This window comes from Rattus rattus, chromosome 14, assembly GCF_011064425.1.
Source record: "Rattus rattus isolate New Zealand chromosome 14, Rrattus_CSIRO_v1, whole genome shotgun sequence".
NCBI lineage: Eukaryota > Metazoa > Chordata > Mammalia > Rodentia > Muridae > Rattus > Rattus rattus.
In genome coordinates, this window is record NC_046167.1 from 68,879,004 (window position 1) to 68,951,092 (window position 72,089).

General features: G+C 44.1%; 1 pseudogene; it reads right to left on the minus strand.

The window, feature by feature from the left end:
- Positions 1 to 24,667: 24,667 nt before the first annotated feature.
- LOC116883250 lies at positions 24,668 to 53,193 on the minus strand (annotated as a pseudogene).
- Between the last annotated feature and the right edge of the window lie 18,896 nt (positions 53,194 to 72,089).

Genomic DNA, 72,089 nt, shown 5'->3' on the forward strand with positions numbered 1-72,089 from the left:
ATGGGGGCCAGGTAGTGAAATGTGATGGTTTGTGTATGCTCAGCCCTGGGAGTGGCCTTGTTAGAGTGGGTGTGGGCTTTAAGACCCAAACCCTAGCTGCCTGGAAGCCAGTATTCTGCTAGCAGTTTCAGATAGATGTAGAGCTCTTAGTTCTGCCTACCTGGATCCTGCCATGCTCCTGTAAGCCAGCCCCAGTGAAATGTTGTCCATATACAAGTTGCTTTGGTCATGGTGTCTGTTCACAGCAGTAAAACCCTGCCTAAAAACTTAAACCTTAGATTTGGTTTGAGAAAATGATGTTGAAAGGGTGGCAGCAGTTTGAAAGCAGAAGCAGGAGGATCAGGGGGTCAAGGTCAGCCTGGTCTACACCACACCAAGTATCAAAGTCTAGAAGGAATAAGATGAAACTGATCCTTACTGATGTTCCCCAGTAGGGACAGAGTGGACAGCTGCACACTAAAGAGTCTGAAGATCTCCATTCACTTGGAGTTTATAGACTGATTTCTGCATACAGCTACTGGTCAAAATATTTCAGGTGTAACCTGGCCCCATGCGTGTCTCACCTGTCGGCCCCACTCTTTACCACAGCCGCCATCGAACACCAGCCACCAAGGCACAGAGAACTGTGACTACCTAACTGCTGTCCAGGCAACCAACACCACAGGACTCAACTGTCCAGGTGCAAGTGGGAGGCGGGGCCTTGTGGCAAGGGCAGAGCCTGGCCCTACTCACCTAGGGGATGGGGCGCCCACCAATAGCTGCCAGGTACTTGTGTACCACCCTCTGTCTCTGTGTGTGCTTTTCTGTGTCCGTGTGTCTGTGTGTGTGTCTGTCTGTCTGTCTCTCTCTCTCTGTGTGTGTGTGTGTGTGTGTGTGTGTGTGTGTGTGTGTCCAAGCCTCAGTGCCCATGTGTTCAAGGCTATTCCCCACTTTTTCTTCTATTAGTTTGAGAGTATCTGGTTTGATGTGGAGGTCCTTGATCCACTTGGACTTAAGCTTTGTACAAGGAGATAAGCATGGATCAATCTGCATTCTTCTACATGCTGACCTCTAGTTGAACCAGCACCATTTGTTGAAAATGCTATCTTTTTACCACTGGATGGTTTTAACTCCTTTGCCAATGATCAAATGATCATCTGTGTGTGGGTTCATTTCTGGGTCTTCAATTCTATTCCATCAATCTATCTGCCTGTTTCTGTACCAATACCATACAGTTTTTTTTCCACTATTGTTCTGTAATACAGCTTAAGGTCAGTGATGGTGATTTCTCCCATGAGTTCTTTTATTGCTATCCTGGGTTTTTTGTTATTCCAAATGAATTTGCAAATTGCTCTTTCTAACTCTATGAAAAATTGAGTTGGGATTTTGATTGAGATTGCATTGAATCTGTAGATTGCTTTCAGAAAGATGGCCATTTTTACTATATTAATCCTGCCAATCTATGCACATGAGAGATCTTTCCATCTTCTGAGATCTTCAGTTTCTTTCTTCAGAGACTTGATGTTCTTGTCATCAGACCTTTCACTTGCTTGATTAGAGTCACACCAAAGTATTTTATATTGTTTGTGACTCTTGTGAAGGGTGTGATTTCCCTAATCTCGTTCTCAATCTGATTATCCTTTGAGTAGAGGAACACTACTGATTTGTTTGAGTTAATTTTATACCCAGCCACTTTGCTGAAGTTGTTTTTCAACTGTAGAAGTTCTCTGGTGGAATTTTGGGGTCACTTAAGTATACTATCTTATCATCTGCAAATAGTGATATTTTGACTTCTTCCTGTCCAATTTGTATCCCTTTGACCTCCTTTTGTTGTCTGATTGCTCTGGCTAGGACTTCAAGTGCTATATTGAATAAGTAGGGAGAGAGTGGGCAGCCTTGTCTAGTCCCTGATTTTAGTGGGATTGCTTCAAGTTTCTCTCCATTTAGTTTGATGTTGGCTATTGGTTTGCTGTATATTGTTTTTACTATGTTTAGGTATGGGTCTTAAATTCCTGATCTTTCAAGACTTTTTAACATGAAGGGGTGTTGAATTTTGTCAAATGCTTTCTCAGCATCTAATGAGATGATCATGTGTTTTTTCTTTGAGTTTGATTATATAGTGGATTATGTTGATGGATTTCTATATATTGAACCATCCCCGCATCCCTGTGGTGAAGACTACTTGATCATTATGGATAATCATTTTGATGTGTTCTTGGATTCAGTTTGCAAGAATTTTATTGAGTATTTTTGCATTGATATTCAGAAGGGAAATTGGTGTGAAGTTCTCATTCTTTGTTGGGTCTTTGTGTGGTTTTGGTATAAGCATGCTTGTGGCTTCATAGAAGGAATATGGTAGTATTCCTTCTGTTTCTATTTTGTGGAATAGTTTGGACAGTATTGGTTTGAGGTCTTCTATGAAGGTCTGATAGAATTCTGCACTAACCCATCTGGCCCTGGGCTTTTTTTTTGGTTGGGAGATTTTTAATGACTGCTTCTATTTCTTTAGGAGTTATGGGACTGTTTAGATGGTTTATCTGATCCTGATTTAACTTTGGTACCTGGTGTCTGTCTAGAAAAATTTCCATTTCATCCAGATTTTCCAGTTTTGTTGAATATAGGCTTTTGTAATAGGATATGATGACTTTTTGAATTTCCCCAGTTTCTGTTGATATATCTCCCTTTCCATTCCTGATTTTGTTAATTTGGATAGTCCCTCTATGCCCTCTGGTTAGTCTAAGTGTTTACCTATCTGGTTGATTTTTTTTCTAAGAACCATCTCCTGGTTCTGTTGATTGTTTGTATACTTCTTTTTGTTTCTACTTGGTTGATTTCAGCACTGAGTTTGATTATTTCCTAACTTCTACTCCTCTTGGGTGAATTTGATTCATTTTGTTCTAGAGCTTTCGGGTGTGCTGTCAAGCTGCTGATGTATGCTCTGACCAGTGACTTTTTGGAGGCACTCAGAGCTGAGTTTTCATTTTAGCATTGCTTTCATTGTGTGCCATAAGTTTTGGTATGTTGTGCCTTCATTTTCATTAAATTCTAAAAGGCCTTTAATTTTTTCTTTGTTTCTTCCTTGACCAAGTAATCATTGAGTTGAGCAGTATTCAACTTCATGTGTATGTGGCCTTCTGTTGTGTTGTTATTGAAGAGCAGCCATAGTCCGGGATATGATCTGATAGGATGCATGGGATTATTCCAATCTTCTTGTATCTATTGAGGCCTGTTTGGTGACCAATTATGCCGCACCCAACCTCGACCAGCAAGGAAGACACGACCACAGGAGATCTTCTTCAAGCAGTTTTACTCAGGAACCTTGATACGATCTTTTAACCTCTATCTCTTCTGACTCTCTCTCCTTCTGACTCTCTCTCTCTCTTCTGACTCTCTCTCTTCTGACTCTCTCTCTTCTGACCTCTATCTCCTCTGACTCTCTCTCTTCTGACTCTCTCTCCTCTGACTCTCTCTCTTCTGACTCTCTCTCTTCTGACCTCTATCTCTTCTGACTCTCTCTCTTCTGACTCTCTCTCTTCTGACTCTCTCTCCTCTGACTCTCTCTCTTCTGACTCTCTCCCTTTCTCTCTTCTGACTCTCTCTCTTCTGATTCTCTCTCTCTCTGACTCTCTCTCCTCTGACTGACACTCTCTCTCTCTCTCTCTCTCTCTCTCTCTCTCTCTCTCTCTCTTTCTCTTTTTTTTTCCGGGGAACGCCCTGCCCCACACTTAAATAGCTAGCACTGGCCAGTCCTAGCAAGCCACGTGGGCCATGTAGATAGGCTGTCACTATGCGGCAGCTATCGGGCCAGGCAGACATAGCCAAATAAGGACTTGTTTACTGCAAGGAGCGCCACCATTGGGAGGGTGGAAGGCGGAAACCAGCGCCATCTTTGAGGCGCAGCACGCCGCAGCTCTCACAGTTCCCCCTTTTTGTTTAATTAATCACAGGCAAAGGCACACACTGAGCGTGGTGACCCCCTGTCTTAGGATCATCCTTCATTAAACCCATCGAGGACACCGTCCCACAATGTTCCATGCCTTAGGTAGAAGGGAAGTTGCCCGTCGCTGGGCAAGGTCACTCACATATACTCAGGGGCGAGGTGCAACTAGGTCTTCTGAATGACCGTAAGCCAGGCTTGAGGGGACTGTCCTCCTTCTATGGCTATAAATGTCTGTACCATCAAAGCCTCGTGCCGCCTCTGAACAAACCTCATTCTTTTTTTTTTTTTTTTTATTTTATTTTTTTTATTATTAACTTGAGTATTTCTTATATACATTTCGAATGTTATTCCCTTTCCCGGTTTAGGGGCAAACATCCCCCCCCCCCCCCTTCCTTATGGGTGTTCCTCCCACCCTCCCCCATTGCTGCCCCTCTCCCCAACAGTCTAGTTCACTAGGTTCAGTCTTAGCCCAGGGCTTCCTTCCACTGGTGCTCTTACTAGGATATTCATTGCAACCTACGAGGTCAGAGTCCAGGGTCAGTCCATGTATAGTCTTTGGGTAGTGGCTTAGTCCCTGGAAACTCTGGTTGGTTGGCATTGCTGTACATATGGGGTCTCGAGCTCCTTCAAGCTCTTCCAGTTCTTTCTCTGATTGTTCAACAGGGGTCCTGTTCTCAGTTCAGTGGTTTCCTGCTGGCATACGCCTCTGTATTTGCTGTATTCTGGCTGTGTCTCTCATGAGCGATCTGCATTCACATTTTGATCATCCGCCTTGAGTTTCATTTGTTCTAGGCATCTAGGTAATCAAGCATTTGGGCTAATAGCCACTTATCAATGAGTACATACCATGTATGTCTTTCTGTGATTGGGTTAGCTCACCCAGGATGATAGTTTCCAGTTCCAACCATTTGCCTACGAATTTCCAAAGTCATTGTTTTTGATAGCTGAGTAATATTCCATTGTGTAGATGTACCACATTTTCTGTATCCATTCCTCTGTTGAAGGGCATCTGGGTTCTTTCCAGCTTCTGGCTATTATAAATAAGGCTATGATGAACATAGTGGAGCACGTGTCTTTTTTATATGTTGGGGCATCTTTTGGGTATATGCCCAGGAGAGGTATAGCTGGATCCTCAGGCAGTTCAATGTCCAATTTTCTGAGGAACCTCCAGACTGATTTCCAGAATGGTTGCAGCAGTCTGCAACCCCACCAACAATGGAGGAGTAACAAACCTCATTCTACAGAGACACCACAGGCTCACTAGGGAGACCAGCAGCAAGAATTCAGCTAGGGCTCCCATACCCACCCACTCTCTAAGATGATTCATAACAGCAGCAATCCAAGATGACAATCCTGTAGCCAGTCTAGCATCTGCACATGTGGAGTTCACGGTCACGATGGCTACATGTAGCTGATCCATTAAGAAATCGAATTCTCCAGTTCAATTACCTAAAAAATAACTTGACAACTGTTTAGACAAATTAGAGGAGTGGGCTTAAAGGTCATGACGTATCGGCATGGGTCTTGGGAACACTGAAAATTGGCAGCAGCCTGTTCATTGGCATATTCAATTAGAAAAGCTCTCCAATGTAGATACTGCCCTGGTCTGAGGCACGCTCACACCAGGGTGGTCCAATCACTAGAAGTCATGCAAAATCTGTGCAGAGCTTCTACTGAGCAATAGTAAGGGAGGCAGTGATACCATATGTCCTGACTGATTCCGCCAGGGACTTGATCACCTTAAAGTCTAAAGGCTCATGATACCTTTGTTGATTAGCATCCACATAACAGGATAGGCCAGATGTAGTTCTGTGCAGACTGCCTTCCACACTTCTGGGCAGAATGTACTACCTGAAACTCTACTTCCTTCCTCTACAACATTGCAGGGAGGAGGAGCGAGGGGAACTGCCCAGGAGGTTCCTCCACCATTTTAGGCTTCTTCCTATTCTTCTTCTGTCTATTCCTTAGAGACTGTTTCCGCATTTGATCTATCAACTCTTGTAACTCTTCTTCTGAATCTGTTTCGTCTGTTTCCTCCTCTGTATCTGTCTTTTCTGAGTCTGTCTCCTTTGCGCTTCCCTGCTTTTCTGACCTCTCCTCTTGAAGCTTTCTAGGGCAGCTTGCCCCTTCTCCCTATTCTTTTTTTTTTCTCCAGAGCTGGGGACCGAACCCAGGGCCTTGCGCTTTCGAGGCAAGCGCTCTACCGCTGAGCTAATTCCCCAACCCCAGCTTGCCCCTTCTTTATAGCTGCCTGACAACATTTCTGATCCTCAAGGCAGCTACGCACTAAGCACCATACTGGACGGACCCCAGGTCTTAGAGTTCCCTGTTCCCGGGCAAAATCAAGGTCTTTCCCTAACTTGTCCCAGCTCGCCACCGTGAGATTACCAGAGGCTGCGAACCAGGGTGCAATGGCATCGCATTCACTCAAAAATCTCTCTATGATGCTTCTTTTTATTTTTAGTTTCTTTCGCTCAAACAGCTCTTGAAGAGCCAGAAAAATTGGACGAGACTGTGAGGTCCCCATGACAAAAACTTTCTATGCTGCTACAGCTAAATTCACTGCGCGTCTTGCTACTTTCCGTTCGCTGCTACCTTGAACTTTACTTTCGGTTCCCTGCTACCGCGAACTTACTTTCGGTTCGCTGCTTCTGAATAAAGTTTTCAGGCAGTCTACCTCTATCAAATCTGATCAGTATGACTCTGTGAGGTTTCCAGAGCCTAATCACACCTTTTAAAAGCACAAAGACAAAATCTTTCTCCCAAAATACTGTGTTCCTTAGTCTGAAACCGGAAAAGCTTGTATCTTGTACTCTCTCCCAGAGTAATAATATAACCATAAAACTCAAAGTCACTCCCATCATAATATCTGCTTGTTCCTGGAGCAAATAAAAAACTCTCCAGATTTCTGGGTGTAAGCTACGTCCCTCTTAACTTGTCCCAAAACCAGGAACCTTATAGTCTCAATCCGAGAGCTTTGCGACTTGTCCCAAAACCGGGAACCTTATTGTCTCAGTCCTGGAACTTAACCCTCGTCCCAAAACCTGGGAACCTTATTGTCTCAATCTGAGAACTTAACCCTCGTCCCAAAACCTGGGAACTTTATTGTCTCCTTTCGGTTCGCTGCTACCGCGAACTTTACTTTCGGTTCGCCATTACCGCGAACTTTACTTGCTCACTACCCTGAGACTTTATACCTGCTTATTTCCTGTGGTCCTTATTGTCCCACCTTATCCTGGGAACTTTCCGGTGCTGCCCTGACTGCAAGAAGTTCTGATCTCGGAGAGAGTTGAGTCCCTTTACGGTGGATTCGAGGATTCTCCGTACGGGCTACCACTTGCCGCGCCCAACCTCGACCAGCAAGGAAGACATGACCACAGGAGATCTTCTTCAAGCAGTTTTACTCAGGAACCTTGATACAATCTTCTAACCTCTATCTCTTCTGACTCTCTCTCCTCTGACTCTCTCTCCTCTGACTCTCTCTCTTCTCTCTCCCTTTCTCTCTTCTGACTCTCTCTCTCTGACTCTCTCTCTTCTGACTCTCTCTCTCTCTCTCTCTCTCTTCGGGGAACACCCTGCACCACACTTAAATAGCTAGCACTGGCCAGTCCTAGCAAGCCATGTGGGTCATGTAGATAGGCTGTCACTATGCAGAAGCTATCGGGCCAGGCAGACATAGCCAAATAAGGATTTGTTTACTGCAAGGAGCGCTCACTGTTGGGTGGGTGGAAGGTGGAAACCAGTGCCATCTTTGAGGCGTGGCACGTCGCAGCTCTCTACACAATTGTATGACCAATTTTGGAGAAGGTACCATGTCATGTAAAGAAGAAGGTGTATTCTTTTGTTTTAGGATGAAATGTTCTATAGATAACTGTTAAATCCATTTGGTTCATAACTTCTGTTAGGTTCTCTGTGTCTCTGTTTAGTTTCTGTTTCCATGATCTGTCCATTGATGAGAGTGGCGTGTTGAAGTCTCCCAGTTTTATTGTGTGTGGTACAATGTATGCTTTGAGCTTTAGTAAATGTTCTTTCATGAATGTGGGTGCCCTTGCTTTTGGAGCATAGATATTCTGAATAGAGAGTTCATCTTGGTGGATTATTATTTTGGTGAATATGAAGTGCCCTTCCTTATTCTTTTTGATAAATTCTGGTTGAAAGTAAAGTTTATTGGATATTAGAATGGCTACCCCAGCTTGTTTCTTGGAACCCTCGTGTGGAAAAATGTTTTCCAGCCTTTTACTCTGAGGTAGTGTCTGTCTTTGTCACTGAGGTGCATTTCCTGTAAGCAACAAAATGCTGGGTCCTGTTTACATATCCCGTCTGTTAGTCTATGTCTTTTTATTAAAGAATTGAGCCCATTGATGTTAAGAGATATTAAGTAATAGTGATTGTTGTTTACTATTAGTTTTGTTGTTAGAGGTGGAATTATGTTTCTATGGCTATCTTCTTTTGGGCTTGTTGCAAGACAATGACTGTCTTGCTTTTCCTAGGGTGTAGTTTCCCTCATTGTGTTGTAATCTTCCATCTATTATCCTTTGTAGGGCTGGATTTGTGGAAAGATATTGCATAAATTTGGTTTTGTCATGGAATATTTTGGTTTAGCCATATATGTTAATTGAGAGTTTTGCTGGATATAGTAGCCTGGGCTGGCATTTGTGTTCTCTTAGGGTCTGAATAATATTTGTCTAGGATCTTCTGGCTTCCATGGTCTCTGATGAAATGTGTGGTGTAATTCTGATAATCTGCCTTTATATGTTACTTGACCTTTTTCCCTTACTGCTTTTAATGTTCTTTTTTTTGTTTTGTGCATTTTGTGTTTTGACTATTATGTGGCGGGAGGAATTTTTGTGGTCTAGTCTATCTGGAGTTCTGTAGGCTTCTTGTATCTTCATGGGCATCTCTTTATTTTCTTAGTTTAAGGAAGTTTCCATCTATAATTAGTTGAAGATATTTAAGTTGGGAATCTTCACTCTCTTCTATACCTATTATCCGTAAGGTTGGTCTTCTCACTGTGTCCCTGATGTCCTGAATGGTTTGGGTTAGGACCTTTTTTCACTTTGCATGTTTTTTGATTGTTGTGTCTATGTTTTCTATGGTATCGTCTGTTCCTGAGACTTTCTTTTCTATCTCTCGTATTCTATTGGTGATGCTTGCATTGTTGATTCTTGATCTCTCCCCTAGGTTTTCTGTCTCCAGGGCTGTGATTTCTTTATTGTTTCTATTTCCATTTTTATATCCTGTTTGTTTTTGTTCAATTCCTTTACCTGTTTGGTTGTGTTCTTTAAGGGAGTTATTCATGTCCTTCTTAAAGTCCTCTATCATCATCGTGAGATATTTTAACTTCAAATCTTGCTTTTCAGATGTGATGGGAGTATTCAGGACTTGCTGTAGTGAGATAACTGGATTCTGATGGTGAGAAGTAGTCTTGGTTTCTGTTGCTTTTGTTTTGTGCTTGCATCTCACTATCTGGTTTTCTCTAGTCCTGCCCTAGGTGTCCCTGACTGGAGCCTGTCCCTACTGTGGTTTTGGTTGTGTCAGAACTCCTCAGAGTTCAGGTGTCTTTCTGATCCTGGGATCCTGGAATCCTGACTGTGTCAGAGATTCTGGGAGTCAAGCTGCCTCTGAAATACTGAAGTCCTCGTGAGACCAAGCTCCTGAGGGTCCTGTTTTGTCCAAGCTTCTGTGAGTCAAGCTTTTTCTGGGTCTTACAGAAGTGGGTGAGTGGAGTCCAGAGCCCTGAGATTGCTGAGAGCACAGATAAAACCTGGGAGGAACCTGTGCCTCTGGGTGGATGAGGTTTGTGTTTCCATGGTTTCTGTGTAGGTCCCAGTTATGCTGGGTGGTGGGGAACAAGTTGTTTCCTCAACTGTGATCTTGACTGTGTCAGAGCTCCAGTGCTCCTGCATGTGTCAACTCTTGGGAGTTGAGCTTCCTCTGTGATCCTGTGTTCCTCTGATCCTGGGTATGTTAGAACACCTGGGTGATGGGATTCCTCTGAGTGTTGTGGGACTGAGTGTGGGACTAGTGCCCAAGGTTTATTCAGGGCACAAGTTCAGACTGGAAGGAACCACTGTGGCTGGCTGGGTAGGGGTTCTTACATCCCTGGATCCCGGGAGACCCAGTCACTCTGGGTGTTGGGACAGATGTTGTGTCCTCCTGATGTGTGATCCTAGGCAAGTTAGCTTCCTCTGGGTGTGGTCTATATCCTTTATTGTATACTAAAAACAAATATATGAAGAAAATGCAAAAGTAGTAGTGTAAATGAGATCTGATGAAGCAGTGGGAGATGAAAAATGGATTGTTTCATTCAGGGCTTGCAGGAGTGATGCAGAATTGAAAGACCATTATGGGAGGAGAGAGGGGAGATTGAACTCTGCTAGAAAATGGATGCAGATAGGACCTTGGGTCTCGACAGATCCAGAAGCACCATAAACTATGAATGTAGGTTTCCAAATTATTCACATAGAATTCTTCTACCAGGAAACAATCTACAACTGACAGACATTGTCTACCCCAGGTTGGCACTGGTGCAGCATCATATGACCTGAATGTCCACATGTCAGCAAGGCGATGGCCTGGGCAGAATGATTCCAGGTCTCCAGAGAGGGCACTGAGGGGACTGACTGGGATGTCTCTGGTTTCTCTGCAGTCTTTCCTGTGTTACTGAGCAGGACTGTGTGACATGGCCTTCAGTAACCACCTATGGTCACAGACTGCATGTTCTATTCTGGCTCTGGCTCTAGTCACAGAAGAAGGCAGTCTATGGACAGTTACTGACCTATTGAACAGGCTGTAATAAGTACTGATATGGGCTCGGCCTACATCAAGGTGAGTAAGGACTCCTGGGATAGGTATTCTCTATGTCTGTCCTGGGAATTCAGGGAGAGCTTTTCCTACCTTTGTAGCAAGGATGAAATGTTTGTGGTTGCTGTCTCTGTACATCCTGTGTACAGTGACACAATCATCAAGGTGGGAAAATGAAGGGAACACATTGGGACCTAGACCTGGGTGGGGTCTTTATGGGGTTGGCTCATCCTGAAACACTGCATAGTGTTTTAGTTAAGGCTAACTGCACACTGATGAGACTGTGTGTAGATGACACCACAAAGTGACCATGCCTTCCCATGTGCCCTGTCTCTCCATAAACTGTACTGAGGCCAAAGCAATGCTGACCTTTCCCTGCTCCATCACTGTAAGAAAGAAACCACTGTGGTGAAAGGCAGGAGTGTTTACCAGAAAGTACCTCCTTTCTGGGAAGGAACCAAGAGCTCCAGAAAGAAACACCTTCCTTTGCAGGGATAAAACCAAGTTTATGACCAGGAGGCATGGGGGATACAATAGCTGGGCAGATGGGACAACATCTAGAAATCCTGCTGTGAAGGCAAGGATGGCCCATGTCACCTGCTCTTTGCCCTGTCTTGGTGAGGTCTACGTGGTGTCAGAGGCTTGCTGGGCAGAAGTCCTTAAGCAGTCATTTGCCCTGTGCTTGACTGGATGGTTCTTCTTGGGACGCAGAAAGCAGTCATGACCGGTTCCTTTCTTTGTACTTTGATGAGGGTCAAAGGCTTTATGGGCAATGCCTGGCAGCTGTTTGCCTCCAATTTCTCTGTGTCCGAAGGAATGGTTGTGCCCCTCGAGGCTGCTATGTGGCCAGCAGCCCATTCCAACATTTGTTGTGATTTTATCTGGGTCATAGTCAGCAAGATCTGACTCCTGCTTGTCTCCAATTCCCCTGTACTCAGAAGGAAGGTCATTCCCCTTGGGCATGGGGAGCTGGTCAAAACCGATCGCTGTCCCTCCTTGGTTCAGATCTTGATCACAGGCTCTCTGGGCATCAATCCCTGACTGTAGTTGGTCTTCAATCCCCATATATGTGAAGGGATAATTATTGACCTCAGGGCTGACATGGCCACAGCTCAGTCTGTTTACTGCTCTGCTGTGGGTTGTATCATGCATACCCACAGGAGTGTGGGATGGGTCATCCAGCTGGGATGTCAGGGATTCCACTTTACACCCTAGTACCTTTGATCGGTACTCTTCAGTGTTTTCTAGGATCTGGGCCAGAGCATTCACAAGTGATTGTATTTGAGTTACTGTATTGTAGAGGACCTTGTTTTTTGTTACAGCCTCCTGTATTTGCTCAGTACCTGATGTTTGGAGAACATTCTCTAAGGAATCCCCTTGCCCTAAGTATTTTTTGCTGACCTTTCCATATTTTGAAGCATTCTTTGTGATTTTATTCCAAGAACTCTTCGAAGTAACCTCCCCTTTCCCTGGTATCCAAGTCTTGGTTGTGTCCTTGATCTGGGTGGAGCTTGGGATGGAAGGACTTACTCTCCCGAGCTTTTCTCCCTGGCTTATGGCTCTAGATCTTATAGTAATCTGCTTCTCTTCATGGGGATGGGACCCCTTGAAATCTTTCACTTCGAGTTTTTCCTCTGGGACACATATCTCTCTAGTTTCTACCCTGTCATGTCTCCTCATGGAAACATCATCTAAACCCAGGGTATTTACGGGGTTTTGGCATGTATTCTGGAGGCTATGCATCCAGTGTTTTGAAGGCAAGCTGACCTTGGCAAGGTGTACTGTACTGGGGACATCTGGATCGTGACTCACAGGCCAGGGCTGTGCCTGGTCCTTTGATTTCAGGTCTATCTTACTGTGTGATTGTGGTTTTTGGACCGAGTCCTCTGAGGGCTGTAGGGTAGGTGTTTGCAGATGACCAGGATGTTTGTTGGGCTGTAAAGACGCAATGTCCCTGGCACTGATACCGATAGCTGGGCCATTGGGACTCTCACTGGATCCCAGACTCACCGTCCATGCAGATGGCTCTTCTTTCACCTCCACTCTGTTGCTTGGTTTGGCTGCTGAGGGTGGGCCGGTTTCATCCTGACCAAGCACTATCACCCGACAGCAGGGTTGAGATGAGTCCACATACTGAAACCCCTTCCATGGTAGATACTTGTCAATTTTTGTGCTTGTATTTTGTTGGAGACTGCCTGTTTCACTTCCTTGGATGGTCCGGTTCTGCTGGGGTTGAGCCTGGAGGCAGAAATCAGGTTGCTGACTACTCAGGTGTCTCTTCAGTGGATCTGGATGAGCTTTTGAGGGCCCATGACTGGCATCAGGTTGAGGGGCTCTTTGGTTCTCCTGCACCTCTGCAGCTGAGTGCATACACAGAGCACTCTCTAGCCTGGCAGCTGACGCACTTTCTACCCTTGTCCCTCCTGGGTCCTGGTGATGCAAATTTTCCAGGATCATGGCAGCCTTGGAGTAGTACTCCTCCTTGGAATCAAAGATGGGGGAGGAGGGAAACACAACCTGGGGAATGTTTGAGGCTAGACTCCCAGGTGGGGTGAGATCCCTTGCCTCAAGGATCTGCAGATATGGTTTCCTTCTACGTTTGACTGGAAGTTCTGTGATATTTAATGCCAGCTTCCTTTCAGTGTTTGAGTCATGCAGAGAATCATCATCAGTAGCGTTCATGTCAGACAGCTCGTCTGACCTTGGTGTGGGAATCCTAGGATTCAGCCCCTTTCTATGGGTGCTGCTTGAAGCGCAAGGCAGATGCTTGCTCCCCAGACCAATGCCCTTCTTGATGGTGGTATGTTTTTCACTCTTTTCTATGATCTCCCTTAAGGGGACCTCCATGGGCTTAGTCCCCGTCATTTTGATCCACGTGTACCTTTTGTGGTCGAGGATGGAGGACTGGACAGATTGGCAGAGTAGAGGCCTGCTCTTGCAATAATAACTGTATGTTGGAAAATGTCCCTGAAGCTGGGCCAGCCTCCAGGATGGGAGGAATGTGATGGGGGTTCCTTGTTCTTGTTCAATATTAGTTTCCTTTTCTTCATTCTGTGGCCCCTCATTCTTGTGGGCCATCTGCCCTTGCTCCCAAGGGATGGAGCCTGACCTGACAGCCTCACTGTGTAGGGTCAAGTTTTGAGTGGGTTTCATCAAGGCTGCCTGATGTTTTTGGATATCATCACCTTCGGTGGGGTTCCAATACTGTCCATGTTGCCAGGCATGGTTTTCTGTTGATAGGGATACCTGTATACCTTTATCACTGGTAGGACGTGCTTTTCCAAAGGCCTGCCTCTTGAAACAAGGAGGTGTTTTGATTGGTGTAGAGCTTGGAAAGATTTGCATTAGTTGGGCCTTTGTCATAGCTAACAAGCTTGGTGTCACAAGTTGTACAGGCAATGGCTGTTCTTGGGAACACTCTGGAGGTCCTTGAGCCTGGGAAGGAGCTTGGCCACTGCGATAGGCATCACGAAACCTCACGGTTTTTTGTTCTGCTAAGGAAGGGCTTCTGACGGCGTGGGCAGTAGCCACGACTGACTCAGAGAACAGAGTGGATATGCCCCAGAAAATGTGACTAAATTCCTTGTGTATAAGATACTCCAAGAACTTGACATAAGACAACACATGAAAGAGAGGAAGATGATCGATTTTCTGAAGAGGGTTCCACCAGGGATGTGGTGTGGAGTCCTGGAGAAGTTGCTCCCTAGAAGTGCAAAAGAAAGGACGCAAAAGCATCAGCCCCCATCAGAAGTACAAGAGGTCCACAACTCTGTATAAATAGGACATCTATAGCCATATAGGGCCTCATCGCCTCCATAAGCCCTGTCTCTTATGTGATATCCAAGAGGACTGTCTTCCCATCCCAACCTGCATTACATCTTCAGTATGAAGATGCCCAAAACTTCCTCCCACATTTTGGCATGAAAAATTCCACAGGACAAATACTTCTTACATGTTCATAGGTTGTGATGGAGTCTTGGTCTCTTCCACATTCTTTCCATCTTCCCTGCAACCTGGAGATGGTCATGTAAAAAATATGAGGAATGAGAACACCCAGGACTGAGGCGTCTCTCATGACTCCCCATGCTAAGAATGGAATGCTCAACTCCCATAGTGCAAGGACAGAACACTGAGAGCACAAGGGGAATGGATGGAGTGTATCTGCCCATTTACAATTTCCTTCCCCCTCCACTCCTGCCATTCCTGTTACAATAAGTTAGGGTCACAGGTTCAGTTATGTGAAAGGGACTTACAGCTCGGAGAACTGAAGCTCCCTGCTGTCATGTGGAAGTGGGATTCCCCCATAAGGGGCACAGAATCACTCCAGTGCCTTGAACAACATTCCCATGTGCAGCACCCATCCCAGGCCAACCACAGCTTCATTCTCTCACAAATCCTGGGTATTTTCTGAATCTATGTTCCTTCCCTGCAGCCACTCTTCCGTGCTGCATATCATGTCTTTGGGAGCATGTCTCTCACCATGACCCTGGTTACTCAGGGGCAGGTAGATTTAATATCTCAACCCTGAGAAACTGTAGCCTACCTTTTAGAGTAGCAGTTTTCTTCCTGGTCTTTCTCTGCCTCCTCTTCACATCCTGCCATTTATAAACCACACAAATTAGCTGGGGTCCCTTTCCTCACTGCCGTTACCAAGCTGCCTTCTCTCTTCAGTCCTTTAGTACATGAAATTTTAATTTCCCAGGGAGATCTCTTTCATCCCTCTTTGCCTCTTCAACACTGTACATAAATCCATCTCCTTATTACCCTGTTGCAAAGGCAGCAAAAGGGGCTTCCTATGCCACAGTTACCAGGGATGTCCTCAGTCAGGGTTCCTCAGACTATGCAGCTGGCTCTGGTCTGATAATCTGCTTCCTCAGAGGAGAGGAGACTCAAGCCCTGATCTGAGGCCTTGGTGTTATCACCTGCTTCACATCAGCTCAACACAATTTAAACCAAGCACCTGAGCAGAGGACAGATTGCCTTGTGCTGAGCTTGTCCTGCATCCTTAGCAACTCAGAAATGCAGTCTGTCCATATAGCCAGAGTCGTACTTAGTGCCTTGTCTGCATCCTCTTACCAATGGTGTGAGAGCTTCAGGCAGACACCTCAGGGCCACACTCTCCTATGCCCTTCCTGCTAACCCATTCAGACTCTTTCTGGAGATTTCCCATTTCCTGTCTGTAGCTAGATTTTAGCTAATTTGTTGGTTCTTCTTTCTTCCATCCTTCTCCACCCTTTTTCTCCCACCCATTCTATCCCCTAAGACCAGATACGGAAGAAGAAGGTAGAGGGTTAAGGGGGAGACTTTATTTTTAGACTGTTTTTGTTGATTACAGGGATGATGTCCTTGGTGAAAGTTTGACCTTTACTGTCAGGATATTCAGGAAAACTTCTTCTTCTTTCTTCTGTTCACACAACTAGTTACCAAACCACAAAAACCAGCATGGAATAGCAACCCCCAACAAACGACAACCCCTATGCCCCTCAATGACTTAGATTTTATATATCCTCTGAAAAATTCCCTAAATTCCAAATTCACAAGAACAGTGAAACTATCTGCTGTTGACAAATTCATGCTCCTCCTTGATCATGTGACAATACAGTTACTGTGGACAATCTGAAGCAGCCCCTTATCACCCACCTGAGTTTAAAAAATAAATTTTCATATTTATGGTTTTTTTAATACCAGAATTGTCACTACACCTGTATCTCTATGAAAAGTTAGATTAGCAGTTTTGAACAACAGACCGCTTCTCTATTCTATGTGAACCAAGGCTTTCCTCACCTCTGTGATGTCCATTTCACTTTCACATGTTGACACAGGGAGGTTCTTCAGGAAGGGGGTCAGTAGGAAATAGAGCCCAGCTCCACACAGTACGGCAATGCTCATGTCCATTGCTAAATCTATGGTGCAGGGGCTCACCCATGAGTAAATAATGCTATTCATCAGGTTGATAAATCTCTCCATCTTCTGAATCTCAGTGCAGCTCACAGGCCACTGACCTGTGCTGTATAGCATGTGACTTTTCAAGGGGGCTCAGGCCACATCACACAGCTGTGGTCTCCTCATCACAAAGGGCTCCTGCCAGGGGAGAGGGTGCCACTGCCCCTTCCCAGCCTCCATGGCAGGGTTACCTGCTGTGTCTTTTCCCTTTCCCTTCTTCCTAATCCTGTTGCTGTATCAGGCACAAATAGACCTCTGTCCATATTTTGTTCCTTCTTTCTGAGCACCAGTATTTCTCGGTGTAGGCATATGTTTTGCTCAACCTACTTTTATAAGATTTCACCCTCCCTTCTCACCCTCTACCTACCAGTGAAAGAGGAATGTTATTAGGATATGGGTGAAAAAATTGAAAAAGAAAAAAAGTTTTGGAGGAAAGTTAGAAAGTGCTTAAGTACTGTGAGGTCTAATTAGGAACTGATTGAGAGTATTTTCCAAAGTACTGGAGAAATCATGAAAAAAAATGGGGAAGTTGCAAATACCGACAAAAATTTGTGGATTGAAATTATCCAACATGGGGGCCCCAATGGAGGAGTAAGAGAAAGGACTGAAGGAGCGGAAGTTCTTTAAAACCCATAGGAAGAACAACAGTAGCAACCAACCGGACACCCCAAAGCTCCCTGGGATTAAACCACCAACCAAAGAGTACACATAGAGGGACCCATGGCTCCTGCCGCATATGTAGCAGAGGATGGTCTTGTTGGACATCAATTGGAGGAGAGGCCTTTGGTCCTGGGAAGGCTCAATGCCTCAGTGTAGGGAAATGCCAGAGTGAGGAGGCAGGAGTGGGGAAGCACCCATATAGAAGCAAGAGCAGGGAGGATGGGATAGGGGGTTTCCTGAAGGTATAACAGGAGTGGGGATAACATTTGAAATGTAAATAAAATATCCAGTTAAAAAATTATCCCTTGGGGATTTAGCTCAGTGGTAGAGCGCTTGCCTAGCAAGCGCAAGGCCCTGGGTTCGGTCCTCAATTCCAAAAAAAAAAAAAAATTATGCATCACAAAGTTATTGCAAGGAAAGTTAAAAAAAAGACAGAGGAAAATGTCATTTAATTTTAAGATATTTTGAGAGGAAAATCAAGTATGAGAAGCCTCGACTATTTTACGATGGAGTTCACTTTGGAGTTCACTAACTAATGGTGTTAGCACGCAGGGAAGCACAGGCATTAAGGAAGAGCCCCTCTCTGAGGTAAAGGCTGTACACACTCCAGACATAGACACTGCTTGAAAGAGACTCACTCATTATTTTAGACCGTGTGCTTCCTGAGGACAGGAATTCCTTCAGTCTTGTTGCCCTCTGAACCCAAAGGTGATCCCTAGTGAAAACTGAACAATCATGGACTGAATACCTAACTGAAGTCCCTTGTACTAGGGAGGACACACAGCTGGGAGCAAACCCAAAATCTGACCTTAGGAAATAAATCAGTATTTCAGGACTTGCAATCCTGACTTGTCCTGCTGAGGTAGGAGGTGGGATTGGGGGAGGTGCACCCTAGCTGTCACATCTCTGGAAAGGAAGCACAGAGCAGGCTAATTACTTTCCTTACCCCTGCTGTAATACTATTGCCCACCCTATGGTCTGAATGTGAGTCTTCTCACTAGAGAGCAGGAGTCACATGATTTCAACATGACCATTCAGGAGAGTCCTGGTTGGCTAGCCAGTCTGACTGGCCAAGTTGTGGACATGTGACCAATTAAGTCATAGATGAGGAGTTACAGTTGGTGCAGGGTGGCTGAGACAGTTGGTAAGTGGCCTGCTATCATTGAGGTTAAGGTTTCACTCTGGGACTCCAGAGGCAGAGACAGTATGCTGAGGCAGTGTGTGACACCATGATTAGAGGAGAGCGGCTCATGTCTACTCCTCAAACACCCAGGTACAGCCTGCTCTTCCTAGTCTTGCTAATGAAGTGGGTCCCTCACCCTGACTTCTCTGCTTGTCAGATCCACTTTGGTTGGGTTGTAGGCACTGACCCTCTCTTCCCACCGCCTGGCTAATGGAGGTGTTTAGTCTGCAGGAGTCTATGACTCTCCTAGGACTCTGTGCAGCCCTCACTGGACAGTCAGTGGTGACTGAGACACCCACGCCCCTGCCCAGGACATGTCCTTTGGGCCACTCCAGGGAAGCAGAGCCCTGCCCTCTTTGACGTCCCCTTTTTATGTCCAGGATCCTGCAAATGTGCACATTCTGCTTAGGGGAGAAAACACCACATTTGTCTTTAGCAACTTCTCTTATCTTGTGTAACATTATCCTTAGTTCCACTTGTTTCTTAAGGCTAGGCGCTTTCTTTGTCTCATATACACTTCACGTGCTTTTATTTGTGGATCTGTGTATTTCAAACTCACCTTATATTCGTGAGTGAACTGATCTTGATCATGAACATGAATTTTTTATTGTCGTTGAAATGGCGTGAAGTATCAAGTACTCTTGTTAAGGTTTGTTACATCTTTTACATGAAAACATTGACGTAGTATCTGGTTTATTGTAGTTTTAATTTTATGAGTGTGTTTGCACACATGTTAAAGTCAGAAGACAAATTGTGGGCCCGGCTCTCTCCTTCCACCATATGGGCTTGAAAAATTAAAACTTGGGTCATCAGGTCTGGTGGTAAACAGCACTGGTTTTGGGTACAGGGTAACATTGGCTTTCTGGAACACATTGGAAAGTGTCCCTTCCCTTTTGTATTATGGAATTATTTTAGGAAATTGGTGTTCTTTAAAAGTCTAGCTGAGTTCATTTATGATTACGTCTGGCTGATTTTTCGTTTGTTCATCTTTTACCTTCATTGCTTGTTTTTGGCCTACTCAAGTATTTTATATGCATTTGGAAAATTTCCCATCTCTCCCTGGAGACTGATTGTCTTTTAGGTTTCCTGTCTCTGTTCCATAGGTTCTTAGGTCTCTTCTAATGGCTGCTCTTTTCTTTTTACATTTGTTTATTTTATGTAAGTTAGTGCACTGTTTCTCTCTTCAGACACACCAGCAGAGGGCATTGGATCCCATCACAGATGGTTGTGAGCCACCATATGATCGCTGGGAATTGAACTCAGGACTTCTGGAAGAGCAGTCAGTGCTCTTAACCGTTGAGCCATCTCTCCAGCCCTGTGCTAACGGTCCTTAGTGCCTTGCTATATCTGCTACTGTATTTCATTCATTCTTTTCCTCTCGTTTTACTCTGTATCTTCTTTCGTTAGATTTGGGAATGCTGCCTCAGTTTCCTCTCTCTTTTCCAAGGACCATGCTTCCATTTTTTCATTGTTCTTTATGGTCTGTTTGGCTAGGTTCAGCTCTCACCTTCAGTGTGTTTTGTCAGCTACTGCTTTGGGGTTTGTTTGTTATTTTTCTGTGACCCTGAAGCACACTGTGGGACCATCTCACCTCTCTCTCACTCTCCTCTGTGGGAACTCCGAGCTGTACAGCTACTTTCCATCCTGTTTCTCTTGTGTGCAATATCATGGATCTCATCTCTCTGTTTTGTCAGCTTGTCTTAGGATGGAAATTGTCAAGCAACGTGCAGGGAATTGAAGAGAGTGGGCAATGATGCAGCTGGACCTGGAGGTCAGACCCTCTGGGTCACCTCAGGACATCTTGGCAAAGGCAGCTCTACATGGCTGTGCCACCTCCACAAAGAGGTGTAGGCTGCAGTCAGGGTCCTGGAAAGGGGTGAGAAAAATCACTCTGACAACAGGACTGAAACTGACATCATTAAGCTTCTGGACCATCCAAACATCATGGAGCTGTTCCACATCAACCTGAAAACACATCTTTGTGGCAGGAATGTGCTGCTGAGGGAGATCTGGTGAGCCACACTGAGAAAGGCGTCTGTCTACAGAAGGGACACACTCATCACATCTTTACCCAGATGATGCGTTCAGCTCGCTAACCCATGAGAACAGAATTGCACACAGATTCATCAAACTGTATGTCTTTGGCCTGGCCATCAAACTCACCACTGGACAGAAGTTCAAGTGTGGTGTGGTACAGTGTGTGTTGTGGTGATGCCAGATTCCCAACACATTATATGTGGAGATAGGGGCTCTCCAGCTGGATCTGATCATAGCATTATATTGTCAGGTAGTGTGGGATGGGGTGAGCAATGGGATTTGATCACCTAGAAACTTACCTATGTGCTGTGCATGCACCCACACCCCATTAACACCTTATTTACATTGTTACTTTGAGGGCATGTAGGACACTCACCTTATAGATTTCTAGATATCACTCCTGGCTAGGCAGCCTATTGTATGCTGCCGCATATGCAATGCCAGGTACCAGACACTCCTAGATATCTCCGACTACATTGCCACTAGAGATACTGGGAAAGGCATCAGGTCTGCTGGACATTCCACCTCCTGTCATTGACCCTCGTGTCCTGCTACATTCAGATCAGGCTGGACACCTCTGGCCTGGCATATACCTCAGGGGTATTGCACTGTGAGACAGCACTTGTGCAGCGAGTTTGTAGGCATTGCTGTACCACAGCCCCGTGCCTCAAATGCACTCCTAAGTATTGGGCAATGCATGGCTTCCCAGCAAACACCACATTGACTGGTAGGTATTGGGCCATGCTGAACAGACCCCCAACATCTACATCACATTAGTTCTGGATATCGGGTCCTAAATGATCCCTGAGAAACCTCACAATAACTGACAGTCATCAGGCCATGCTGGATCCTCCCCTCCCCTGTATGCACAGCACACTGCTGTGTGCAGGACTTGCTTGTCGGCCACACACTAATGATGCCCACGTGTACTGCTGGGTGTCAGGACTCTGTTAGACATGAGCCTCATCAGCACCTACTACATCATAAATTATCAGGCATCCAGCATGGCGTGATAAAAGCAGTGTATTTAAGGCTGTGGGAATGAGGGAAGTCAAGTGCAGAATGACCTAGTGCCTAGCAGTTGTCTGTGGTAGTGGAGGTGACGTCCTAGAGGGCTTCAAACCTCAGTGAATGTGGTGTGGGTGGTGGAGAATGTCTAGAAGGTTCTGAAAATGGCAGTGTATGGGAGTCTTTGTCAGGGGACAAGGTGTGGAGTCTGATAACTTGGTTGTGCTTTTCAGATAGCAGCAAGGAAGTATTCACATGGTCTCATAATGTCTATTACCCAGTATCGTAAGTGGTGTAACCCCTCGGATGTATTTTTCAGTGCCCTCGCACAACAAAGATTGTATGGGGTTCAAGGAGAGTGTGTCCAACCATGCTTGAAAATTAACATTGTATTTAGGGCAGCAACATGGGCAGTGGGGCTGCTCACATACATCAAGCTATCAACCCTTGCAGCATATCCCATGGCACATACAAACCTGTAGAAATGGTGTCCTCCTGGGCCCTACCCCACATAAACTGGTACATTCTAGGACCTGCTAGAGACCACTCTGTAGTCTTAGGTACACTGTTACAAAACAGATGCTACCGGGACCCTAGCCATACTATTGGGCTGTGTATCTAACTGTGCTGGACATATTCCCTCACATCATCCATAAAGATGCTTCTATGTTCCAGATTCTGCTGGTAAACCCAGTATGTTTCACCCCACATACCTAAGTCTCACACCCTATGAGACCCCTCAACTCCCATACTCTGCTAGGAATCGGGACACACAGGACACCCCTCCTCCTCCCACCACTGTGCTGTGCATAGTGTCAGGTCCTACTGTACCTACCCCATACACACAGTGTGGAAGACAGGCTGTAGTGATACATGTTACCATTTTTCCAATCATTGCACACACATTTCCACACATGTATATATATTTTTTCACATGTATATTTTTAAGCCCTGCTGGTCATTGTCCTGCTGTTTCCCATAGAAACTCCTTCCTATCCAGCCTTTCCCCAGCTGCTCATGTTGTCCCATGTACACTAACATATGAGACCCTATTGGACTCCCTCTATCTCAGTAGCTAACTGATATCAGCTGCCAGCTGTCAGAGTATCCTGGGCTTCCCACTGTAGAACTCCGCCCTCTGTTATGTAACTGTTGTGTTTCAAGAGTTTTATGTATCTTCCAACAAGTCTTCCATCCTTCTACTTCCCTCAAAGCTCCATTCCTAGCAGTGTAATGGGACAGCAACAAATCATGTTATCCAGCATAGTATTATAGGTAGTACTGTGAGTGTGTGTGTGTGTGTGTGTGTGTGTGTCTGTGTGTGTCTGTGTGTGTTGGTTTGTGTGCCCTGCTCGTCCTCATATCTACTGGGTCATGTTGGATTGGTCAGAAGTATCTTTCAGACGTGACTTTTGGGCAGTGACAGGGTGCAGGATGTCCACATATGTGCTTGTGCCTTCAATACTGTCACCCTGATATCTGTACTCCAAGCAGAAGCAAACTTGCTGACAGACACAATGAGCACATGGAAGATGGTGGCATCTGGTGAGATGTTTTGGACAGTCTCTCAGGGATGTAAGGTTGCAAGGAATGAATGCAGGGTTGGCTGCATTGCTGACTTCCCTGGAAAGGAAAATGCTTCTGTGACCAGAAGGAGGAAGCCACACTTGCTGGCCTTTGCACAAACCGATCAATCCTTCACAATTACTCCTGTATGCTCAGACTCTGGAGGAGACTTCTGCCACCTCTCTCTGGCCCGTCCCATATGGGTATGGCGTTTCCTGGCCCAGAACGCATTTCCAACATGGGTTAGGGAATGCTGTTGATACAGCTCAGGGCTACTCAGTACTGAGTCAGTGAGGTGTTTTAACCTTTCTGACAGAGACTCTTTCCTGTGTCTCTCAAATGATGAAGGAGAAGAGGCTCATCTCTGTGGTTATTGAACCATGGGAGCAGGGAGTATCCTGACAAGGACTGAGAGGTTCAGGAAGGAGCCAGGTTCTAGCTTCCTGGGGATGTGTGTCTGTACACCATCAGACAGCAATGAAACTCTGGGTATGTGTGCTTATAGGCTTCCTCCAGTGGCTGGAATTTACCTACTAGCTCTACGCTCTGTCAGCTTACAGCAGCACCAGCCATGATGTCATGGTCAAACTGGTCAAGCACCCTATCCCAGCTCCTGACTTTGTATTTAAACATGTCCTGGATCCTTGACCACCAGCAGCAGGTGAGTTACCCACGGGAATAGGACTCTTTGGTTTCATTTGCGCATTTACTAGGCTGAGCAGTCACTGTCCTCTCTTTCCCAGTAGATACTGAAACAAACTACCTGAACTGGATGTGAAAGTGTTTCAGCTGAATCTTGAGGTGAACATTCTTTGTGCCTGTCATTTGAATGAGACAGCTTGAGGAAGGGCCATCCATATTCCCGCTCCCTAAGATGAGTATGAGGAGTAAGTCCATCTCTAACTCCTTTTCCCTGAAGGGCTTCACTGCCCTGAAGTCGGCACACCTGTGTATGTCCTGCCTGTGACGTCACTGATGCAGGACAAATGGAGAGAGCAGCATGGCCGATGCCTGCTGTGTGGGCTACAGTGATAGTCTAAGTGCAAGACATGCACCAAGGGCTCTTGTGGCTCAAGTCAAAGACAAACTAAGCAGAGATGGGACAAAGGAGAGAAGAGTTTTATTACCTGAAGGGGGTGAAGAGAACATTGGGAACCATTTTGGAAGACCACATCCTGCTCCAACAGGTAAAGCATGAAGACTTCACTCTGGGAGCCTGACGTATGTGTAGAAGTTTCAGTCGATCCCTGAGCATACTTGGATGTTCCTCAGAGGTATTGTAGTAGGAGTCTCTTTTTTTCCTTTTCCCTGTATATATAGGGAGGACTGGCTCCCATTTTTTTACTGTATCTTTCAGCTGGGTGAAGCATGGGATAGAAGACCTTACTGTCCCATGACATGTTCCCTGGATTTTCCCTTTAGATCTTATAATCCTTTGTCTCACTTCATGGTGATGAAACACATTGAGATCATTCACATTGATCTTATCCTTGGGGACTCTTAATTCTTGAGTATCCTCCCTCCTATGTCTTCTTCTGAAGAATCATCTAAGCCCTGGGAAGTCTGGGGTTTTGGCGTGTATTCTGGAAGCTGGGCAGAGAGTGTTGTGAAGGCAAGATGATCTGGCCTGTGTGTACTCTACCGGGGCCTTCTGGACGATGTCTCACAGGCCAGGCCTGAGGATGCTTATTTGATATCGAGTCAGTCACAGTGTATGTTTGTGTTTTTAGAGCTGACTCCCAAGAGTGTGTGTGGGGTAGGTGTTGGGAGATGTCAAGTCTGGTTGGCCTCTGCAGACTCAAATACTTGGGACCCACGTTGATGGCTGGGCCATTGGGAATCATACTGGATCCCAGTCTAACTCCCCAGTCAGAGAGGCTCTCCTTTCACCTCTCAGGTATTGGTTTGTTTTGACCACTGCAGATCTGACCCTATCTTTAGAGCCTACAGTTTTTTCACTCCAGAGCATATACCCTGAGGCCACATCCTCTGATCTCTCCTATGTTGCAATCCTGGCCATTTTGGGTAGTATTGGTAGCAGGATGCTTTTCCAGTCCCTTTGATAGTCGTGTTCTGCTGGGATTTGGTCTCGAGGCAGGAAGCACAGAGCCTAGCGCTCAGGTATCTCTGCCATGGATCTCAATGAGCCTTTGGGTTCATGGTTGGCTGCAGGTGGAGGGGCTCTTTGTGTGTCCTGCACCTCCGCAGCTGAGTGCATAGACAGAGCCCTCTCTAGCCTGGCAGCTGACGCACTTTTACCCTTATCCTTCCTGGGTCCTGGTGATGCAAATTTTCCAGGATCATTGCAGCCTTGGAATAGTATTCCTCCTTGGAGTCACAGATGGGTAAGGATGTACACACAACATGGGGAAGGGTTAAAACTGAAACCCCAGGTGAGGTGAGATCCCTTTCCTCAGGAATCTGCAGCTATTGTCTCCTTCTGCATTTCACTGGAAGGTATGTGATGTTTGATTCCTGCTCCCATTCAGTCTTTGAGTCAAGCAGGGATAGATGCTCAGCAGGGTTCACGTAGAAGAGCTGGTTTTTCCTCAGTGCAGGGTTCCTGACTCCAGCCTCTTCCCAGGGCTGCTGCTCAAAGTGCAGGTTAGGCCTTTGTCCCTAACACCTAGGCTCTTATTGAAGGCATTCTGTGTGTTACACTTAGCTATTGCCTTTCTGAGGGCATCTCTCAGCACAGACCCCGTCACCTGGTAGCTTTTGGAGTTGAGGATATGGGGCTGAGCAGGAAAGGAGAGTTCAGGCTTGATCTTAGAACAACACAGTGTTTGCTGGACATTGACCTTGGATGGAAATCAATTCCCTGGATGGGAGCAATGAGAAGGGCGTTCCTTGTTGTCCTTGATTACCCTGTCTTTTTCATTCTGTGACTATTCATGATGGTGGAGCGTCGGACAATGCTCAGGATGCTGGAGGCTGATCTGATAGTTTTAGTTTGCAGGGTCCCCTGGACAAGTTGTCAGTGTGCCGAGTAATGGCTGTTTCATGTTTTCGTTCCTTGGAACCTGTCACGCCTTTCCAATTCAGTCCGTTTGCCAGGGCTGGTTTTCAGTTGGTCACCATGTCTATCTCAGTGCTAGGCTCAGCTCTTCCACAGGCCCTACTCTGTAAACAATCGGTGTTGGTTTGGTGTGGAACTTGGTAGTTCTTCCAGTTCCTGCACCTCAGTCACAGCAACCAAGCTTGGAATTACAAATGGTTGATGCAGTGGCTGCTCCTGGGAAATCTCTGGAGGTTCTCCAGCCTTCTTTAGTCCTCGGACAGGGACAAATGCATCACTAAATGTCACAGTTTATATCCTGATGATGAAGGGCTTCTGAAGGCCTGGGCAGTAGCCACAACTGACTGAGAACACAGGATATGCCCCTGACAAGTCCACTAAACTTCAGCTGTATAGGATCCTCCAAGACCTTGAGGTAGGACAACAGCTGAGAGAAAGGACTATAATCCATTTTCCTATTAGTGTTTGAAAAAGGCTGTGGTGTGGAAAAGTTGCTTTGTCAGACTGCAAGAGACAGGAGGCAATAGTGTCAGGCCTTTGCAGAGGATCATTAGACTGTGTAAATATGGCGCCTGTAGCCATAGAGTCCCTCCACTGCCTCCATATCCCATATCCCCTAGTGTCACATCCAATAGGGCTGTGTTCCAATCCCACCCTGCATGGCACCTTCAGTATGGAGACCCCCAGACTCTGTGCTCACATTATGGAGTGAAAAATTCCACAAGACTTAGAGATTTTCTTACATATTCACAGGTTGTGATGGAGTCTGGGCCTCTTCCTCAGTTTTTCTGCCATCTCCAACCCTGGAGATAGCTATGTAAGATAAGGACAAGGAACGATAACACAGATTAGTGAGACATCTCTCTTATGACAACCCATGCTAGGACTCTAATGCTCAAGCACCATTGTGCAAGGACAGCACTGTGAGCCAGGGGAATGAGGGACCTCATCTCTCCATTTATACTTTCCTTGCTCTTCCTTCCACTCCTGTCATTCCCCTTACAATATAGCAAGGGGCACAGGACCTGTTCTCTGAGAGAGAATTGCAGCTAGGAGAATTGAAGCTATATGTTGTCAGGTGGACCTGGGAGTCCACAATATCACTCCAGTGCTCAAACTACACTCCCAAGTGTAGCACCCATCAAGGCTAATCGCAGCTTTGTTGTGTCACAAATCCTGGGGATTTCCTGTCCCTGATTTCCTTCCCAGCAGCCCCCCTTCCTTCTTGGAGCTCTGCATCTCATGTTCAAAAAGCATGGCTGTCACCATGATCCTCATCAACGAGGTGAGGGCCAGATGGAATTCCTCTCCACAGGAAAGCAGGAGCCTACCTTTTACAGCAGCAGTTTTCTTCCTGGTCTTGCTCTGCCCCTCTTCAGCCCCTTTGAGTTCCAAACAATACAAATGAGCTGGGGACTTGCTTTACTCACTCTGGTAGACAACCTTCCTGTTCTCTGTGCTCATGAATAACAATGAAATGCATTTCCCAGAGAGCTCTGTCTCATCCATCCTTGACCCATTCACATGGTGTATAAACACATTTTCTTTTAGCCCTGTTGGAAATAGCAGAAGGCACTGTCTGTGCCTCAGGTTCCACATGTGCCTCAATCAGTGTTCCTCAGACAGGATCCTACTCAAGCCCAAGCTCTGCAGCTGATTCTGGGCTCTCAGGTGATATTTGCTTCCTCAGAGCAGAGACTCAGTCCGTGATCTGAGGCCCATGGCCTCATCACCTGCTGCACATTAGTTCACCACAAACGTAGGCAAGTCCCTGAGCAGAGGACAACGGCTTTTCTCATAGCTTGTCCTGTGTCCTCACCAACTCAGAAATAGTGTGTCCATGGCGCCATGTCATCCTGAGTACCCTCTCTGTCTCTCTCTACAGATGGTCTGAGAGCTTCAGTCAGTCACCTCAGGGGCACTCTCACCGCTGGTCTACCTGTCTGTTGCTGCAGACGGAAGTGCTGCTCTTTAGAGTTTGTCCCTTATGTATCTGTAGTTAGAGTTTGAATGTTTTCCTCTCTTCCAGCCTTCTCCACCCCTTTTCTTCCACCCTTTCAACTACTTAGCACTACATAGGAGAGAACAATGATGGAGTAGAAAGGGGGTGATGTTATTGTTAGACTAACTCCTGCTGATTTAGGGGGGTTGAGTTCCTTGGGCCAAGTTTGACCTTTCCATCAGGATATCCAACTTCGTCTTGTTTCTGTGCACACGACTATGTATCAAAACACAAACACCAACCACTGATAGGAAACACAGCCCACCAACAACCCACCATGCCTCCCAAGGCCCTGTCATTTTTATACCCTCTGAAAAGACCACAGAGTTACAGGAACCAGAGAAATGCGGAAACTATCTGCTGCTGGCAAAATCACTCACATGCTAGAGCATGAGGCAAATCATAGTCAGTTGATGTGGAAAATCTTAAGGTACACCATATTACCACCCCCAAGATTAAAACAAAAACCACAAAAATATTCTTATATTTATGTTTTTAAAAAGAATAAAAATGCTAAACTTTGTCAGTACACCTGCCTTTCAAGGGAATGGGAGATTAAAGGTTATGATTAGAGACTGCTGCTCCACTGTGTGTGAACCGTGTCTTTGCTCATCTTTGGGATGTCCCCTATGCTTCCAGATGGTGGTGACAGTGGATACTCAGTGAAGGATGGGAATAGTAGGAAAACTATCCCCTCCTCGCACACATCCCAATGCTCCTGTCCATTGCTATGTCCATGGAGCTGGGGCTCATCCACGAATCTCTTAACGTTATTCATTAGAAGAAGGGAATTCACCATCTTCTGAATTGCAGTGCAGCTCCTAGGACACTGAGTCCTGAAGCTCAGTTTGACATGTGTCAGGAGGGCTCAGGGCACATCACACTGCTGTGGCCTCCTCATCACAAAGGGATCCTGGCAGTAGAGAGGCTGCCACAGCCCCTTGCCAGGCTCCAGCCCAGCCAGCCCCTCTGTGCCCTTTCCCTGCGCCCTCCATCCACATCCTGCTTGTGAATCAGTCTCAAGTAGATTCTGTCCATGTTTTGTTCCATATCCCTGAGCCCCAATATTTCTCTGTGTAGGCCCATATTTTTCACAACCTACTTTAATATAGTTCAACCTCTCCCCAGTCCAACATCCACCAGAGGTAGTTGAAAAGGAGGATTATTAGGATATGGGAAGTGGACCTGTTTAGAAATATTTCATTTGGGCAATTCCAATCTCTGTTGTTCTCAGTCCAAACCCAGAGCAAACACCAAATATGAATCAGCAGCTGCAGTCTAGAGCACTGAGCAGACACCACACAGGAATCAGGAAGGGCAGTTCAATCCTGAACAAACTAGGTCAACCAATATACTGTAAGGGTGTGTTGACTTTAGAATGTCAATCTGCATTAGCTTTAAGATGGGGACATGGTAATGCTTATGTATGTACAGGTGCTCAAAAAATATGGCTACCAGCAAAACATAAAAAGATCAGAGATCAGATAGGACCAGGGAATATTCCTATCACTGGAGACCTGGATGTCTTCATGAAGCAAATAGCCAAAGTTATTCACAGACTGTCTCAATGTATGAATCCTTAAAAATGCATGCAAATCAACTTCAGAGGGCCCTTGTGACCAATCACACAGGGACTGTATAATATAGACTGGAAGGACAATACAGAAAATGGATAAACACAGAGACTGGACAATAAATGATCCAGCCCACTGTTTTCAGACTAACCACTTTTCCTTGGGGACCAAACAACAGACAGTTCAGCAACTGTATAAACCCAGAGTCTGGGCAATAAATGATGCAGCTAGCTTTATTCAGACTAACCATTTCCCTCTGGGGCCCTAAACAGGAATTCTTCATCACAATGCATCAAGAAAAGAAGACTCTCGCCCCAATCCCTTAAGTTGACTAGGTAGTTTTAGTCACTGGATGTGTTACGGTTGTTATTCTCTAGTGTTTGAATTTGTATATTAATAGAAATTTAAGGTTTTGGTTTAATTATTGTGCTCTATATCGAAAGACATGAAAGGATTATGTTTAGTCATTCTCTATTCATAGGCATTTGAGCTTGTTTTTTAGACCATGACAATATTGTACTTAATAAGCCCTTTATTGAAAAGTGATGATTTCTGTAATTATTTCTATTGTGAAAAGATTATTGATGTTAGAGAAAAGGACAATTCTTAAACAGAGAGGGGGATGTGAAGAGGAACCTTAAGGGTTCTTTGGAAAGTCATTTCTTCTGGGTAGTGTTTTGCTGGGGTGACAATGTGAAGGAAGAGTTTCCTGAAGTAGACAGAGGTGAAAGGATGTTTTGCCAAAGCAAGCATGCGAGAGGCCATGTGATGAACGATTCTCTGTTAACAACTAGTATCGATTGGTCTGACTTACATTTTTACTTGAGTTTCATTTGTCAGGACTCCATAGAGAGAAAATCACCAAAATTTTCCGGTGGTGTGCTATGCTGCATTTCTTGCCCTTTTGAGGACTGAGCCAATTGGCAGAGTGGTGTCCACTGAGGGAGACTCACATCCTGAGGCAAGACACCTGGTGAGGCAAAACCAGGGAGGGCATATGATGCTTGGAGGAGGGTAAATAGGATTCAACAGCTGTGAGAAGAGATTGCATTGCTCACACAGCTAAACTCTTCTTGGCTTTGTGTCTTCACTGATGTTCACTCAGTCCAGAGAGGCATAGCAGCTCCTGGCATCCCTGCTGGTCTGAATCCCTCCTGCTGAATTGGTCTGAAATTCCCTTTCTTGAGTCTTCATGTGGTTTACCTATCAGGGTCATTGTAGCTTCATACAATGACTTTCACATTGTTTCTTCTGTTTCTATTTCCTCAAATAGTTTAAGGAGTATTGGCATTAGCTCTTCTTTGAAAGTCTGGTGGAGCTCTGTGTGAAAACCATCTGGCCCTGGGTTTGTTTTATTTCTATTTCCTTAGAAGTTTATAGGACCGTTTGAATTGTTTACCTCTTTTCGCTTTAACTATGGGGAAAGGTATCTGTAGAATTGTTCCTGACAATCTTAGAAAGAACTGAAAGAGCTTGAAGGGGCTTGAGATCCCATATGAACAACAATGCCAACCAACCAGAACTTCCAGGGACTAAGCCACTGCCCAAAGACTATACATGGACTGACCCTGGGCTCCAACCTCATAGGTAGCAATGAATAGCCTAGTAAGAGCACCAGTGGAAGGGGAAGCCCTTGGTCCTGCTAAGACTGACCCCCCAGTGAATGTGATTGTTGGGGGGGAGGGTGGTAATGGGGGGGATGGGGAGGGTAACACCCATACAGAAGGGGAGTGGGAGGGGTTAGAGGGATGTTGCCAGTGAAACTGGGAAGGGGAATAACAATCGAAATGTAAATAAGAAATACTCAAGTTAATAAAGATGGGGGAAAAAAAAAGAATTGTTCCTGACATTTAGATGGTTTAATTTTATGGCATTCGGACTTTGAAGTCAGTCCACATTATTCTTTGGATTTCCCCGTGTCTGTTGCTACATTCTGCTTTTAATTTCTGATTTTCCTGACTTGGGTATATTCTTCCTGCTTTTTCATTAATTTGGCTAAGAGTTTGTCTTTCTTGTTGATTTTCCCCCCCAAAGAACTAGCACTTTGTTTCTTTGGTCCTCTGTATAGTTCTCTCTGTTCCTCATTTGTTGACTCCTGTCCCGAGTTTGATTATGTTTTTACTGTCGACTTCTCGTACATTTGCTTCTTTTTGTTCTGAAGCTTTCAGGTGTGCTTTGGCATTCCTAGGAGGAGATCTCTCCTTCCTGAAGGCATTTTGTTCTCTGAACTCTCCTCTTAGCACTGCTCTCATTGTGTGCTATAAGTTTATGTATGTTCTGCCTTCATTTTCACTGAATTCTGGGATGTCCAAAATTTCTTTCTTTCCTTTCTCAATTTTCATTCAGTAGACAATTGTCCTGTTTCCATGCATTTGTAGACTTGCTTTTGTTTCTGTTGTTGAATTTCAGCTTTTACCTATTGTTGTGTGATAAGATGCAAGGGGTCATTTCAGTTTTGTTTTATCTGTTGAGGCATGCTTTGTGACAAGTATATGGCCAATTTTTGGGAAGGTTCAGTAAGATGGTGAGAAGATGGTAGTCTATTCTTTTGTGGTTGGTTGGATAACCTGTTAGGTCATTTGGAATCATAATGTCTATTGATTGCATTATGTCTCCATGTATTTTCTGTCTTGATGGCCTGTACATTGGTGAGAGCTGGGTGTTGAAGTCTCCCACTATTAACATGGGGGTTTGATGGGTGATTTAAGTTTTAGTCATGTTTCTTTTATGAGTGTGGGTGCCCTTTCATTTGAGGCATTTTTCCTTTGATGAATATGATGTATTCTTCGTCATATCTTTTGATTATTCTTGTTTGAAATTCCATTTTATTAGATATTAGAATTGCTATCCTGCTTGCTTATTGGGTATGGTTGCTTGAAGAACATTTGTTCAGCCCTTTAGCCTTTTGTTATGATTATTGTGTTTCAGAGGTGTATTTTCGTTATGCACCAGTATGATGGATCCTGTTTTCCCATCCATTCTGTTGGCTTGTTTGTTTTTGTTGGGAAATTGATTCCCTTGATGTTGAGAGATATTACTGACCTATGACTGTGAATTCCAGTCAATTTGACTTTGGTGGTGATTGTGCATGCGTGTGTGTGTGTGTCTGTATGTTTGCGTGCTTCCCTTCCTGTGGTTTTCTGGTGTGGTGTTATTTATTTCCTGTGCTTTCTTGGGTGTAGGTAGCCTCCTTAGGTTAGAGTTGTTCTGTAGGTCTGTATTTTAATTTAGATATTGTTTAAACTTGGTTTTGTCATGGAATATCTTGTTTTCTCCATCTAAGGTGATTGAAAGTTTTGCTAGCTACAGTATTCTGGACTGAAGTCTGCCATTTCAGCACACTTGCCAAGGCCCTTCTGACTTTTAAAGTCTCTGATGAGCAATTTGGTGTAATTCTGGTAGGTCTGACTTTCATGTTACCTTGCCTTTTTCTCCTTTTGGGGATTCTGTATATATAGTGCTTTGATTTTTGTGTGGTGGCAGGATTTTCTTTTTTGATCCAATCTATTTCATGTTTGGTAAGATTCCTGTATGTATATAGGCATGTCTATTTTTAGGTTGCTGAAATTTACTTCTATGATTTTGTTGAAAATATCTTCTGGCCTTGTACCTGGGAACCTTCTCTTTCTTCTGCTCCTATATTTCTTAGGTTTGGTCTTTTCATAGTGTCCCTGATTTCTTCGAAGCTGTCATGACTTTTTATATTTGGTCTTTTCTTCATTCTATCGATTTCTTCATATCATACCTTCTATGCCTGAATCCCTCCCCTCCATCTCTTATATTCTGTTGGTGATGTTCACCTCTGTAGCTCCTGTTCCTTCCCTTGGTTTTCAAACTCCATGATTCACTCAGTTTTTGTTTTCTTTGTTACTTTTATTTCTGATTTCAGGTTGTTGGCAGTTTTATGCATTTTTTTTCACATGTGTGATTTCATTTTCCTATATTTCTTAAGGCATTTATTAATCTCCTTTCTACAGGTCTGTATCATCTTTATATGTTTTGATTTAAGGTCACCTTTTTGTCCTTTGGCTCTAAGTGGTTAAGTATATAGAATGTAGATACCCTTGTCTCACTGCAGATCTTAATGTACATACTCTGAGGTTTGCAGTGTTTGATATAAAGTTGTTCTTAAGTCTCTCACATAAAGCCTTTATTACATTCAAGCATGTTCTGTCAACTCATAATTGGTGAGAGATTTTCATCCTTTAATCATGTTGAACATTTGTGTGTCTATATTACAGCTGGACTCACAGGCAGTTGTGAGCTGTTTGCTGTAGGTGATAGAGTCTGGCTGTTATGCAAGAACAGGAAGTAGACGTAATCTTAACCACTGAATGCTCTCTCCAGTCTTTAGATTTTGGAAGGATTTCACTGTGGATCACTAGAGCACTGGTGCCTTGGAACTCACTATGTAAACCAGGCTGTCTTCACACTCACAGAGACTTGCGTTCTTTGCATCCAAACTACTACTGATATTAAAGGCAGGCTCCACCATGCTTGGCCTCTAATTACTTTCATATGTTACAGTGGGTTTTCTATTTATTCTATATTAAGTTTTTTTTGTTTTCTTCTATGTATCTTCAATGTGTTCCCCCAACAATCCTTTGGATGTATTCTGAATGTGCTGTAGCATCTCTCCTATCATCTCTAATTTTGCTATCTGGGACTCTACATCTTTGATTAATTCAGGTAGGAGGTTTCCAATCCTACTTATTTTCTAAGAACTAAGTCTCGTTTAACTTATTGTTTATATTATCCTTTAGTCTCTATTATAGTTGCTTTTGCCCCTATGAGTATTATTCTTGAAATGTCCTGCTTGTACTGGGTGCCAGCTCACTTTGTTTTTCTAAGACCTCAGGATGCATCATTAGGTCGTTGATTTGAGATTTTGGTTGTATTTCTTTTGGGGGGGTGGGATGGGGAGTGGAGATTAATGCATGCATACATTGCTATAAAATTTCCTCTTGAAACTGCCTTAAGTATATCCCAAGCTAAGACTGTGAGATAGCACCTGAGGTCCCTAGTAAGAGATATCCCTAACTGGCTTTAGTCTGCAGGGCTGTTTTCTCCACCGATACATTCGGAAAACGCCTTCCTAGTGATCGGATTTCATGAGCCACTGTCTTCATTACTGATCCTTCTAGCACGTTGTGCTGTCTTTGTAAAGGGCTCACTGACCAGTTTCCTCACTGTTGCTATAGTGCCCACCTGAATGTCAATAAACAGCAGCTAAAGCCATAAGTAAATAAGTAAATAAACAAACAAATAAATAAAGAAGTAACTTTCATTGAGATTTTCGAATTTTCCCCATGAATATATTGACATAGTATTTGGTTTATTGTAGTTTTAATTGTGTGTGTCTGCACACATGCGGAGGTCAAAGGACAAATTGTGGAGCCAGTTCTATCCCTCCATCATGTGGGTTCAAGAACTAGACCTGGCTCATCTGCTCTGTCAGTGAGCAGTGCCGCTCACTGAGTTATTTTCACTTTGTGTGGCTTGGATGACAGGGATCGGCTTTGTGGAGCGCACTGGGAAGCGTCCCTTCTCCACTTTACGGAATTATTTTAAGAACATTAGTGTTTTTTAAAAGTCAGGGAGATTTCATCCACAAATATTTCTGGTCTTGGGCATTTCGAGTATTTGTTTTGTTTATTAATCTTTCAATTTCATTGCCTGGTATTGATATATTCATGCATTTTTATGTATTTAGAAATTTGCCAATATCTCCGTTTCACAATTGTTGGCTGTATGTCTGTCCCATAGATTCTTAGATCTGTTTTAAAGGCTGTTGTTTTTAGATTATTTATTTATTTTATTTAAGTTACACATCTGCTCTCTTCAGACACACCAGCAGAGGGCATCGGATCCTATTACAGATGGTGGTGAGCCATCTCTTATCTCCTCAGCCATCTCTCTGGCCCTGTCTTAATGTTCTTAGAGCCTTGCTGTATCTGCTACTGTATTTCATTTGTGTCTCCTTTTACTCTGTATCTTCTCATTTTGTTAGATTCGGGAATGCTGCCTCAGTTTCCTCTCTCCTTTCCAAGGACCATGCCTTTTCCCCATTGTTCATTATGGTCTGGTTAGGTTCAGCTCTCACCTTCAGCTGTTTATCAGCGGCTGCTTTGGGGTTTTGTGTATTATTTTTCTGTGACCCTGAAGCACACTGTGGGGCCATCTCACCTCTCTCTCACTTACCCATGTGGGAACTGAGAGCCATACAGCTTCCTCCCATCCTGCTTCTCTTGAGTGCAGTATCATGGTTTTCATCTCAGTGTTTAGTCAGCTGGTGTTAGCATGGGAATTGCCGAGCAACCTGCCAGCAAGTGAAGAGAGCAGGCAGCAGTGAAGCTGGAACTGGGGTTAGATCCTCCAAAATGTGTCCATTTCACACGATCTTATCACCTTCAGGACCCTTGGCACAGAAAGGCAGCTTTCCCAAGCTGTGCCTCCTCTACAGGAGGCGTAGGACACTTTCAGGGTCCAGGAAATGGGGGAGAAAATGACTGAGTCAATCTTCTAGGTCATCCAAATATAATGCAGCTGTTCCCCCTCATAATGGGAAAACGTATGTGTGTGGTGCTGGGACGGCTGCTGAGGGAGATCTGGTGAGCCTCATTGAGAAGGTCGGCCATCTACAGGCAGTACAGGCTCAGCCCCTCTTCACACAGATGTGAACAGATATATTCAGTTCACTGAGCAGTGAGAACAGCATTGCACACAGCAGCATCTAACTGTGTGAATTTGGCCATCAAAGTCACCTCTGGAGAGACGTTCAAGCCTAGTGATGGTGCAGTGTGTGCTGTGCTGAGGCCAGATTCCCAATGTACTGTGTGTGGCAGGGAGGCTCTCCAGCTGGAACTGATCACAGCATTGTATTGGCAGGTGCTTTGGGATGTTGTATGCAACATTTTCTGATAACCAAGGTCTTACAAATGTGGTGAACACGAACCTCACATAACCTGTTAACAAAGTACAGATATTGTTATTTAAGGAACCTTAGAACAGTCACCATATAGATTTCTAGATATCAGTCCTGCCTAGATAGTATCTCTTCTACTGTGGCATATACAGTGCCAGGTTCCAGAACCAGCTAGACAACCCCTCTGACCCCAGTGCCACCTGAGATACAGGAATAGGTATCAGGTCCTGCAGGACACCTCACCACCTTCCATTGGCCCTGCTAGATTCAGGGTCCTGACATAAGAAAGGAAGTTAAAGGTTATCAGCTTATGAGTCAATAGAAGGTTTTTTTGTTTGTTTGTTTGTTTTTTGTTTTTTTTTTTTTTTTTGCAGCAGACTTAACTTCTACCCTTCTTCCTAAGGTCCCAGTGACACACTCGGACAGGACCCGATCTGGGAATCAATGAGCTAATAAGGGCTCACTTACAGAGCAGAGGTTAGGGGTTACCTGCAAAGGTACATGTGTCCTCCCTGTCAAGTTGTACCAGAAAAAAGTTAGTACCAAGTGAGGCTGACATCTTCCACATTCCTACATACATGGAGGTCCCTCCCCTACTCTGCCCTGGCCCCATTCCAAGGCCAAGTTCAATTATCAAGGTGTTGCATACATGATTTGTTTGTAGTGAGGACCCTTTCTGGTTTGCAGATGAGCCTCTTGTATTTGTACACCCACCCACCAAGGAAAAAAAGAGAAAGGTCCACACTCATATAAACACACACACACACACACACACACACACACACACACACACACACACACACACCACACCATAAACAACACACACACACCACACAACACACACACACACACCATAAACAACACACACACACACCACACACCACACACACACACACACCACACACCATAAACAACACACACACACACACACACACACACACACCACACATAGATGATAGTGCACTTGGAAGTTCTCTGTTTCTATGGACAAGGGTATCCATGCTCTTAATAACCTAGTTATGCCCCAAAGCCCATCTCAGGAGGGAATAGAATTTGTGTGTGAAGTGGGCTGGATCAGGGATAGCACATGACGTTCCTAAAGGCACACATTATAGGAAAATGAAGAGAGAGGAAAGCTCTGGGAAGTGAGCCAAGTAGCCGGTTAGCAGGTCAGTGTGCAGCGATAGAGTGTGTTTCCAGGTATGAAAAGAAGTCTTAGTTGCCTTTATTTGAATGGGGTTCATTTTCCCAACTATTGTTTTATTTTGTATTTGTTACAATATATATGGGTCATATTCTTTCCTTTCTCCAACTTTTCCCAAATTTCTCCCTCACTACCCACACAACTTCATATTTTTATCTTAAGGAAAACAAAACAAAGCCCACCAGATTATGGTGGTCTAGAGGTTATAATTTTAAAACATGGACTTGCACTTAGCAAAGTATCTAATAAAAGTAGGAAAGCCTTGAAGGTAAAGTTTTACAAGATTATGAAAAGATACATTTAATCATCCTAAACTTAAAATAGTAATATCATCTTCATCATTTAAAAGAATCAGTTAAATAATGGTAATGTCTATTATAAATGATATATTATAATTTAATGAAAATGAGAATTCAATATAATGATAGATTTTATGTATTTTCTCCTTAATATTTGACAGCTATACAGAAATAAAAGGGGCAAAATAAAATCCTTTTGATGGATGAAGTAGTGAAAGTGTTTTCTCATAGTATTAGGACCTGTGGGACTGGAGAGTTGCCTCAGTAGTTAAAAGCAGTGGCTGCCTTGGACAGGACCAGGTTCAATTCCTAGCACTCACATGGTAGCTCCCAGCCATGTGTAAGCCAATCTCCAGGGGAAAGTTCTTCACATGGAATAATTTCCTGCCAAGATATAACCAGTGAAATGCTCACATCCAGAATATACCTTTCTATCAATCAGTGAGGAGAAAGGAAGAGTGAGACTGGCATGGCTGCAGGTAAGAAAACAGAACCATGAACAGCACCAAGGAAACCGAAGTCTCAAAACCCATCCGTTAACCCTGTAGTTACTCAAGTGAGCGCGACTGGGAAAAGAGGCCTGAAGCAGCCACAAGCAAACCGACCCTTGTGCCAGTGGGACCTCTGTACACCAAAGCAGGAGCCCTAGAAGCACACAAGCTATTACTAGCATCATGCAGGGAGGAAGCAGTTTCCAGGGCAGTCATCAATTAAATGGGGATGTAAACATCTGTCCACTTTGGATTGGATAGAGAAATCTGGGTACATTAAAATAAGGTGAAAGTGCTAAATGATTCAGATGTGGGTCCTGTGAGCAGGGATGCATCATCCTATGCTACAGTGTTAAAGGGACGATGGCAGACAGAGTCCCTGAGATGAGCAATACAAGCTCGGGGTGTCAAGACTCTACTTCTATGTGAGGAAGAGGAAGAGGAAGCTCCTGAAGCAAGGGCTTCCCTTGCAGAGGGGAGGGGTGATGACAGAGGAGCACATAAGCTTTGAGGGGTTGACAGCATCCTGTATTTTGACCCTGGGTGTTCGTGCCCATGTTAGTTTTATACTAATGACTTAACATCCCATATATGTTTTGTTATGTTTTCCTTATTTTACACTAAAAACAAATATATGAAGAAAATGCAAAAGAGGAAGTGGAGATGAGATCTGGTGAAGCAGTTGGGGAGGAAAAATGGATTGTTTCCTTCGGGGCTTGCAGGAGGGATGCAGAATTGAAAGAAAATTATGGGAGGAGAGAGCAGAGATGGAACTCTACCAGACAGTGGATGCAGATAGGGTGTTTGGTCTCCACAGAGCTCAGAGGGGTGGTAAAGTAGGAATGTAGGCTTCCAAATTATCTGCATAATAATCTTCACCAGGAAACAGTCTACAACTGACAGACATTGACTACTCCAGAGTGGCACTGGTGCAGCATCATATGAGCTGCATGTCTCCATGGTGATGGCTTGGGGAGGAAGTGGAGGATATATCCATGTCTCCAGGGAGAACACTGGGGATGTCTGTGGTTTCTCTGCAGGATTTCCTGTGTTACTAGGCAGGCCTGTGTGACGTGGCCCTCAGTAACTATCCATGGTCACACACTGCGCTCTATTCTGGATCAAGCTATAGTCATAGAAGAAGACAGACTGGTGATGATCACTGACCCATCACACAGGCTTAGATGAGTAGTGATAGGGTCTGTCCGCATCAAGGTGAAGAGGAGCTCCTGGGATAGGTGTTCTCTATGTCTGTCCTGGAAATGCAGGTAGGGACTCCTGGGATAGGTGTTTTCTACGTCTGTCTTTGAAATGTACGTACAAATTCTCCTACTTTTGAAATGGGGATGATATCTTTGTGATTATTGTCTCAGCACATCATTCTGTATAGTGACAAAAACATAAAGGTGGGGCAGTAAGGGGACACATTGAGCCACAGACCTGGGTGGGGTCTTCACAGGGTTGGCCATCCTGAAAAAGTGTAGCCTTTTGTTGTCTCTGTAATGACAGAAAGATTATTACTAACTGCACAGCAAAGGGCGTGTGTGAAGGTGACACCTGAAAGTGACTGTGCCTTCCCACCTGCCCTGTCTCTCCATAAACTGCACTGAGGCAGGAGCAATGCTGACCTTCCCCTGCTCCATCACTGTGAGACAGGAACCACTGTCCTGAAAGACAGGAATGTTTACCAGGAAGCAGCTCCCATCTGGGAAGGAGCCGTGAGCTCAGGAGGAAGAGCTCCAGAAGGAACAACCTTTCTTTGCAGGGACAAAATCAAGTTTATTACCAGGAAGCATGGGGGACACAATGGCTGGGCAGATGGGACATCTTCTAGAAAATCCTGGTGTGAAGGCAAGGATGGCCAGAGCCACCTGCACCTTGCCCTGTCCTGGTCAGGTCTACCTGGTGTCAGATGCTTGCTGGGCAGCTACTGAAGTCCTTAAGCAGTCAGTTCCCGTGTGGTTGACTGGATGGTTCCCTTTGGGACTTGTAAGGCAGCCATGGAACTTTAATGTGGTTCAGGGACTGAACGATCAGTACCTGACTGCTGTTCCTCTAATTTCTCAGTATCCATGTGAATGATTCTGTCTCACAGGGCTGATTTTGAAGACTGTGACTGATTCTAGTTTTTGTTGTAGTTTTACCTGGGTCACATGCTCTCTAGTCAGCAATACCTGGCCCCTGCTTGTCTCTAGTTCCCCTGTACCCACATGGAAGTTCATTCTCCTTGGGCGTGTGGAGCTACTTAAAGCCCATCCCCCTCTTCACTTGAGTTGGAAGTTGGTCACAGGCTCTCTGGGCTTCAATATCTGACTGTGGTTTGTCTTCAATTCCCGTATATGTGAAGGGATAGCTATTGATCTCAGGGCTGACATGGCCACAGCGTAATCTGCTTGCTGCTCTGCTATGAATTGTGTCATGCAGACCCACAGGAGAGTGGGATGTCAGTGAGTCTACTTTACACCCTAGTACCTTTGATGGGTACCCTTCAGTGTTTTCCAAGATCTGGACGAGAGCATTCACAAGTGATTGTATTTCAGCTACAATTGAAGATGACCTTGTTCCTTGTTACAACCTCCTGTATTTGCCCAGTACCTGATGTAGGGAGAATATTCTCTATGGAATCCCCCTGCCCTAAGTATTTTGTGATGAAGTTTCCATATTTTGAAGCAGTCCTTGTGATGTTATTCCAAGAGCTTTTAGAAGTAGCCTCCTCTTCCCCTGGAATCCAAGTCTTGGTTGTATCCCTGAACTGGGTGGAGCTTGGGATGGAAGGACTTACTTTCCTGAGCCTTTCTCCTGGCTTATGGCTCTAGATCTTAGAGTAATCTCCTTCTCTTCATGGGCATGGAACCCCTTGAAATCTTTCACTTCAAATTTTTCCTTAGGGACACATATCTCTCCAGTTTCTACCCTCGAGTGTCTCCTCATGAAGACATCACCAAAGCCCTGGGAAGTTATGGGATTTTGGCACGTATTCTGGAAGCTAAGCATCCGGTGTTTTGAAGGCAAGCTGACCTTGGCAGTGTGTACTGTACTGGGGACATCTGGATCGTGTTTCACAGGCCAGGGCTGTGGCTGAAGGCCAGGAGCAGTCAGTTCCCGTGTGATTGACTGGACTTGTAAGTCCTTTTGGGACGTGTAAGGCAGCCACAGCCCTTTTTTTGTTTGTACTTTGATTTCAAGTCAATCTGACTATATGTCTGTGATTTTAGACCTGTGTCCTGTTCATGCTATAGGGTAGGTGTTTGGAGACGGCCTGGGTTTTTTGTTGGCCTCTAAAGACCCAAAGTCCCTGGGACTGATCATGATGGCTTGCCCATTGTGACTCTCACTGGATTCCAGACTCACTGTCCATGCAGATGGCTCTTCTATCACACCCACCATATTGCTTTATTTGGCTCCTGAGGGTGGGACGGTTTCATCCTGGCCAAGCACTATCACACGCCAGAAGGGATTAGCTGAGTCCACATGCTGAAACCTCCTCCTAGGTGGATGCTTGGCCATTTTTGGGCCAAATTTGTTTGCACACTGCCTCTTTCCATTCTTTGGATAGTCCTGGTCTGCTATGGTTTTGTCTGGAGGTGAAAGTCAGTTTGCTGAATACTCAGATATCCCTAAAATGGATCTGGATGAGCTTTTGAGGGCCCATGACTTGTCGCGCCCACCTCGGCTGGCAAGGAAGACGCAACACGGTTGGATTCTTCTCAACAGCATTTATTGCAGGACCACCTCTGCTGATACGGGGACCTCGAGCAGCAAAAGCGCTCGCCTTATATACACAACAGGCTGGGGCTATGCTAATTGTCTTTCAGGGATTGAAAGACACTATCAGGGATTGAATCCCACTATCACCCCACTATCACCCCACTATCACCCCTGCTACTTATCCTCCAGGGTTTGGTGGAGCATGAATCCCTCATTAGCATATTAACGTCCTGGCCAACTGACGCCAGGTGCAAAACCCGTGCATGCGCAGTACTGCTGTTCACCACAGGAGGGTGCCCTACATCTCCCCCTTTTTTGTTTAATAAAATGAATGGTCTAGATCTGGGTGTCAATCTTGTCATTGCTCCTGTCTTAGGTCGTTCTCATCCAAACTCGGCCTTACCCGTCATAGAGTTACCCTATCGCCACTGGGCCCCATGTCTTAGGTTGGTCCGAGCTCAAGGAAAGTTGCCCGTCTCTGGATACAATGACTCCACATGACCATGACAAAAATGATCTAGGGCGAACTCTTAATCTTTCAAAGAGGCCAGCCATATGTTGGGAGAAGCACCATTTTAATGGTGGTCATAGCCTGGTAAACAACCACTTTGTGTCTGGCATGTTCTCTTTTTAAACGGCCAATAAGCCAGAGACCTACTCTGCATCCCAGGAGGACAATAGCTCCCCAGGCAAACATGCCCGCCCACTCCTTAAAAAGGGAGAAAGCATTGGCAATCCATGAGGTAAAATCTTCAATTGTGATGGGGTCCAACCTAGTGCTCTTGAGGACAGCGATCTGCATCAGCAATTGTCTTGATAGTTGCTCTGCTTTCATGGACCAGTTTCCTTTCAGATAATTCGAGATTTCTTTGCTCTGTTGAGAATGCTGAGAAAAGTTAGCTCGCAAAGGAATAATGCATTAACTCTAAAGGAGGAAACGCAGGAAAGCTGCGTCATAAGACACAGTGCTTCAATTTGTTCTTGAACTAAATCTATCCTTTGATTAGCTAATAGAAAGCCAGATGCTAAATGAGTACATTGCTCATATTAGAGCTTATATTATATTGAATATTGAAACGTGGCTCTACGCAACCAAATGCAGGGCAGGGAAGAGTTCTTAACAGTAAAACATAAGGTATGCGACAGAGAAAAGTTAGTGGCGGCATACCGTTGGGGCATTTCTCCATCTGGCACTATACAGGGAACATCACACAAATAGGAGGTAGAGAAAAGGTTGGCAAAACAGTAGAATTGCTATGAACTGGCATGGGTACTGGCCAGGATCTGGCAACAGCCCACAAGATGAGTGAATCAACCTGGATTACCATTCCCAATAATAGTAGGGTTCGTTGTCTCATCTTCAGGAAGAGCAGAAGGCAATTTTCGAGTCAAGCGCTCAGGTACCCAAATTGGATTTTCTTGATTCTGCAGAAAGACACAAACAGCTCCCCTAGATCTCGAAATCATGGGATCTGGGCCACACTATTCACCAGTTAATACATCCTTCCACTTTATTTCTGTGTTAGTCATAGGTGTAGTAGCAGCATGGCGAGCCGTGGCAGAGCTGCCACGCGCATCCAAAATTAAAAAATTTAGAGTAAAAAGAGCTAAAGAAAGTTGTTCTTTTGGTGTTAGGCCACTGGCAATTCCCTCTTTTTGTTTTTGTATAAGCTCTTTTTATTTATTTATTTATTTATTTTTATTAACTTGAATATTTATTATATACATTTCGAGTGTTATTCCCTTTCCCGGTTTTCGGGCAAACATCCCCTTCCTCCCTCCCCTTCCTTATGGGTGTTCCCCTCCCCATCCTCCCCCCATTGCCGCCCTCCCCCCAACAGTCTAGTTCACTGGGGGTTCAGTCTTAGCAGGACCCAGGGCTTCCCCTTCCACTGGTGCTCTTACTAGGATATTCATTGCTACCTATGAGGTCAGAGTCCAGGGTATAGTCTTTAGGTAGTATAGTCTTTAGGTAGTGGCTTAGTCCCTGGAAGCTCTGGTTGCTTGGCATTGTTGTACATATGGGGTCTCGAGCCCCATCAAGCTCTTCCAGTTCTTTCTCTGATTCCTTCAATGGGGGTCCCATTCTCAGTTCAGTGGTTTCCTGCTGGCATTCGCCTATGTATTTGCTGTATTCTGGCTGTGTCTCTCAGGAGCCATCTACATCCGGCTCCTGTCGGCCTGCACTTCTTTGCTTCATCCATCTTGTCTAATTGGGTGGCTGTATATGTATGGGCCACATGTGGGGCAGGCTCTGAATGGGTGTTCCTTCAGTCTCTGTTTTAATCTTTGCCTCTCTCTTCCCTGCCAAGGGTATTCTTGTTCCCCTTTTAAAGAAGGAGTGAAGCATTCACATTTTGATCATCCGTCTTGAGTTTCATTTGTTCTAGGCATCTAGGGTAATTCAAGCATTTGGGCTAATAGCCACTTATCAATGAGTGCATACCATGTATGTCTTTCTGTGATTGGGTTAGCTCACTCAGGATGATATTTTCCAGTTCCAACCATTTGCCTCACGAATTTCATAAAGTCGTTGTTTTTTGATAGCTGAGTAATATTCCATTGTGTAGATGTACCACATTTTCTGTATCCATTCCTCTGTTGAAGGGCATCTGGGTTCTTTTCCAGCTTCTGGCTATTATAAATAAGGCTGCGATGAACATAGTGGAGCCGTGTCTTTTTTTATATGTTGGGGCATCTTTTGGGTATATGCCCAAGAGAGGTATAGCTGGATCCTCAGGCAGTTCAATGTCCAATTTTCTGAGGAACCTCAGACTGATTTCCAGAATGGTTGTACCAGTCTGCAACCCCACCAACAATGGAGGAGTGTTCCTCTTTCTCCGTGATCCTCGCCAGCATTTGCTGTCACCTGAGTTTTTGATCTTAGCCATTCTCACTGGTGTGAGGTGAAATCTCAGGGTTGTTTTGATTTGCATTTCCCTTATGACTAAAGATGTTGAACATTTCTTTAGGTGTTTCTCAGCCATTTGGCATTCCTCAGCTGTGAATTCTTTGTTTAGCTCTGAACCCCATTTTTTAATAGGGTTATTTGTCTCCCTGCGGTCTAACTTTTTGAGTTCTTTGTATATTTTGGATATAAGCCCTCTATCTGTTGTAGGATTGGTAAAGATCTTTTCCCAATCTGTTGGTTGCCGTTTTGTCCTAACCACAGTGTCCTTTGCCTTACAGAAGCTTTGTAGTTTTATGAGATCCCATTTGTCGATTCTTGATCTTAGAGCATAAGCCATTGGTGTTTTGTTCAGGAAATTTTTTCCAGTGCCCATTTGTTCCAGATGCTTCTCTAGTTTTTCTTCTATTAGTTTGAGTGTGTCTGGTTTGATGTGGAGGTCCTTGATCCACTTGGACTTAAGCTTTGTACAGGGTGATAAGCATGGATCGATCTGCATTCTTCTACATGTTGACCTCCAGTTGAACCAGCACCATTTGCTGAAAATGCTATCTTTTTTCCATTGGATGGATTTGGCTCCTTTGTCAAAAAAAAAATCAAGTGACCATAGGTGTGTGGGTTCATTTCTGGGTCTTCAATTCTATTCCATTGGTCTATCTGTCTGTCTCTGTACCAATACCATGCAGTTTTTATCCATTGCTCTGTAATACTGCTTGAGTTCAGGGATAGTGATTCCCCTGAAGTCCTTTTATTGTTGAGGATAGTTTTAGCTATCCTGGGTTTTTGTTATTCAGATGAATTTGCAAATTGTTCTGTCTAACTCTTTGAAGAATTGGATTGGTATTTTGATGGGGATTGCATTGAATCTGTAGATCGCTTTTGGTAAAATGGCCATTTTACTATATTAATCCTGCCAATCCATGAGCATGGGAGATCTTTCCACCTTCTGAGGTCTTCTTCGATTTCTTTCTTCAGTGTCTTGAAGTTCTTATTGTACAGATCTTTTACTTGCTTGGTTAAAGTCACACCGAGGTACTTTATATTATTTGGGTCTATTATGAAGGGTGTCGTTTCCCTAATTTCTTTCTCGGCTTGTTTCTCTTTTGTATAGAGGAAGGCTACTGATTTATTTGAGTTAATTTTATACCCAGCCACTTTGCTGAAGTTGTTTATCAGCTTTAGTAGTTCTCTGTGGAACTTTTGGGATCACTTAAATATACTATCATATCATCTGCAAATAGTGATATTTTGACTTCTTCTTTTCGATCTGTATCCCTTGACCTCCTTTTTGTTGTCTGATTGCTCTGGCTAGAACTTCAAGAACTATATTGAATAAGTAGGAGAGAGTGGGCAGCCTTGTCTAGTCCCTGATTTTAGTGGGATTGCTTCAAGTTTCTCTCCATTTAGTTTAATGTTAGCAACTGGTTTTGCTGTATATGGCTTTTACTATGTTTAGGTATGGGCCTTGAATTCCTATTCTTTCCAGGACTTTTATCATGAAGGGGTGTTGAATTTTGTCAAATGCTTTCTCAGCATCTAATGAAATGATCATGTGGTTTTGTTCTTTCAGTTTGTTTATATAATGGATCACGTTGATGGTTTTCCGTATATTAAACCATCCCTGCATGCCTGGGATGAAGCCTACTTGATCATGGTGGATGATTGTTTTGATGTGCTCTTGGATTCGGTTTGCCAGAATTTTGTTGAGTATTTTTGTGTCGATGTTCATAAGGGAAATTGGTCTGAAGTTCTCTTTCTTTGTTGGATCTTTGTGTGGTTTAGGTATAAGAGTAATTGTGGCTTCATAGAAGGAGTTCGGTAGTGCTCCATCTGTTTCAATTTTGTGGAATAGTTTGGATAATATTGGTATGAGGTCTTCTATGAAGGTCTGATAGAATTCTGCACTAAACCCGTCTGGACCTGGGCTCTTTTTGGTTGGGAGACCTTTAATGACTGCCTCTATTTCCTTAGGAGTGATGGGGTTGTTTAACTGGTTTATCTGTTCCTGATTTAACTTCGGTACCTGGTATCTGTCTAGGAAATTGTCCATTTCCTGCAGATTTTCAAGTTTTTTGAATATAGGCTTTTATAGTAAGATCTGATGATTTTTGAATTTCCTCTGAATCTGTAGTTATGTCTCCCTTTTCATTTCTGATTTTGTTAATTTGGACACACTCTCTGTGTCCTCTCGTTAGTCTGGCTAAGGGTTTATCTATCTTGTTGATTTTCTCAAAGAACCAACTTTTGGTTCTGTTGATTCTTTCTATGGTTCTTTTTGTTTCTACTTGGTTGATTTCAGCACTGAGTTTGATTATTTCCTGCCTTCTACTCCTCCTGGGTGTATTTGCTTCTTTTTGTTCTAGAGCTTTTTAGGTGTGCTGTCAAGCTGCTGACATATGCTCTTTCCTGTTTTCTTTCTGCAGGCACTCAGCGCTATGAGTTTTCCTCTTAGCACAGCTTTCATTGTGTCCCATAAGTTTGGGTATGTTGTACCTTCATTTTCATTAAATTCTAAAAGTTTTAATTTCTTTCTTTATTTCTTCCTTGACCAGGTTATCATTGAGTAGAGCATTGTTCAATTTCCATGTATATGTGGGCATTCTTCCCTTATTGTTATTGAAGACCAGCTTTAGGCCGTGGTGGTCCGATAGCACGCATGGGATTATTTCTATCTTTCTGTACCTGTTGAGGCCCGTTTTTTGACCAATTATATGGTCAATTTTGGAGAAAGTACCATGAGGAGCTGAGAAGGTATATCCTTTTGCTTTAGGGTAGAACGTTCTATAAATATCCGTTAAGTCCATTTGGCTCATGACTTCTCTTAGTCTGTCTACGTCTCTGTTTAATTTCTGTTTCCATGATCTGTCCATTGATGAGAGTGGGGTGTTGAAATCTCCTACTATTATTGTGTGAGGTGCAATGTGTGTTTTGAGCTTTAGTAAGGTTTCTTTTACGTATGTAGGTGCCCTTGTATTTGGGGCATAGATATTAAGATTGAGAGTTCATCTTGGTGGATTTTTCCTTTGATGAATATAAAGTGTCCTTCCTTATCTTTTTTGATGAGTTTTAGTTGAAAAATTGATTTTATTTGATATTAGAATGGCTACTCCAGCTTGCTTCTTCTGACCATTTGCTTGGAAAGTTGTTTCCCAGCCTTTCACTCTGAGGTAGTGTCTGTCTTTGTCTCTGAGGTGTGTTTCCTGTAGGCAGCAGAATGCAGGGTCCTCGTTGCATATCAGTTTGTTAATCTATGTCTTTTTATTGGGGAGTTGAGGCCATTGATGTTGAGAGATATTAAGGAATAGTGATTATTGCTTCCTGTTATATTCATATTTGGATGTGAGGTTATGTTTGTGTGCTTTTCTTCTCTTTGTTTTGTTGCCAAGCCGATTAGTTTCTTGCCTCTTCTAGGGTATAGCTTGCCTCCTTATGTTGGGCTTTACCATTTATTATCCTTTGTAGTGCTGGATTTGTAGAAAGATATTGTGTAAATTTGGTTTTGTCATGGAATATCTTGGTTTCTCCATCTATGTTAATTGAGAGTTTTGCAGGATACAGTAGCCTGGGCTGGCATTTGTGTTCTCTTAGGGTCTGTAGGACATCAGTCCAGGATCTTCTGGCCTTCATAGTTTTTGGCGAAAAGTCTGGTGTGATTCTGATAGGTCTGCCTTTATATGTTACTTGACCTTTTTCCCTTGTTGCTTTTAATATTCTTTCTTTATTTTGTGCGTTTGGTGTTTTGACTATTATGTGACGGGAGGTGTTTCTTTTCTGGTCCAATCTATTTGGAGTTCTGTAGGCTTCTTGTATGCCTATGGGTATCTCTTTTTTTAGGTTAGAGAAGTTTTCTTCTATGATTTTGTTGAAGATATTTACTGGTCCTTTGAGCTGGGAGTCTTCACTCTCTTCTATACCTATTATCCTTAGGTTTGATCTTCTCATTGAGTCCTGGATTTCCTGTATGTTTTGGACCAGTAGCTTTTCCGCTTTACATTATCTTTGACAGTTGAGTCAATGATTTCTATGGAATCTTCTGCTCCTGAGATTCTCTCTTCCATCTCTTGTATTCTGTTGGTGAAGCTTGTATCTACAGCTCCTTGTCTCTTCTTTTGGTTTTCTATATCCAGGATTGTTTCCATGTGTTCTTTCTTGATTGCTTCTATTTCCATTTTTAATTCCTTCAACTGTTTGATTGTGTTTTCCTGGAATTCTTTCAGGGATTTTTGTGTCTCCTCTCTATGGGCTTCTACTTGTTTATGTTTTCCTGGAATTCTTTCAGGCATTTTTGCAATTCCTCTCTGTAGGCTTCTACTTGTTCTCCAAGGGAGTTCTTCACGTCTTTCTTGAAGTCCTCCAGCATCATGGTCAAATATGATTTTGAAACTAGATCTTGCTTTTCTTGTGTGTTTGGATATTCTATGTTTGTTTTGATGGGAGAATTGGGCTCCGATGGTGCCATGTAGTCTTGGTTTCTGTTGCTTGGGTTCCTGCGCTTGCCTCTCGCCATCAGATTATCTCTAGTGTTCCTATGTTCTGCTATTTCTGACAGTGGCTAAACTGTCCTATAAGCCTGTGTGTCAGGAGTGCTGTAGACCTGTTTTCCTCTTTTCTTACAGTCAGTTATGGGGACAGAGTGTTCTGCTTTCGGGCATGTAGTTTTTCCTCTCTACAGGTCTTCAGCTGTTCCTGTGGACCTGTGTCTTGAGTTCACCAGGCAGGTCACTTGCAGCAGAAATGTTGGTCTTACCTGTGGTCCCGAGGCTCAAGTTTGCTCGCGGGGTGCTGCCCACGGGCTCTCCGCGGCGGCAGCAACCAGGAAGATCTGCGCCGCCCTTTCCGGGAGCCTCCGTGCACCAGGGTTCCAGATGGAGTTTGGTGTTTTCCTCTGGAATCAGTAATGTGTGCAGAGTGCAGTCTCTTCTGGTTTCGCAGGTGTGTCTGCCTCTCTGAAGGTTAGCTCTCCCTCCCACGGGATTTGGGTGCCTTGTATAAGCTCTTTTAAAGTATGATGTGCTCTTTCCACAATTCCTTGACCCTGGGGATTGTATGGTAATCCTGTAGTATGACCGACCTGCATTGTCTGGCAAAATGCCTGAAAGGACTTTGCTGTGTAGGCAGGCCCATTGTCTGTCTTGAGACTATCAGGCTTTCCCCAGGCCGCCCATGCCTCTAAGCAATGACTAATGGCATTACGAGTCTTTTCACCAGTCATCAGAGTAGTGTGTATAATACTGGAACAGGTATCAACAGAAACATGAGCATATTTTAAATTTCCAAATTGAGGTATGTGTGTGACATCCATAATTTGGGGGGTGCCTGGACTGTATTGAATTAAAACTGGTTCTTGAGAATCAACCATATAGGCACCTACACCTGTTTTGGAGCCATCTGTATAAATACCTAACGCTCCTGACAAAGGCTCTGAGGCAGTGACCTTTGGAAAAATCACTAGATGTTCAATGAAAAATTGTAGCAAAGGATCCTTAGGATAATGATTGTCAAACTCTCCATCAAAACTACAGTGTAATATGGCCTAATCATCTATCAAGGCACACAATGTTTCTATCTGAGCTGTAGTATATGGTATAATAATTTTCTTGGGTAAAATACCAAAATGCTGAATACAAGATTTAATGTCTAATACAGCAAGCTGTGCAACAGCAGAAGGGTAACATTCAAGGATCTTATTAGGAGAAGTATGGGGATAAATCCAAAGAAGTGGTCCCTGTTGCCATAGCACTCATGTAGGCTGACGAAAGGTTCTCAGTATACACAAAAGCAGATCCTCCTTTTCCTTGTACCTTCTTAACCACTTTCTTGCCTAATTGTCTGCCTCGTTGCCACGTGGCACTAGCGTGTGGCCAGTCTGGATCATATCTCTCCCTCTCACACTGAGCAGCCTCTTCCTCGAGATCAGCCTCATCATCCCAAAATCCAGTCTCCAAAACACAGAGTCTATTCTTCATGCTACAAGGTTTGACTGCCAATTCTTACATATGAACGCATGATGATGCGGTCTCCAATACCTCAACAAAGAGACATTGCCTTAAAATCTTTTAGAAGCCTGGTTTCTAGGATAAGATTTCCATAAAAATATCATCCCAATTTAGACTTGTTTCCCTAGATTGGCTCATGCCACATGTTGTCTAGAATGACTCCATCCAAATTTACCAGTTTTATGTCAACTTTCTGTTACCAATGTTACATTTTTTTTAAACCATATCCAATAACTTAAAAGTCAATAGTCCATAACCAAGGCATGTAGAGAATATTTATACATTTAAAACCAATCAGAAACAAAATTGAAGTGGCTACACATACCTTTAATATTTAAATCAATCACCATTTTTACTTTTTCTAGCTGTAGTTTTAAGAGAAACACCTTGTCACCTGTTGAGTCCAATACTCACAGTCAAAGATTTTTCTAAGAGAAACAGCCATAAGTTCCATTACCTTAGAAGCTGTGAAGCTCCTGGTGTCTTTAGGATCGGCTAGTATAAACATTTAGCCAGCCTCCTGGGGAGCTTGCCCAGCCGACTTAGGCTTCTAGCTACAGATGCAGGCTCCAAAAGCCAATTGAAACTTTTTATTTATTTGTTCCTTTCTTGAAAGGAGTTAAAGCTACATCAATGGGTGAATCAACCAGCATTTAAAATTTTAACCTTTTCTTTTAAACATGAAACACAAAACATTCAAGCAACGAGAAGCAAAACCCAGACATAAATTGACATACATGGACAGCTTGGTGCACCAAGGACAGACAATAGACACAGAGGAAAAGAACTAGATGGTGTTCCACCAAAGGGACCCAGACATCCTACCTAAAGAACCCAGAACCAGAAATAAGCACTTCTCCAATAGGAGCCAGCAAGGAGGCAAGACGTCTCCCATCTCCTTCTGTCTCCAGGAGAGCTTCAAAAAACTTAAGCTCATTTCCTTCTTTTGCCAAAGCATCTGTGGAGAGTTTGGGAGCACTGTTTTTCTCAACCCCATTCTCTCTCTTGTCTAGGGTGTAAACTGTCTCTAGTCAGGGTCCAAAGACTAAAACCATCTATGAGAATCAACTTTGCTTCTCTAGATTAACATAACTCTAAAAGAACACATACACAAAAACATTTTACCTTGTCCCCGTTTGACCACTACCACTACCCCAAATCTTTATCTTTGCACATGCTTTCAATTTCTGCAATCCTTCTGAATTCTGCTTACTGGGGCCTTTAAAATCTGTATCCACCACCTGAGTTCCCATTTGAGGGGTCAATATGAGTCTGGTGGTGGAACTGAGGTCGAGTCCTGCGCTTCCTTTTGTTGCTCTGCGGGGCGGCCCCGGACCCAATGGTTCTACCTTTAGTTTCACTTTCTCTAAGCTGTCGGCGATGCTTTCTAGATTGTCTGACATTTCTAAGGTCAAGGCTTTTAAAGAAGAATATATCTTATTTGTTTCCTGGTCCTGATTATCCTCTTTTTTTTATCTCTGCCTTCTCTCTGTTCCTTTTATCTCCTTTTCTTTTCTTTTTTTCTTTCGAGACCTTTTCTCCCTTTGACATACATTCTTGTTGCTCTGCAAGGACCCTCTGACCTGTCCTAATGGCTCTAATGGCTTCCTCACATCGTTTATCCTCTAAGCAGGCACGGATCATTCGCCAAAGAGGTTTTGGTCCCGGCTTAAGCTTGCCCTCTGTGGCTTCTCTATCCCACACAAAGAAAAAAAGAAACAAAATTACAAGCCCTACCCACAAAGGATCAGTTGGAAACAACATTGCCTTAGTTCACAAACCTTTTGGCCTCTATACCAAGGCTTTCATCGTCTCTGCTTACCTCCAGAGAACCTTATCATCCCTTATCCAGGAACTTTACCGACGTTGCCGTCCTGAAACTGAAGAGTTCTGAATCCACGAGAATGTCCTCGGGTCCCCGTACGGGCCACCAGTTGTAGCGTCCATCTTGACCGGCAATGAAGACGCAACACGGTCGGATTCTTCTCAACAGCCTTTATTGCAGGACCACCTCTGCTGATATGGAGACCTCGAGCAACAAAAGCGCTCGCCTTATATACACAACAGGCTGGGGCTATGCTAATTGTCTTTCAGGGATTGGCGGAGCACAAATCACCCCACTATCACTCCACTATCACCCCACTATCACCCCTGCTACTTGTCCTCCAGGGATTGGTGGAGCATGAATCCCTCATTAGCATATTAATGTCCCGGCCAACTGACGCCAGGTGCAAAACCCGCGCATGCACAGTACTGCTGTTCACCACAGGAGGGTGCCCTACAATGACTGGTATCAGGTTGAGGGGCTCTTTGGTTCTCTTGCACCTCTGCAGCTGAGTGCATACACAGAGCACTCTCTAGCCTGGCAGCTGACGCACTTTCTACCCTTGTCCCTCCTGGGTCCTGGTGATGCAAATTTTCCAGGATCATGGCAGCCTTGGAATAGTACTCCTCCTTGGAATCACAGATGGGGGAGGAGGGAAACAGGACATGGAGAAGGTTTGAGGCTGGAACCCCAGGTGGGGTTTGATCCCTTGTCTCAAGGATCTGCAGATATGGTCTTCTTCTGCATTTCACTGGAAATTCTGTGATGTTAAATTCCAGCTTCCTTTCAGTTTTTGAGTTAAGGAAGGAATGATCATCAGCAGTGTTTCAGCCCCTTCTCAGGAGTACTGATTGAAGCGCAAGGCAGGTCTTTGCACCCTAGACTAATGCCCCCCCTTCTTTCATTTTTTTCTCCATCTTTATTAACTTGGATAATTCTTATTTACATTTCAATTGTTATTCCCTTTCCCAGTTTCCTGGTCAACATCCCCCTAACCCTCCCCCCTCCCTTCTATATGTGTGTTCTCCTCCCTATCCTCCCCCATTACTGCCCTCCCCCAACAATCACGTTCACTGGGGGTTCAGTCTTGGCAGGACCAAGGTCTTACCCTTCCACTGGTGCTCTTACTAGGCTCTTGCTACCTGTGCGGTTGGAGCCCAGGGTCAGTCCATCCAATCCTCCAACTGATAGAGGGCTAATATCCAAAATATACAAAGAAATTATGAAGTTAGACTGCAGGGAGACAAATAACCCTATTTAAAAAATGGGGTTCAGAGCTAAACAAAGAATTCACAGCTGAGGAATGCCGAATGGCTGAGAAACACCTAAAGAAATGTTCAACATCCTTAGTCATAAGGGAGATGCAAATCAAAATGACCCTGAGATTCCGCCTCATACCAGTCAGAATGGCTAAGATCAAAAACTCAGGTGACGGCAGACGCTGGTGAAGATGTGGAGAAAGAGGAACACTCCTCCATTGTTGGTGGGATTGAGACTGGTACAACCATTCTGGAAATCAGTCTGGAGGTTCCTCAGAAAATTGATCATTGAACTACCTGAGGACCCAGCTATACCTCTCTTGGGCATATACCCAAAAGATGCCCCAAAACATAACAAAGATACATGCTCCACTATGTTCATAGCAGCCTTATTTATAATAGCCAGAGCTGAAAAGAACCCAGATGTCCTTCAACAGAGGAATGGATACAGAAAATGCGGTACATCTACACAATGGAATACTACTCAGCTATCAAAGACTAATGCCCTTCTTGATGGTGTTATGTATATCACACTTTTCTATGACCTTCCTTAAGGGTATCCTTAAGGAATGCAGTCCCCTTTTGGGGTTGAGGATGGAGGGCTGGTCAGGCAGGGCGAGTTGAGGCCTGCTCTTCAATGATCACTGTTTGATGGGAGATCTCCCTGAAGCTGTGTCAACTTCCAGTATGGCAGGAATCTGGTGGCAGTTCCTTCTTGTTGTCCCACATTAGTTGCCCTGTCGTCATTCTGTGGCTCCTTATTGTTATGGACCATCTGACAATGCTCAGCAAGGATAGATGGTGGCCTGATGGCTTTATTTTGCAGGGTGCCCTGGACAAGTTCTGAGTGGGCTTACAAATGGCTTCTTTTTTTGTGTTTTTCCTTTTTTTTTTCTCTTTTTTTCTTTTTTTCGGAGCTGGGGACCGAACCCAGGGCCTTGCGCTCGCTAGCAAGCGCTCTACCGCTGAGCTAAATCCCCAACCCCGTGTTTTTCCTTTTTTAATGGGATATTTCTTTATTTACATTTCAAATGTTAGTCCCTTTCCTGATTTCCTGTCCATAAGCCCCCCCTCCCCTCCCCTCCCCTTCTTCTATATGGGTGTTCCCCTCCCCATCCAGCACTCCTTCCTGTGCCCCCAGACATTCCCCTACACTAGGGGGTCCAACTTGGCAGGACCAAGGGCTTCTCCTCCCATTGGTGCCCAACAAGGCCATTCTCTCCTACATATGCAATTGGAACCTCTATTGGCCTGTTTTGTGTGTCAACTTGATACAAGCTGGAGTTATCACAGAAAAGGAGCCTCAGTTGAGGAAATGTCTCCATGAGGCCCAGCTGTAAGGTATTTTCTCAATTAGTGATCAAGGGGGGATGACCCAGCCCATTGTGGGTGGTGCTGTCCCTGGGCTGATGGTCTTGGGTTCTATAAGAGAGCAAGCTGAGCAAGCCAGGGGAAGCAAGCCAGTAAGTAACATCCTTCAATGGCCTCTGCATCAGCTCCTGCCTCCTGACCTTCCTGAGTTTCTGTCCTGACTTCCTTTGGTGATGAACAGCAACATGGAAGTGTAAGCTAAATAAACCCTTTCCTCCCTGGTCATGATGTTTTGTGCAGGAATAGGAATCCTGAATAAGACAAATTTGTACCAGCATAGTGGGGGTATTCCTATGACAACTTGACCATGTTTTGGGGAGGACTGTGGAACTTTGAGCTAGAAGAATTATTGTGATGTTAAGAGCTTCTGTAGGAGAATGGAAGATAATGTTGAGAACAGTGCAGAAGATGGAGGCCTGGCTTGTGAAATTTCAGAGAAGATTAAAGACCCTTTTCAGGGCCATGTTGTTTTGATTGTGAAGATTCTGTGGTTTTTGTTATCTGGGGGCTGAAGAATCAGCTGTGATTAACAAGATACCAGAACTACCAAAGTGAACCTTTGCGTTACTGGGACTATTGATGCTGGTCAGCTGGAGCTAAGAAATTAGTGGTGATTAAGAAGAGACCAGCATCACTGAGGTGAAATCTTCTGGAAAGTGTTTCTGAGAGCACAAAGAGGCTGTGTTCTAGAGATAGTCAAGGTTGTACCTTGTGCTGTGGCTGGACTTGGTAATGTGTAAGAGTCACCCAGGTGGTACTGGTTTTGAAGGCAGGAAGGGGTCATGAAGAGCAGCTGAGGCTGGGCACTGTGAGAGGCCATGGAAGGCCATTGGTGAAGGTGCAGCCTCAGTTGCAGTTAATGGCCCAGGACTGAAGGGGTCATACAAAGGAGTTGAAGCCTGGCACCATGAAGAGAGCCTGTGAAAGGCTATTGGTGAAGCCTAGTTGCAGTGGAAGACAGCAGCATTTTGGAGATGCCAGTGCCATGAGATGACCATCAAGAGCAGCAGCAGCAGTGGAGTACAGGCAGCTGGAGCCTAGTAGACAAGGGGTGTGCTACAAAGGGCAGAGCTGGAGAAGTGACCCAAGCCCTTGGAGGAGCCTGGAAGATCTTTGGTGGATCCCAGACATTGAACAGTTAAGAGTTTAATTTTGCTTTTGATTGTGACTGTGCCCTGATATTTTTCCCTTTTGAAGGAAGAAAGTATTTTAGTGGAGTTCATAGTTAAGAGACTTTGAATTTCAAAATGACTATGAATTTTAAAAGATATTGGCTATTTTAAAGGGGTTGAACTTTTAATATGTAAAGATTGTGAGACTCAAAAGTTATTTAGATCTTGGGGATGAATAAGAAAGTAAGGGTTGAAGCTTAATTGTGATGTGCTTCTGTGTCAAGGTAACCAGGGGTCAGTTGTACTGGCTAGTTTTGTGTCTTAACTTGACACAAGCTGGAGTTATCACAGAAAAGGAAACTCAGTTGTTGAAATGCCTTCATGAAACCCAGCTGTAAGGCATTTTCTCAACTAGTGGTCAAGGTGGGAGGACCCAGCCCATTGTGGGTGGTGCCATCCCTGGGCTCGTGGTCTTGGGTTCTATAAGAGAGCAAGCTGAGCAAGCCAGGGGAAGCAAGTCAGTAAGAAACATCCTTCCATGACCTCTACATCAGCTCCTGCTTCCTGACCTGCTTGAGTTCCAGTCCTGACTTCGTCTGGTCAGCAACGTGGAAGTGTAAGCTGAATAAACCCTTTTTGGTCATAATGTTTGTGCAGGAATAGAAACCCTGACTAAGACAAGAGACATGGGTCAGACCATGTATAGTTTTAGAGTAGTGGTTTAGTCCCTAGAAGCTCTGGTTGGTTGTCATTGTTTTCATGGGGTTGCAAGCCCTTCAGCTCTTTCAACCCTTTCTCTAATTCCTCCAATGGCAGTCCTGTCCTTGGTTCAGTGGTTTGCTGCCAGCATTTGCCTCTGTATTTGACATGCTCTGGCTGTGTCTCTCCAGAGAGATCTATATCAGGTTCTTGTCATCATGCATTTTTTAGCTTCATCATTCTTACCTAGTTTTGGTGGCTGTATATATATGAGCCATGTATGGGACAGGCTCTAAATGGCCATTCCTTAAGTCTCTGCTCTAAACTTTGCCTCCATATCCTCTCCTATGAATATTTTTGTTTCCCCTTTTAAGAAGGAGTGAAGCATCCACATTTTGGTCATCCTTCTTCTTAAACTTCATGTGGTCTGTGGATTGTATCTTGGGTAATTTGAGCTTTGCAGTTTTACGAGGTCCCATTTATTGATTCTTGATCTTATTGGTGTTTTGTTCAGGAAAATTTCCCCAATGCCCATGTATTCAAGATTCCTCCCAAGTTTTTTTTTTTTAAGATTTATTTATTTATTATATATAAGTACACTGTAGCTGTCTTCAGATACACCAGAAGAGGGCATCAGATCTCTTTACAGATGGTTGTGAGCCACCATGTGGTTGCTGGGAATTGAACTCATGACCTCTGGAAGAGCAGTCGGGTGCTCTTAACCGCTGAGCCATCTCTCCAGCCCCCCCCTTTTTTAAAGATTTTATTTATTATATATGAGTACACTGTAGTTGTCCCCCATTACAGATGGTTGTGAGCCATGATGTGGTTGCTGGGATTTGAACTCATGACCTTTGAAAGAGCAGTCGGCACTCTTAACCACTGAGCCATCTCTCCAGCCCCAAGTTTTTTTCTATTAGTTTGAGTGTATCTGGTTTGATGTGGAGATCCTTGATCCACTTGGACTTGTGCTTTGTACAGGGTGGTAAGAATAGATTGATTTGCATTCTACATGCTACCCTCCAGTTGAACCAGCACCATTTGTTGAAAATGCTATCTTTTTTCCATTGAATGACTTTCCCCCACCTTTTATATTAGATACATTCCTTTATTTACATTTCAAATATTATTCCCTTCCCCAGTTTCCTGTCCATAATTTCCCATCCCTTCTCCCTCCCCCATACAGATGTTCATCCCAAATCCACCCCCATTACACCTGCCCCCCAACATTCCCCTGCACTGGGAATACAACCTTGGCAGGACCAAGGGCTTCCCCTTCCAATGGTGCACCAACAAGGCTATTCTCTGCTACATATGCAGTTGGAGCCCTGGGTCAGTCCATGTATAGTCTTTTGGTAGTGGTTTAGTCCCTGGAAGCTCTGGTTGGTTGGCATTGTTGTTCTTATGGGGTTGCAAGCCCCTTCAGTTCTTTCAATCCTTCCTCTAGTTCCCCCAAAGGGGGTCCTGTTCTCAGTTTGGTGTTTTGCTGCTAGCATTGAGCTCTGTATTTGACATGCTCTGGATATGTCTCTCAGTAGAGATCTATATCAGCCCCTTTCAGCATGCACTTTTTAGCTTCTTCAATCTTATCTAGATTTGGTGGCGCTGTGTGTGTGTGTGTGTGTGTGTGTGTGTGTGTGTGTGTGTGTATATATATATATATATATATATATATATATATATATATATGTATATATATATGCGCCACATATGGGGCAGGCTCTGAATGGCCATTCCTTGAATCACTGCCCTAAAGTTTGCCTCCATATTCCCTCCTGTGTATATTTCTTTCCCTTTTTAAGAAGGAATGGGAGCATCCGCATCCTTCTTGAGCTTCATGTGGTCTGTGGAATGCATCTTGGGTAATTCAAGCTTTTGAATTACCTGAAATACCAATGAGTGCATACCAAGTGTGTTTTTGTGTGATTGGGTTACTTCACTTAGGATGATATTTTCTAGTTCATTCCATTTGCCTATGAATTTCATGAAGTCATTGTTTTTGACAGCTGAGTAATATTCCATTGTGTAGATGTACCACATTATCTGTATCTATTCCTCTGCTGAAGGGCATCTGGGTTCTTTCCAGCTTCTGGCTATTATAAATAAGGCTGCTAGGAACATAGTCGAGCATGTATCTTTGTTATATGTTGGGGCATCTTTTAGGTATATGCCCAAGAGAGGTATAGCTGGGTCCTCAGGTAGTTCAATGTCCAATTTTCTAAGGAACCTCCAGTCTGATTCCCAGAATGTTTGTACCCATCTGCAATCCCACCAACAATGGAGTTTTCTTCTTTCTCCATGTCCTCACCAGCATCGGCTGTCACATGAGTTTTTGATCTTAGCCATTATGAATGGTGTGAGGTGGAATCTCAGGGTTGTTTTGATTTGCATTTCCCTTATGACTAAAGATGTTGAACATTTCTTTAGATGTTTCTCAGCCATTCGGCATTCCTCAGCTGTGAATTCTTTGTTTAGCTCTGAACTCTATTTTTTAATAGGGTTATTTGACTCCCTGCGGTCTACCTTCTTGAGTTCTTTGTATATTTTGGATATAAGCCCTCTATCTGTTGTAGGATTGGTAAAGATCTTTTCCCAATCTGTTGGTTGCTGTTTTGTCCTAACCACAGTGTCCTTTGCCTTACAGAAGCTTTGCAGTTTTATGAGATCCCATTTGTCGATTCTTGATCTTAGAGCATAAGCCATTGGTGTTTTGTTCAGGAAATTTTTTCCAGTGCCCATGTGTTTCAGATGCTGCCCTAGTTTTTCTTCTATTAGTTTGAGTGTATCTGGTTTGATGTAGAGGTCCTTGATCCACTTGGACTTAAGCTTTTACATGGTGATAAGAAATGATCAATTTGGATTCTTCTACATGCTGACCTCCAGTTTAACCAGCACCATTTGTTGAAAATGCTATCTTCTTCCATCAATGGTTTTAGCTCCTTTGTCAAAGATCAAGTGACCATAGGTGTGTAGGTTCATTTCTGGGTCTTCAATTCTGTTCCACTGATCTATCTGCCTGTTTCTGTACCAATAACATAACGTTTTTATGACTGTTGGCTCTGAAATACTGCTTGAGGTCAGGGATGTTGATTCTCCAAGTTGGTTTATTGTTGAGGATAGTTTCGATATCCTGGGTTTTTTGTTATTCCGAATGAATTTGCAAATTGCTCTTTCTATCTCTATAAAGAATTGGGTAGAAATTTTTGATGGGGATTCCATTGAATCTGTAGATTGCTTTTGGCTAAATGGCCATTTTTACTATATTAATCCTGCCAATTCATGAGCATAGGAGATCTTTCCATCTTCTGACATCTTCCTCAATTTCTTTCTTCAGAGACCTTAAGTTCTTGTCATACAGATATTTCACTTGCTTGGTTAAAGTCACCCCACGATATTTTATATTATTTGTGACTATTGTGAAGGGTGTAATTTCCCTAATTTCTTTCTTAGCCTGTTTATCCTTTGAGTAGAGGAAGGCTATTGATTTTTTTAAAATTAATTTTATACCCCAACACTTTGCTGAAGTTGTTTATCAGGTTAAGTAGTTCTCTGGTGGAACTTTTGGGGTCACTTAAGTACATTATCCTATCATTTGCAAATAGTGATATTTTGATTTCTTCCCTTCCAATTTGTATCCCTTTGACGTCCTTTTCTTGTCTGATTGCTCTGGCTAGGACTTCGAGTACTATATTGAATTAGTAGGGAGAGAGTGGGCAGCCTTTTCCAATCCCTGATTTTAGTGGGATTGCTTCAAGTTTCTCTCCATTTAGTTTGATGTTAGCTACTGGTTTACTGTACATTGCTTTTACTATGTTTAGATATGGGGCTTGAATTCCTGATCTTTCCAGGACTTTTATCATGAAGGTATGTTCAATTTTGTCAAATGCTTTCTCAGCATTTAATGAGATGATCATGTGGTTCTTATCTTTGAGTTTGTTTATATAGTGTATTACATTGATAGATTTCCATATATTAGACCATCCCTGCATCCATGGCATGAAACTTACTTGATCATGATGGACGATCCTTTTGATGTATTCTTGGATGAGGTTTGCAAGAATTTTATTGAGTATTTTTCTATCAATATTCAGAAGGGAAATTGGTATGAAGTTCTCTTTCTTTGTTGGGTCTTTGTGTGCTTTTGTTATAAGAGTAACTGTGGCTTCATAGAAGGAGTTTGGTAGTGCTCCACTTGTTTCTATTTTGTTGAATAGTTTGGACAGTATTGGTATGAGGTCTTCTATGAAGGTCTGATAGAATTCTGCACTAAATCCATCTGGACCTGGGCTCTTTTTGGTTGGGAGACTTTTAATAACTGCTTCTATTTCTTTAGGAGTTATGGGGTTGTTTAGATGGTTTATTTGTTCCTGATTTAACTTTGGTACCTGGTATCTGTCTAGAAAATTGTCCATTTCCTCCAGATTTTCCAGTTTTGTTGAATATAGACTTTTGCAGTAGGATCTGATGATTTTGTGAATTTCCTCAGATTCTATTATGTCTCCCTTTTCATTTTTAGTTTTGTTAATTTGGATACACTCTCTGTGACCTCTGGTTAGTCTGGGTTTATCTGCCTTGTTGATTTTTCTCAAAGAACCAGCTCCTGGTTTTGTCCTTTTCGTTTCTGCTTGGTTGATTTCAACCCTGAGTTTGATTATTTCCTGCCTTCTACTCCTCTTAGGTTTATTAATTCTTTTTGTTCTAGAGCTTTAAGGTGTGCTGTCAAGCTGCTGATATATGCTCTCTCCTGTTTCCTTCTGCAGGCACTCAGAGCTATGAGTTTCCCTCTTAGCACAGCTTTCATTGTGTCCCATAAGTTTGGTTATGTTGTATCTTCATTTTCATTAAATTCTAAGAAGTCTTTAATTTTTCTTTATTTCTTCCTTGACCAAGTTGTCATTGAGCAGAGCGTTGTTCAACTTCCATGTATATGTGGGCTTTCTGTTGTTACTGTTATTGAAGACCAGCTTTAGTCCTTGGGGATCTTAGGATGCATGGGACTATTTCAGTCTTCCTTTATCTGTTGAGGCATGTTTCGTGACTGATTATATGGTCAGTTTTGGAGAAGGTACCATGATGTTGTTGTAAAAATATATAAAATAGAAAAGAGTAATGTTGTCTATTACCCCACTGCGTCTGCACTGGGGGTGCCCCAGATATCTGCTAGATATCTTGGCGGAAACACATCCCAGCCGCACACTTTCCTACACTCAAACCCTCACATAAAAGAACACACAACACAATAATCTTAGATCCAATTGGTAAGATATAATTGCCCACTTAAACACACAATGCCCGGTACTATCCATCCCTTGAGAACAATAACAACCTGTAAATACAGAGCAGAATCTTAACATCACCTGCCATCTTTCCTGCCATGGCTTCTCAGCCCCTCTCTTGCTCCTGGCTCCTGTCTCGTCCTCTTCCTTCAAACTTCTCTCCCACCCATCCTTCCTTCTCCTCCAATGACAGGCCTCCTTCTATCCTGTACCTGCCCCTCACCTGTACTTTACAAATTCAATGGAGAGGTGTTTCTGGAGAAGTCACCTGAGTCCTGAGTATGTGACTAGGCAGCTGTCCTTGAGGCAGTGGAATAGCATCAAAATACAGATAGCTTCAGGGCAAACCACAACACCAAGAGGTGCTGAGAAGAAGGTAAATCCTTTTGTTTTAGGATGTAATGTTCTATAAATATCTGTTAAGTCCATTTGGTTCATAACTTGTTAGTTTCTCTATGTCTCTGTTTAATTTCTGTTTCCATGATCTGTCCATTGATGAGAATGGGGTGTTGAAATCTATTATGGTGTGAGGTACAATGTGTGCTTTGAACTTTAGTAAGGTTTCTTTTATGTATGTAGGTGCCCTTGCATTTGGAGCATAGGATTTAGGATTAAGAGTTCATCTTGGCGAATTTTTCCTTTGAATATGAAGTGTCCTTCCTTCTCTTTTTTAATGACTTTTGGTTGAAAGTCAATTTTATTCAATATTAGAATGGCCATTGGATGCTTTTAGCTCCTTTGTCAAATATCAAGTGACCATAGGGGTGTGTGTTCATTTCTGGGTCTTCAATTCTATTTCACTGATCTACCTGCCTGTCTCTGTACCAATACCATACAGTTTTTATCACTATTACTCTGTGATACTCTTTGAGGCCATGGGATGGTGATTCCCCGAGAAATTCTTTTATTGTTGATAATAGTTTTCACTATCCTGGGTTTTTTGTTATTCCAAATTAATCTGCAAATTGCTCTTTCTAACTCTATGAAGAATTGAGTTGGAATTTTGATCGGATTGCATTTAATCTGTAGATTGCTTTTGGCAAAATGGCCATTTTTACTATATTAAATCTGGCAATCCATGAGCATGGGAGATCTTTCCATCTTCTGAGATCTTATTCAATTTCTTTCTTCAGAGACTTAAAGTTCTTGTCATACAGATTTTCACTTGCTTGGTTAAAGTCACACTGAGTTATTTTATGGTATTTGTGTTGTGGTTTACCCTGAAGTTATCTGTATTTTGATGCTAATTCCACTGCCCCAAGGACAGCTGCCTAGTCACCTACTCAGAACTCAGGTGACTTCACCAGAACCACCACCCCATTGAATTTGTAAAGTACAGGTGAGGGGCAGGTACAGGATAGAACACCTGTCATTGCCCACTTAAACATACAGGCCTGTCATTGGAGGAGAAGGAAGGATGGGTGGGAGAGAAGTTTGAAGGAAGAGGAGGAGACTAGAACAGAAAGGAGAGACAGGACAGAGGAGATGGGGAGAAGCCATGGCAGGTGATGTTAAGATTCTGCTCTGTGTATTTACAGGTTATTACTGTTCCTAAGGGATGGATGGTACCAGGCTTTGTATGTTTAAGTGGGCAATTATATCTTATCAATTGGGTCAAAGATTATTGTGTTGTGTGTTCTTTTATGTGACAGTTTGAGTGTAGGAAGGTGTGTGGTGGCAAGAGACACTGGGCTGCTGCGGAGTTAGGCTGTGTTTCTGCCAAGATATCTAACAGATATCTTGGGGCACTGAGGTGCGGACCCAGCGAGGTAAAAGACAACCCTACTTTTTAAAATTTTTATATTTTTACAACAACATATTTGTGATTATTGTGTAGGGTGTCATTTCCCTAATTTCTTTCTCAGCCTGTTTATCCTTTGATAAACTAGGAAGGCTACTGATTTGCTTGAGATAATTTTATACCCAGCCAGTTTGTTCAAGTTTATCAGGCTTAGTGGTTCTCTGGTGGAACCTTTGGGGTCACTATATCATCTGCAACAAATGGCTTCTTGATGTTTTTGGGTATGATAACTTTTGGTGGTGTTACAATCCAGTGTATGCTGCCATGACTGGTTTTCCGGTTGTAGGTATATCTGTGCTGTGCTCTCAGCGGTAGGGCATTCTGTTATATAGGCCCTACCGTTGAAACAAGGAGGTGTTTGATTTGATGTCACACCTACCAAGCTTGGTGTCCCAAGTGGAGGAGGCAGTGGTTGAGATAGGCTCAAGAACCTCCACAGGTTTTCCTAAGATAAAGGTTGGACAGGATCACAGGAATCATAGAACTGCATGGTTTTATGTTCTGTCAAAGACATCTGAAAACATGGGCAGTAGCAACAATGGACTCAGAATAAAGAGGATATGCCCCAGAAAATTGGACTAAATTCCTTCTATACAAGATCCTCCAAGACCTTGAGGTTAAGACAACAGCTGAAAGAGAGGAAAGTGATCCATTTTCCGACTACATTTCCACTAGTGTTGTGGTGGGGAGTCCTGGAGAAATTGCTTGGTGGGGCTGTAAAAGACAGACGGCAGTACATCAGCCCTAAGCAGAAGAACAATAGGTCTATCAGTCTGTGTAAATATGGCACCGTGTAGCTCTATCATCCCTCCACTGCCTCCATATCACGTGTTCATTAGTCTGACATCCAACAGGGCTGTCTTCCCATCCCACCCTGCTTAGCATCTTCAGTATGAACAGCCTCAGACCCTGAGGTCACATTCTGGCATGAAACATTTCATAAGGCAGAGATTTCTTACATTTTCACAGGCTGTGATGGGGTCTGGGTCTCCCACATTTCTTCTATCTCTATATCCTGGAGATAGTTATGTAGAGTAAGGATGAGGAATGAGAACATGCAGGAATGAAGCATCTCTCTTATGACCCAACCATGCTAGGACTCTAATGCCCAGCAAGGCAAGGACAGAACACTGAGTAAGAGGAATGGAAAAAGTTCATCTCTCCATGTACAGTCTCATGGCCCTCCCTCCACCCATACCATTCCACTTAAAATACTGCAAGGGCCACAGGATCATTTATATGAAAGAGAAATGCAGCTGGGAGATTTGAAGCTCCCTGCTGTCAGGTAGGGGTGGGATTCCCCCATAAGGGGCACAGTATCACTCCGGTGCCTTGAACAACAACACTCCCACATGGGACACCCATCTCAGGCCAACCACAGCTTCTTTCTAACACAAAACCTGGGTATTCCCTGAATCTATGTTCCTTCCCTGAAGCCCCTCTTCTGTCCAGCATATCATGTCTTTGGAAGCATAGCTCTCATCCTGACCCTGGTCACTGAGGGCCAGGGCAGATTTAATATCTCACCCCTGGAAAGCAGAAGCCTACCTTTTACAGTAGAAACTTTTTTCCTGGTCTTGCTCTGCCTTCTCCTCACATATTGCCATTTAGAAACAACACAAATTAGCTGGGGTCCCTTCTTCCTCACTGACGTTAACAAGCTTCCTGCTCTCTTCAGTCCTCTAGTACACGAAATCTTAGTTTCCCAGGGAGGAGCTGTCTCTCGTCCCTCCTTGCCTCTTCATACTGCATGAACCCTATTCTTTATTTCCTTGTTGGAAAGGCAGGAAAGGGGGCTGTCCTCAGTCAGTGTTCCTCAGACAGGATCCTCCTACCTAAGGCTGCTCTCTGCAGCTGCCTCTGGGCTGTCAGGTGATATCTGCTTCCTCAGACCATAGGAGACTCAAGCCCTGATCTGAAGCCCCTGGTCTCATCACCTGCTTCACCTCAGCTCAACCCAAACAAAAGCAATCGCCTAAAAGAGGAGAGATGGTCTTTCTCTGAGCTTGTCCTGTGCCCCCACCAACTCAGAAATAGTTTGTCTATGGAGCCACAGTAGTCACTGAAGACCTCTCTGCCTCCTTGTACAGATGGTCTAAGAGAATCAGACATAAACCTTAGGGCCACTGCCACCTCCTGCCTGCCAACCCCTGCAGACTCTTTCTGGAGAAGTTCTCTGACCTGTGTGCCGCTAGATTTTAGATACCTTCTTTCCATCCTTCTACCTAATCTATCCCCTAACACTAAATACGGAAAAAAGGTAGAGTTTGGGAAAGGAGGACACATTATTGATAGACTATTTTCTTGTGATTGGGGGGGTGAGTTCCTTGGGGCAAGATTGATCTTGACTGTCAGGATATCTGCTTTCTTCCCTGCACATGTCCAATTTACAATCCGCAAACACCAGCAAAGGATAGCTGCCCACAAGAACCAACAACCCACCATGCTTCTCAAGGATCTAGCATTTATACGCCTTCTGAAATTTCCCAGAATTCCAAAAGACACAACAATTAAACTGTCTTCTGCTGGCAGAATCATGCTCCTGCTTGAAAACGAGGCAAAACATAGGTCCTGTGGAAAATCTGAGGACACCCCATTCCCCATGCCTGAGATTAAAATAAACAATCATATTCTTATATTTAGCATAATTTGTCACCACACCTGTTTTTCTAGGAAATGTGAGAGTAGCAGTCCTGAACAACAGACCACTGCTCCATTGTGTGTGAACCAAGGCTGTCATCACCTTTGTGATGTCGCTTGCACTTTCACGTGGTGGTGACACTAGGCTCTCCTTCAGGAAGTGGATTAGTAGGAAAAAGAGCCCCTCCCTCTACACAGGATGGCAATGTTCAGGTCCATGGCTGTGTCCATGGAGCTGGGGCTCATCCCTGAGTCACTAAGGCTCACTAAGTTCATCAGAGTGAGAAAACTCTCCATCTTCTGAATCCTAGTGCAGCTCACAGGCCACTGAACCTGGGTGTATAGCATGTGAATTCTCTATGTGGATCTTGCTGTGTTCCTAAATCTGAGGGCACATCTACTGGAAGCAGACTAGGATTACACAAGTGACCCCAGGCTTATAAGCAGGTATCAGAAAATCCTGGGAACACAGTGACAGTTCCTGCTGCTTTTGATAACGTGTAAACAATAACTCCACTATTTGCCCCAGCCTGAGGGTCATGCAGAAAGGCCCTGAGGGGGAGCTCCAGATGCAACCAAGAACAGCACAGAATGCATATTGCTCTTGCCTGGTTACTGTCATAGCATCTTGCATGTTGAAATATTGGGTGTTTGTTTGTTCTCGTTCTCTCTCTCTCTCTCTCTCTCTCTCTCTCTCTCTCTCTCTCTCTCTGTGTGTGCATGTGAGTGTGTGTGTGTGTGTAGAACACTTTTGTTCCTATCAGCTCACTTCTCAGAGGACAATGTGTCTGCCATCTTCAGTGACCCTGGTGTTAAGGCGTTCTGGCCAACTCTTTCCATTAAGTTTTCTTTTGTTTTGTGTTTGTCTCCTACTCCTACACTCCCCTTCTACTTTTACTCCTCCTCCTCCTCCTCCTCCTCCTCCTCCTCCTCCTCCTCCTCCTCCTCCTCCTCCTCCTCCTCCTCCTCCTCCTTCAAGATGCACTTCATCCTACCAAGGAAGATGGGCTGCTAAGTTATAGGGACACTACCCTGAAAGCTGTCAGTAAGGTTTAGACCTGGTGCTTTCAGAAGAAAGATGCGAGTAATGTCCTGTGGACAGAGGCAGTGGGGTGGGGGAGGTGCACCCTAGCTTGCACATCCCTTGAAAGGAAGCACAGAGCAGGCTAATTAATTTCCTTACCCCTGCTGTAATACTATTGCCCACCCTATGGTCTGAATGTGAGTCTTCTCACTAGAGAGCAGGAGTCACGTGATTTCAACTTAACCATTCAGGAGAGTCCTTGTTGGCTAGCCAGTCTGATTGGCCAAGTTCTGGACATGTGACCAAATAGAACACAGATCAGGAGTCACAGTTGGTGTGAGGTGACTGAGACAGTTGGTAACTGGCCTGCTATAATTGAGGTTGAGATTTCACTCCAGGACTCCAGTGGCAGAGACAGTGCTCTGAGGCAGCCTGTGAGACCATGATTGGAGAAGAGGCCCCTGTCTACTCCCCAATACTCAGGTAAAGCCTGGTTTTCCTAGTCTTGCTAATGAGATGAGACCCTCACCCCGCCTTATCAGCTTGTCTGAATCACTTTGGTTGGGTTCTAGGCACTGACCCTTTCTTTCCAGTGTTTACTTAGCTAATGGAGGCCTTGGGGCTGCAGGAGTCTGGATTCTGAACCTCTCAGGACTCTGTGCAACACTCACTGGGCAGTCTGAGGTGACTGAGACACCCAGGCCCCTGCCTAGCACCTGCCCTGTGGACCATCGCAGGGAAGCAGAGCCCTGCCCTCTCCCATGTCCCTTCTTTATGTCCAGGATCCTGCAAACGTGCACATTCTGCATAGTAAACACACTGCATTTGTCTTTAGCGACTTGGCTTGTCACCTGCAGCATTGACTTTTGTTCCACCCATTTGCTGGAAAATGACAAAATGTCATCCTTAAGGCTGGGTGCTTTTTTTGTCTTGTGTACACTTCACAAGCTTTTATTTATGGATCTATGTGCTTTAAACTTACCCTATGTTCGTGAGTGAACTGATCTTGATCATGAGCATGTGTCACTGAACTAGTGTGAACCGCCAAGGTCTACTGCATCATTTACATGAAAATAGTGGCCCAATATTTGGTTTCTTGTAGTTTTAGTTGCATGTGTGTGTCTGCACACATGTTAATGCCCGAGGACAAATTGTGAGGCCAGTTCTCCACTTCCACCATGTGGACTGGTGAAATAAACTCGAGTCATCAAGTGTGGTGGTCAGCAACTCTACCCAGTAAAGCAGTGCTTTTCTGTTAGTCTGTTCTTGGCTCCAAGGTAACCTCGTCTTTCTGGAACACACTGGAAAATGTCGCTTCCCTTCTACTTTATGGAATTATTTTAGGGTCATTGGTATCTTTTCAAAGACTGGTAGAAATCATCCATGAATATGTCTGGCCCTGGAATTTTGGTGGTTTTTTTTTTTTTTTTGTTCATTAATCTTTCATCTTCATTGACTGCTAATGATCTCCTCAGGAAGTTTATATGGTTTTGGAAATTTGCCCCATTCCTAGCAGTTTAGTGGGCCAGCAGAAGTTGGTGGTTTCCACCAGGGTATCTTAGCTAGCAGTGTGTGTGGTGTGTGTGTGTGTGTGTGTGTGTGTGTGTGTGTGTGCGCGCGCATGCATGTCTGTCTGTCTCTGTGTGTGTTGGCAACAGGGTTTACCGTGCTGGTTCTCATATCTCTTGGATCATTTTGGACTGGTAGGAAGGAGGTGTTTTCCAGACATGACTTTCTGTAGTGGCAAGGTGCACTATGTCCACATATGTGCTTGAGCCTTCAATACTGTCACTGTGATTTCTGTTCAGTAAGCAGAAGAAAACTTGCTGGTCACATTGAACACACAGCAGAGGGTGGAGCCTGCTGATATGTCTCAGACAGTCTCCGAGGGCATTAAGGTCACAAGGAGTAAATGCATACTTGAGTGCATTCCTGACATCCCTGGAAAGGTAAACAGCTCTGTGGGCAGTTGGAGAAAGTCCCAGTTGCTGTACTTTACAAACTGATCGATCCTTCACAATTACTCATGCATATACATTCCAGAGGAGAGCTTTATCGCCTCTCCCTGGCCTGTCCCATATGGGTAATGGTGTTTCCTGGCCCAGAATGCATTTCCAACATGGGTTAGGGAATGCTGTTGATACAGCTCAGGGCTACTCAGTACTGAGTCAGTGAGGTGTTTTAACCTTTCTGACAGACTCTTTCCTGTGTCTCTCAAATGATGAAGAAGAGGCTCATCTCCGTGGTTGTTGAACCATGGGAGCAGGGAGTATCCTGACAAGGACTGAGAGGTTCAGGAAGGAGCCAGGCTCATGCTTCCTGGGGATGTGTGTCTGTACACCATCAGACAGCAATGAGACTCTGGGTACGAGTGCCTGTAGGCTTCCTCCAGTGGCTGGAATTTACCTACTAGCTCTACACTCTGTCAGCTTCCAGGAGCACCAGCCATGATGTCATGGTCAAACTGGTCAAGCACGGCACCCTATCCCAGCTCCTGACTTTGTATTTGCAACATGTCCTGGATCTGTGACCACCAGCAGCAGGTGAGTTACCCATGGGAAATGGGACCCTTTGGTTCCATTTGCACATTTATTAGGCTGAACAGTCATGTCCTCTCTTCCCTGCAGATGGTGCAATGAACTTCCTGAACAAGATGTGAAAGTGTTTCCGCTGAGCGTTGAGAGGTGAACATACATCGCGCCTGTCATCTGTACGGAACAACTTGACGAAGGGCCATCCATATTCCTGCTCCCTAACCAGGACTGCTAAGGTGAATATGAGGAGTAAGTCCATCTCTGACTCCTTTTCCCTGAAGGGCTTCACTGCCCTGAAGTCGGCACACCTGTGTATGCCCTGCCTGTGACGTCACTGATGCAGACCAAATGGAGAGAGCAGCATGGCTGATGCCTGCCCTGTGGGCTACACTGATAGTCTAAGGGCTGTCATGGCAGCGAGTCGAAGACAAACTAAGCAGGGATGAGACAAAGGAGAGGAGAAAGTTGTATTTCCTGAAGGGGTGAGGAGTGCATTGGCATCCTATTTGTAAGGTGGCCACATCCTGCTCCAACAAGGAAAGCATGGGGCCTTCACTCCAGGAGCCAGAACTTATGGGTAGAAAGTGGGTTGTTTCTGAGCATGCTCCATGGAGGAAGACCCTCATGTCCCGAGTGTGCTCAGTACAGGAGTTCACTAAACTCAGCATGCTTAAGGAAGAGTTTACCACTCTCCTGGGCATGCTTAAATGACAGAAGAGAAGATTACCTTTCAGCAGATTCCAAGGTACCTGCCTCCCACTGTGGCAAAGGATACCAAACTGTGGCTGAGAACACCACAGTGGACACTGAGACTTGCTGCCAGCTCTTGGGCCCAGGGAGCACATGGAACTGTTTGAGGTCTGAAGCTGTGTTCTGTAGACCGAATGTTAGAATACAACGGGGAGCTGTGTGCAATTCACTCAGTGTAAGCAGGAGTCAATCATGAAAACGATGTGGAGTGACATAGTTGCTTTTCCTTTGTCCTGTCTGCCTGATCTCCATCCTATAAGCCAGGGGTTCTCAGTCTTCCAAACTCTGCAACCATAATACAGTTCCACATGTTGTGGTGACCACCCCAACCATAAAAGTACTCCTTTGTTACTTCCAAACTGCAATCTTCTACTGCTATGAATCAGAATGTTACTACCTGATGCAGGATATCCGATATGCAACCCCAGAGTGGTGGTGACCCACAGGCTATGTATGCTACCACTTTATGCAGATCTTGCAGGGATAGCAGCTTGGCCCTGAAACCTGACAGGGCCTGAGGTCCAGGGGTGGTGCACAGCTTCCTGCTACAAT